Genomic DNA, 71,137 nt, shown 5'->3' with positions numbered 1-71,137 from the left:
AGCTGCAGCCCCCGTACCCCGCAAATTTCTTAATCTCACCGACCACATAACTTTCTGGAGCCCCCTGCTACGCTTGCCTTCGCCTGGAATCCACTCCGTTACCCTTATTAAGGACCAGCGGTTATCTTGCCTTCGCATTACATGCCCTGCCCAAGCACATTTCTTCCTCTTGATTCACCTTCAGAAAGCACTCTAAGACAAAATGCCAGAATCCTGTGGCAAGCTCTCACCGGCCGTCAGGCTGGTATGAGTAATCGCAGCCACTCCTGTAGCGCAAAGTTCATTCCGTCGTGAAATTCCACTCAGTTCCATACAGTTGACGGCGAGTAAGAACCAGAGCAGACACGAAGCATGACTTTCCATCCATCCCAGGCCCGACCGTCAGCTCCGAAGCCGCCCCCCCCCCCCCCCCCCCCCCCCTCCCCACGAAGACGTCCCGCGGGTCACAACTCCCTTGTGCGGCGTGCCAGTTCAACGCACGCACTACTCGAGGACGGGGAAAAAAAAACAAAAAGAATGCTCGCCTCCGTAAATCAGTTTTTCATTACAAAGGTGTACGCGACCGACATTAAGCGCAGCCCGTGCGCTCACTCCAACCTCGTAACTCGGTTGTCTTCGTGGAACAGCATATGCATGCGCCTGTTATATACGCATGCCTGTTGTATATAGCTTCACTCGAGTGGAGAGAGAAGCCGATGGACGGCACACGCTCTCGCCAGCACACACAGAGAGACAATTTTACGTCCGTTTTTGACTGCGATGGCTCGCCTCTGTCGCTGCACCGTTTGCATCTTTCGGCGTTTTTTTTTTAACTGTTTTTCCGTTCGCGTGTTTTCCACTCAGCCTCTTCCGCTCATAACCCCAGCCGCACCTCCCCCCCTCTCCCTCTCAACCACTTCCTCCGTCTTTTCTTTTGAAATACACGGCTCGCCCGCTCGCCGGCTCTCCTTTATACTTTTTTATTTCTTTATATTCTTTTCCTTGCCAGCCAGCTCGCATCACAAGACGCAAGTTACGATCCAGCCGACAGCTGTTTTGGGCGCTTTTCTATGCGTGGCGGTGTCGGCCGCGTCGTTATATCGAAGGAACGCCGCGCGCCGCGGTCCAGCTTCAGCATAGTTTAGTGGACTGACTTAGCCCTCGGCCGGCCGCCTTTTGTTTCCTTCGTATCAGCGGGCTTGCTTTGGGGCAGCGGCTGCGAGGCGAGTGAGATGAGCGAGTTTTGTGCGTTTTGTTTCAGAAGAGCGCGTTTCATCACAATAGGCCAGCCGGCAGCCTCGCAAAAAGCTCGCCAGTGGACGACGTGGATTTTTGCACGCGCGCGTTGTTGCACGAGAAGCCATTGGTGGTCGTCGTCAGGTGCGTACGAATGCTGCGTGAAAAGAGAGGGATCTCGTACACGCAGGTAATACTTTGAGCGCATTTTTAGCACGGATAATGGAACGCGCAGATATTGTTGAGCTCACTTGGAAAGGCGCACGCTCCTGCCGATGAGCGACGAAGATGGCTTGGACGGCGCCGTTTCAGCGCCGCTGGTGAGTTCTACAGACAGGCTCCCAATAATGCGGACAAGAATTTGTCTACGCGTGCAACATGTGGATATTCAAGGCTTCTGGCGAGACTCAAGCTATGATCTTGCTGCTAAGCTCACTATAGCTACTAGTAACACGAATTTAATGACCCCTGTGATGATTATGATGATGATGACGTCAAACATATTGAAGTGTGCCCGTCCAGGAGCCCTTACTGCAAAGTTCCTGCAGCAGCGACCGCTTGCGCTGGTCATCCCGGTCCGAGCTGGACAGCGCGGCTTCCCATAGGGCGGGGGCGGTGTTGGGGATAGCGGGGACTACCGGGTTAAGTTGGCGCGCCCATGTGGTATGTTATAGGGAAGGGTATTCATTACAATGTGGTCGTATATGTTAGGGTAGAGCAAGCTATGATTAAATCGACTTTATTGGAATGGTTGTCTTGAACCTGCTTCCGCAAAACTGAAGCAAAGCTCAAGTTTGCGGTTGGTGTGAATATTAGGACGAATACGTTCGTGCTTCTGGATGCATATACCGCATTCCAAAGAGGCACTTTCTTTTTTTCTTGCGTGAATACTGTTAGCTACTTCACTGTGGGCTTGTGCTTAGGACACTTCCGTCTGCCCTTTCTCGCTGGAGCCCCTCTGATGGCCGGACATATCATCATCATCAGCCCAACTACGCCTGCTGCATGGCAAAGGCCTCTCTCTCTAGTTCTCTCCAAGTATCCCTGTCCATGTTCACTCTACCCCAGCAAATTTTTTGACCACATCTCTCTACCTGCCGTTCTTCGCCTCCTGAAGCTGTACAAAGCCGGTTGAAAATTTCGCACTCAGCTGCTTTACGCGCGAGCTGGTTTACAGCGCTGCTGCATTAAGTGAAGAATTTTCGGCTTTACGTTCACCTCCCTCCTTTACCTCTCAAAGGCAGAGCTGTCAAAATTAGAGCCTTTCTTACGTACCGAACCTGTGCGCGAGAGTCACGTTTCAGAGGACTCCGGACCTTAAAGGGAAGCTGAAACGGTTTTTTGAGAATTCGAGGTTATTAAAGAATTCGAATCTATCAAGCTTCTAGATAAACCATGCAAAGTATTTTTGCACTAGCATTTAAAATGGTGACATAATCATCGATTAAAACCGCGACGATGTTCAGGCTTCTCCTCACTACGCTGGAGAAGTGCGAGGAAACTCGGCAGTGACGTCATTATCGCCGGAACTTCAGATGTCCGCTGCCTACGCCTGCATGCTGCTGTGCGTCGTCAGATGACGCCAAACAATGGATTGTGAGCTCCACCTTCGATGGTGTCGGTTTTCTTCCATGGAATAACCCTTTATTCGCTGGAAACGCAGTGCCGTCATACGTGACGTCATTATCGGGGCCTCTGTCCGTCGCTCTGAACTTCAGAAGCCTGAACACCGACGACGACTTTATTCGGCGATTATGCCACCATTTCAAATGGTAGAGCAAAACGATTTCGCAGGCTTTACCAGCACATTTCGCACATTCGGCAACCTTAAACCCATGGAATTCTAAAACCGCTTCAGTTGCCCATCGACCGTTAAGGGGTTCTTCAACTTGCGCCGAAGTCTTAGCACGCTAGCGTTCTTGTATTTCGCCTCCATCGAGGTATGGTCTCTCACTGTGTATGACTGTGTGGAGCCTGCTACATCATGCTCAGCGGCTGAACGCCGCATCAAGTAGCTGAATCGGCAAACTGAAGTATTGTTACTTTAGTTGGTGTCCTACATGCAGTGGTGTAGTCAGGATATAGTTTTCTCTGCCAATCTCGTTTGCCGTGAAATACCGAGTCTCAGAACAGTTTGAAATGCTTAATGTTTATAGTCCTAACCAAACTACCTATCATTTTCTGGTGCATGTCCGATGTCTGGAGCGTGTATTTTCTTTATTTAAGCCTCAACAGATGGAAGCCTAGAGAAAGATTTTAAAAAAGGGTGCAGGGTCACTTGGTGCGACATACTATTTTAGAAGTGGCTGCACTACAGAAAGACAATAAAATGGGACGCAAGAACAGGAGAAGAACATGAACATACAGACGCAATACGGGCAGAGGCTAACAAGCGGGCTGAATGAAGAAAAGCCAGCATGATTAAGCAAGAGAAAATGCGGTCACGTGGAAGGATCTATCGCCGCATACACACGTGCACAGGCACATCATGCGATATAATCCTGATTATACCTATTTCTTATGCGCTTGGGCTCCCCAGAGACACATTAACGTTCATGCCTTGGGATCCCAATGCCTCTTGGAAGGCTTCAATGGTTTCTCTGTTTTTAGAGTGCAGCTCTTTGGCGCCCGTTCCTACGTTCCGTTCCTGGTGCGCCGCCTCGTTACCCAGATCAGTGTGATCTGGCGGGTACTGGAGATTTTTTGTAAGATTTTGGTGGCTGCTTAGCGAGCCCTTCCTTTGACCAAATTTCGAATTGCGATCTTAGAGTCGCTGATGATTTATTTGGCAGTGGTGGAGGTAATGACTAAAGCTATGGCAGCTTCTTCGGCCTCCTCCGGAAATTTTGTTTTATCGGTCGTCGCCGATGCAAGGGGAGAACAGCGATGATAGGCAACTGCCAGGGAAAAGGCGTCTCTGTCCGCATGTTCTGCCACGTCCACGTGCGCCGTGTCTTTTATGCGAAGCATACTAGCCACACAACCGAGCTCTTCCTTGCTGCGCCGCGCGCGGCCGCGTAGCTACCACTTGACCTACATCGGCGCACCACGTGATATGACGTCACAACAGCTGTGAAAGCTGGGGCTCAACTCGTGCGCTCGCTTGCGGACGCGCAGCCTCCACCGGCGGCCTAACTCCCGCTCCTTCCGCTAGGGGCGCTGACGTCGCAACAGCTGTAAAAGCTGCGGCTCAACTCGTGCGCTCGCTTGCGGACGCGCAGCCTCCGCCGGCGGTATGCTTCGCATCCTAGGCTTAACCATAAGCTAAGCCATAAGCGAGCAGCGATGGCGTAGAGGTAGAGCATCCGCCTCGCGTGCAAGAGGACCGGGGTTCGAATCCCGGTGCCACGCAATTCTCCACCGGATATAAAAAAAAAACTCCGCGTGTCGATGGAATTGCATAACCAGGCTTGGAGTGCGGCCTGATTTCGGTGACCAGAACCGACAACGCACTTCCTCATCAGAACAGGATTTGGCCACCCTGGTGTAGTACTTGGCCACAACCTTCTAAGAACAAACCAATTAACCCTCGGCCCTCAGTCCCCAGCGGCTGCGGAGCAACTGACCAAGGCGGCGGTCAGATCTGTGACGCAGCGGAGGGTGCTAAGAATCTCTGGCTCCGGACAGGCCGCCATTGGAAACTGAACCTGGCAACGTTTAACGCAAGAACCTTATCAAGTGAGGCTAGCTTAGCAGTGCTGCTGGAGGAATTAGCCAGTATTAAATGGGATGTCATAGGGCTTAGTGAGGTTAGGAGGGCAGATGAGGCGTATACAGTACTTAAGGGTGGGCATGTACTGTGCTATCGTGGATTAGCAGATAGGCGAGAACTAGGTGTGGGATTTCTCATAAATCAGGATATAGCTGGCAACATCGAGGAGTTTTACAGTATTAACGAGAGAGTGGCAGCTATCGTAATTAGGCTTAATAAGAGGTACAAGCTGAAGGTGTGCAGGCCTACGCGCCTACATCAAGCCATGATGACCAGATAGTTGAAAGCTTCTATGAGGATGTGGAATCGGCAATGACCAAAGTAAAATCACAGTACACTGTACTGATGGGCGACTTTAATGCAAAGGTAGGTAAAAAGCAGGCTGGAGACAAGGCGGTAGGTGACTATATGGCATAGGTTCTAGGAACAGTAGGGGAGAGTTATTAGTAGAGTTCGCAGATAGAAATTATTTACGGATTATGAATACCTTCTTCCGCAAACGAGCAAACAGGAAGTGGACATGGAAGAGCCCCAATGGTGAGACTAAAAATGAAATAGACTTCATACTGTGTGCACACCCTGGCATCGTAGAGGATGTGGATGTCCTCGGTAAGGTCCGTTGCAGCGACCACAGAATGGTAAGGTCTCGTATTAGCTTAGATTTGAAGAGGGAACGGAGGAAACTGGTGAATCGAAAGGCTATTAACGAGTTAGCATTAAGAGGGAAGGTAGAGGAATTCAGAATGTCGCTGCAAAACAGATTTACCGCTTTAACTGAAGAAGATGACCGTAGTGTTGAAACAATGAATGATAATCTTACAGCTATCGTTACAGAGTGCGCCGCAGAAGTAGGTGGTAGGATGGTTCGACAGGATACCAACAAGCTATCTCAGGAGACTAAAGATCTGATTAAGAAACGTCAAAGCATGAGGACGTCTAACTCCACAGGCAGGATAGAACTAGCAGAGCTATCTAAGTTAATAAATAAGCGCAAGGTAGCCGACATAAGAAAGTTTAACATGGAGAAAATCGAGCATGCTCTAAGGAATGGAGGTAGCCTAAAATCAGTGAGGAGAAAACTGGGCATAGGTAAAAGCCAGATGTATGCGCTAAAAGACAAACAGGGCAATGTCATCAGCAATATGGATAAGATAGTTGAATTAGCCGAAGAGTTCTACACAAATCTATACAGTAGCGAAAGTAATCATCAAGTTACTGAGGGAGGCAGTCGAGCACAGCAATGGGACATCCCGCCAGTAACGAAGGAGGAAGTAAAGAAAGCCTTAGGAGCAATGCAAAGAGGGAAAGCAGCTGGTGGGGATCAGGTAACAGCAGATTTGCTGAAGGACGGAGGAGAGATTGTGCTACAAAAACTAGCCACCCTGTACACGCAATGCCTTGTGACCTCGAGAGTACCAGAAGCTTGGAAGAACGCTAACATTATCTTAATTCATAAGAAAGGAGACGTCAAGGACTTGAAGAATTACAGACCGATCAGCTTATTGTCCGTTGCCTACAAGGTATTTACTAAGGTAATCGCTAATAGAATCAGGACAACCTTGGACTTTAGTCAAACAAATGATCAGGCAGGCTTTCGTAAAGGATACTCGACAATAGACCACATTCACACTATCAATAAGGTGATAGAGAAATGCGCAGAATATAACCAACCCCTATATATAGCCTTCATTGATTACGAGAAAGCATTCGACTCAGTGGAAACCTCAGCTGTCATGCAGGCATTGCGGAATCAGGGTGTGGAAGAGTGCTATGTGAAAATATTGGAAGATATTTATAATGATTGCACAGCTACTATAGTTCTCCATAAAGTCAGCAATAAAATTCCAATACGGAAAGGCGTCAGGCTGGGAGACACGATCTCGCCAATGCTCTTCACTGCCTGCTTACAGGAAGTATTCCGGGGACTGGAATGGGAAGAGTTGGGGATAAGAGTTAATGGAGAATACCTGAGTAATTTGCGATTCGCTGATGACATTGCCTTGCTAAGCCACTCAGGACAAGAACTGCAAAGCATGATCAATCAGCTAGACAGGCAGAGTAGTACGGTGGGGCTAAGAATTAACATGCAGAAAACCAAAGTAATGTTCAATAGCCTTGCAAGGGAACAGCAGTTCGCAATTGGTAGCGAGGTGCTAGAAGTAGTAAGAGAATATGTCTACTTAGGGCAGGTAGTGACCGCAGATCCGGATCATGAGATGGAAATAACTAGAAGAATAAGAATGGGGTAGAGCGCGTATGGCAGGTTCTCTCAGGTCATGAATGGTAGCTTACCAATATCCATGAAGAGAAAAGTATATAACAGCTGTATCCTACCGGTACTCACCTATGGGGCAGAAACGTGGAGGCTAACAAAGAGGGTTCAGCTTAAGTTAAGAACAACGCTGCGAGCTATGGAAAGGAAAATGATAGGTGTAACGATAAGAGATCGGAAGAGGGCGGAGTGGGTGAGGGAACAAACGCGGGTTAATGACATCCTAGTTGAAATCAAGATGAAGAAGTGGGCTTGGGCAGGGCATGTAATGCGAAGGCAAGATAACCGCTGGTCCTTAAGGGTAACGGAGTGGATTCCAAGAGAAAGCAAACGTAGCAGGGGACGGCAGAAAGTTAGGTGGGCGGATGAGATTAAGAAGTTTGCGGGGATACAGTGGCGGCAACTAGCAAAGGACAGGGTTAATTGGAGAGACATGGGAGAGGCCTTTGCCCTGCAGTGGGTGTAGTCAGGCTGATGATGATGATGAAGCCAGGCCATTTTTCTGAACTGAAAATCTTTCGCGAAGTTTTTGTGTTCTAGCCTTTCTTCTGTGTGGTATCGTAGTGTGGATGCATGCTTTTGGGCAGAGGACGGACTGTTAAGTGTTCGTGCACGTGTTTTAGAATTAGCAAGGTGTGTGCACGGACTCTTTCATATTGTATTATTCCTGGTTTCCTTAGGGTGAAACGTCCCGTTTCAGTGCCTGATAGTCTTTCGTATTGTGCGGTGAGGTGTGCTTCCATCATTTCCCTGGAGAAGCCCCTTCTGGGTCAGACCCCTTCCCCGCAATATGTCCAGAGAAGACCATAGCGGTCGTAGCCAGGCGTGCATGGAAGCGTTGGCGCTATACTGTGGGAACCAACACGTGTATTACGTGGACGTTGCCAACCCACACCACGGGGGGGTGGTACACGGTCGCAGTCGTACACAACGCAAGCACAGTTGGCGGGCTCACTTTCAAAGTGAGCCCGTGCTCTGGCTCTCACGAATACCATAGTCCTTCAATGCTAATACCAAGTCGAAACACATCATCGCCGACTCGCGAGGGGCCAGTCGGAACTGTGAGCTGGGATGGGCTCCCCCGCTTGCGTGGCGCATACTGCAATATAGCTGCCAATACGAAGATCCAACTCCGCGTAACCTGATTTGGGCCCCCGATAACCAGGGACTCCAGGGAAACGAACAGACCGATCAGGCCGCCCGCACACTCTCTCCCCGGGCTATCTACATGTCCTTGGAAGCCTACTCCCAATCAATCTGGTCCTTACATCCAAACACTTCACCGATTACTGCAAGGAGGAGCATCGGCGCTACCCGGCCCCTTGTAAAAGACTGGGTCGCGCTGACGAGCGCCTCCTTATCAAAATTCTCACCAATACTGTACTGTGCCCGGCGGTGCTTAAGCATTTCAACACATCCTTTGATGGCGCCTGCCAGTTCTGTGGGGAGGTGGCTGACGCCTTCCACATGGTTTGGGCGTGTCAATCAAACCCATATATATCCCCCCCAACCCCACCAGAGAGGACTGGGAGGCTGCCCTACGCGGCTGTCAAGACCTAAAGACCCAAAAGGCTTTGGTTCAACGGACGCGGGCGGCGTTGCTTGCCAATGGGGCACCGGAATAGGGCACCTTCTAGTATTGTGAGAGAAAGGGCCAATAGGGTCCTACCCCAATCACCTCTCTGCAACAACTTAATAGACGATAGATGTTTTTTCACCACCACCATAATTTACGCTAAGGTGTCATGAATTCCTAACTGTAGTAGTTTTTCATTTGGCGCATGACGGGGGAGATTGAGTGCAATTTTGTAGGACTGTCTAATTAGAGAATCCAGTTCGTCTCTTTCTCTGACTTTTAGGGTGGCGTATGGTGTAGAGTAGATGACTCTGCTAAGAACGAAGGCCTGTATTAGTTTCCTGGTCTCAGCTTCTTTAAGTCCTCCCCACCTATTCGCGATGCGTCTGATGAGGGAGATGGGGTTTACGGTGTTCCTTAGTGTCTTAATTAGTGTGTCGTTTTTCTTTATTTGACTGTATGAGCATTCCCAGGATTCTTAGTGTTTCCAGTTCTGGGATGGCTGCCCCTTCCGCGTAGATTTTGATCGCAGGCGCTTTATTCTTTCTTTGACACTTTGGGTGTAGGATGAGGACTTCGGATTTTTTGGGGGAACACGCCAGTTCCGCGGCTTGTGCCTCCTCCACTACTACATCTGCCGCTTGTTGTAGGGTATCGTGTATCGTGCCTGTACACCCCTAGGATTCTAGGATTCCTTTGTGTTTGACGTTATCAAATGCTTTGGTTAAATCTAGAGCTAGGATTGCCCTGGTGCTCCTTTCTTGTTCTTGAAATAGGACTTTGTTTGCTAGTCCGAGCATCGTATCCTGTGTTGATAAATGTGGTCTAAAGCCGACCATAGTGTTTGGATATAAATTCTCTTTGTGCCTAAAGATTCGTTGTTAACCGGGAGGTGCGCTACCCCGAGCTCAGGTCGGCCAAGGAGCGAGTGACAACCTACAAAGATATTACAACCCAATTCAAGAAAGAAAGACATTCTTACGGCTTTTTTCGAATTACAGCGAGCTGTCCGGTGCCCTGCTTAACAGGGGCAAGAGCCAAGCCCTGCGCTTCGGGGCTTTTTCGTCAGACCTGCTTGCCGATGTAGAGTGGGTCTCGGCGGTTAAGTTCCTAGGAGTAGTGTTCTTCTCCTAAGGGAGTTAGCGCGCGAAACGTGGACAGAGTTGAGAGCGACCGCAGAGCAGCGTCTGGCAGTAGCAGCGCGTTTTCACCTGTCGCTGTCGGAGCGGGCATTTATCATGAGATCTTCCGTGTGCGCGAAGCTCTATTACATCGCTCACGTCGCATGCCCGCCGCACACTTTAACGCGTCGAGTGGGCACACTTTTTGGCAGTTTTTTCTGGGCGGGAAAGACGGAGACCGTCGCTCGCGCGCTCCTTCGCCTTCCCACGCGCATGGTCGGGTTTAGCCTGCCCAACCTGCGCACAATGTGCAGCGTGCTCGCTGTCCGAGGCGTCCACAACCTGGTCAACGCCACTGAGTACCCAGAGATAGGTTTTCTCGCCTACCTCCTAGGGACGTCGCGGCGCCTCTTTTTTGGTCACCTTGTAGGTCCTTCAACCGAACAGCAGCCGGGGTTCTTCCGGTATGTCTGCCGGACGGCCGAGTCTCTCACCGCTACCCTGCCCGAGGTCGACGTCTATCAGACGCAGGCCTCCCGCATTTGCGAGCTCCTTGCCATCCAGGAGGCTACACCTGAAAAGCTAGAGCGGAGCAGGCGAGTGCGGTGGCGAGACTTGACGTCTCACACGCTTCCACCAGACGTCCGCGACTTCGGCTGGCTGCGAGGCTGGAGGGTCTTGCCTACGGGAGTCCGCATCGCAGCGTGGGGCATCGCACCCTCTTCGCGGTTGCCGCAGTGCGGCGAGACCGAGACTCTCGAGCACGCCATGTTTGAGTGTGTAGTGGCAAGAACGTTTTGGCGACTTATGTCGCGCATGTTTTTTGTTTCTCTCGACGCCCGTACCAGGCCGCGCGATACGCTTGTGCGGCTATTACTGTGTGTAGGCGCCTTTGTTTTTTGGCGCCAAAGAGGCGCCGCTTCCTTACAGGGCCGACCTCAGCGGGCCATGTTCCCGATGTTGCAGCGAGTGCGAGCACGCCCGCCTGTTCCAGCAGGCGTCCTTAGACAGGGTGACGCTGCCGGAAGAAGAGTTCCTGCGACGGTGGAGCACCCGCTTCATCGTAGCAAGCAGGGGCCGTGTGACAGTGCGGCTCCTGCCGTACTAGTTGTTGCGTGCCAGTGTATTGCGCGATGTTTGTGCGCGGAAATGGTGCGCGGTCTTCCTCCCGCGTGCTTCCCCCGCGCGTTTAGACCATCCTGAACTTTTTACTTTGGACACTCTGTGTTTCGGACACTTGCGTTGCTTGTGAGTGTATGTATGTGTGTTGCATCGGGCGACATCGGTCGCCGTAGTGTTTCTTCTGTTTTGTAGAGGGACGGCTGTCCCTTGTATGCTTCAATGTCCAAATAAACTTCTCTTCATGACAAATCTTCCCAGAACCACTTAGACCTTTAAGACGACAAGTCATTTGGCAGCAGCTCCGAACAAGCACTTTCTTTAATCCGTACATGCACTCAAAATGGTTCCCAGAGCAGTTCAGCCCCGTCTGTTCTCTCTGTGCCCACCAAAAGGCAGACATACCGCACATCCTATACTCATGTAACTAAGACAAGCCATCGCAGAGTCTGCAGCTCTCTACCCAATCGCTGTGGGAGGCCGCGCTGCTCAGCTCTGACCCGGAGGTTTAACTCCGAGTCACGGAGTGGGCAGAAGAGGTCGTCGAACGACATCGTCGGTCGGCCACCAGGTGTCCGGCCTAGAAGTGGAGCCCACCGCGGGGAGGGGAACATCACCCCAACCCGCGCCTAAGACCCCATCTTTAATAAAGTTTGCCTCCTCCTCCTATCCACTTGGAAAAGTGGACACGGCGGTGGTGACAGATGTACGCTGCATGCATTGGCATTGACAAAGTTGGCAGAAACGCGGCACTGAAGCCATAGGCCGTTGGCGTTCATTGTGTTCATTGGCGTTGACGTTGACGACGTTTTAGACACCGATGATTTTAATGAAAGGAAGTGCGCACAACTATCTCCCTGGAACAATGAACGCCTGGACCGCGCTTTGAGGTACGTGTGGTGGTGAGAGAGAGAGAGAGATGTGAGCTGCATAACGCAACGTTGACAACGTTGTGGCAGATACGCGGCACTGCAGCAATAGGCCGCAGAGTTCATTGGGTGAGCAAACTCTCGCGATCAACCATTAACTGCCACCTGCCAGTGTGGCAGGGTGGGACCTTACCAACCTGGGCGCTGCCATATTGTTCCCTGGACTGCAGTTGGCACCTCGCGCTAGCACGGTGGAAGCGGCTGCGGAACCGGTTTCCAGCAGTCCAGAGAGGAGGAGTTTCGCCGCTTCCACCGTGCTAGCGCGAGGTGCCTACTGCAGTCCAGGGAACAATATGGCAGCGCCCAGGGAGCCCTTTTTGGAAAGGTAGGAACGCACTCAACGTTACAGACGCCAAGCCTCCCGTTACGCCATAGCTTTCGCTCTCCAATCAGGTTCAGCAGTGGTTGAACCGCTGCTAATTCTTTTTAAGGCGTAAGCCTCCAATGAGCGAGAACCCTCCTCTGTGTGTGCGTGCGTGCGTGCGTGCGTGTGCCTGCGCTCGCGCGGGCGTGTGTGCGTTAATACTCAATGGAACCATAAAACATCGCGTCCTCATGGAATCTGGTAGGTGGCGATTAAATTAATAATTGGTCGCGCGAGGTTGCTCGGGGAGAGTAACCTGGATCGCGCAAACCCTCCAGCGGCAGCACCTGCCGTCAAAGGGCAGTGGCGCATAGCTTAACAGCTGCACCATTGCACCACGACTGGTATGAGGACCCCCGGCGATCTAGAATGTGAATTTGAGAATGACCTCAAGCACACGGTCGGCGCATACGAATGCAACCTTATGCAGCAGCTGGAAGGAAAGGGGGCGCGGTACGGCGGCAACTGCCTTCACTAATTTAGCACGCAGATCAGAAGGGGTTCCGGCGGCGGCTAAGTGGAGCAATGCAGAGGTAGAATTGCCAGCTGCGTGGCATCGGGTTACATCCCGTCACAGGCCCCAACGCCTTCTCACACGTATTTTTCCCCCCTTTCTGTCCGTTCCCTCCACATTCGGTTCCTGACATAAGTGCACCCGCTGCGGTGGTGGTGGCGGCTCAGTGGTCAGCGCTCTGGGCTGCTTAGCCGAAGGACCCAGATTGAAACCTTGCCATGGCAGCCATGTTCCGAAGGAGACGACACGCAAAAGGCGTCTGTGTGTTGTGTGATGTGAGTGCACGTTAAAGATTTCCAGGTAGTCTAGATTATTTCGGGGCCTCCCCACTACGTAACCCGTTTATCTTTCTTTTTAATTTTCCTGCTCCATCCTTACCCTGATGCGCGGTATATAGATGTCTACGTAGAAGTGAAAAAATGAGAAATTTACTGCGTCATTTCTTTATCTCGAGACTAGTTTCCATTTGTTCATAAGCGCTGAGGGACTCCGGCTTTTCGCTGTGAGTGAGTGGATGAGTCGGTCGCTATGTGCGCCAGTGTTCTTGGGTAGAACTTCAAGTTTTTCTTCCACCACTTTAACTTCGCATTTTATGGCAGTAGCCTTTCCCTTAGCGCCAAAGGAACGGTTTCAGCACCGTTCGAAACCTGATTGTATCTCCATAAGCATGCGTGTACAAAATCCTTCTCGTCCAACCTCGGTTGCCTGCCTGCTGCGTAGAGCTCTGGCTAAATGCTTTCCTCATAGGGATGATAAAGGGGTCGAACGTCCTAGGCAGGATTTGAGAGAGAGAGAGAGACTCTTTAATGAAATACAGAGAATTTAGTCGGCGTTAAAAAATCGCTGGCATGCTACTCTGCGTAGGGAGGGGAATTTGGGAGATAAAGACAGAAGGAGAGCAGTGTGGAAGAGGTAAAAAAAAAAACGAAGATAAAATGCGGCCATGAAATGGGTACTAAGGATGCAATGGCGAGTATTGATGTAACCTATGGAATGATGGAGTGCATAATCCGACAAATGGGCTGACGAAGTTCACTGCATGAAGAATGCATGAAGGTAACGTGCAAGTGAATTTAAAGCTTATCGAGATGTCCAATGTCTTGCAGGATTTGAGTTATATAAGGGACGCCGTAGCGGACAGCCTCGAATCAATTTCTTTCAGGCGAGGCTCTGTAGCGTGCAATTACGAGTGAAATCACGGAGGCGTCGACTGGTGTTCCCGTGTTCCTTTGGGCACTGGTTAATCGGGATGACATGTTTTATCTCGGGGTTATACCACCATCATAACAGCCAAGCACAGAAGTCAATGTAGATAAAATCCTATCTGGAAACAATATTTGTCAAAGAGTGGGTAGCATTTCGAGAAGAGTTCCGCTTTCCGTGAAAAGCAAAGCCACAAGGCGCGAAAAAAAAGAAGAAAACATGACGGCTGTGGAGTCCCTCGCGCAGGCACGTGCCAGTACGGTGCTCGCGCAGCTGGAAACGAAAAAAAGAAACTGCGCATGCAAGGGAAATTTTTGCGCCGTATAGAACACGTCGACGCTACTGCATCGTAGAACCACAGACGCTATAGCACGTCTGCCGTGCGTCCGACGACCGAGAGGAGGATTCCGTAAGTCTGTGCTTTATCTTGAGTCTCTGATGATAGTTGCGTAACAAAGGACATATGTGCACAACGCTCTGCAGCTCCAACGAGTGGAGAAGCGTTTGAGTCATGCAAAGTGCTGCCGAAAGCGTAATTTAGCCTGAGCTCTACGCAGCAGGCTGGCAAAGGAGGGTGGACGGGGATTTTATACACGCATGCTTGAGACGAAACGAGGTTTCGAACCAGCGGGAGCTCTTTATTGCAGCCTCAGTTAGTCCTGATTTGTTCAAAACTACAGAGATGCTGTTACTTTCAGGGGATAATACCGTTCAAGCATGCTCCCTTGCCGAAAGTACGGTGGCTATGCATATACCCAGTTCAAGCGAATTTGCAGGACGTGCTTCTTTGGTGATGTGCCAAGCGACTGCCTGCGTTGCGTGCCGGCAGCATCTTTGTCTTCATCAGAGAACCTCAAAGTTCATGCGCCCCATCATGAGCTGTACACAGTACACTAGTGCTCACCAGTGGAGCATTGTTCTAGTACGCACTCGACGCATGCTCCTTGCGTGCAGCCCGCGGACGCCCCGTACTGCCGCTGCATGGCCCCGTTGCTGCTCCGCCGCTGCCCGTCGTTCTTACGCCACGCGGGTCCACTCCGCCGATGCGTCCTGGTCGTGGTGCTGGTCAGCGGGGCCGCGCTGCTCGTCTTCCAGATGATGCTCGAGGCCCACAGACAGACGGCCGAGCCGCCCTGGAAGCGAACGCCACTGCCCTCCGAGCTCCGCGGCGACCAGGATCGCGGAGACCAGCAGGACGGGCGCGAGAGCAGGACGGAACGGGCCCAAAGGATCATGGAGCGCCAGATATTCAGGTCAGTTGCCTAAACACCGCGCCCAATATTGGACGGTGGTCGTTGAGTTCGAGCTCCGGGTTTTGGGAGTTTGGAAGGAATCGCATGAGCACTTAAAGGGGAGGAGATATGGTGAAGCACTAGTCGAAAGTGAACCCGCCCTTGTTTTGAATATTGTTCGCAGCTTCCTCGGATCTGCGTTAATAATTGGTTAGGATAAGAGGAAAGTCGCTGAAGCTGTCCCGCGCTCGGCGGACACCTCAACCGCGCCATAAGGGAAGAGACGAAGGAGGAAGCGAAAGAATAGATAAAGAGGAATGGTAGTGGAGGGCTGTGGAATAATTTGGACCATCTACCCACGCGCTTGCAACTGTCGACCACCCAGATAAGGGAGACGCCTCGCGCTTCTAGCTTCTTTCACTACGCTGCGAACATGTGTGCGATCGTGATGATGAAAGCGTTTATTGAAAACCAAAAAGGGCTTGGGTTACGGGAAGCCTGTTCGGGTCCCTTGACCTGGACACCATTGGCAAAAGACGCTGCCCGGGCTCTTTCCACGACAGCTCGTGGCTCCTCGAGGTCCAAGCTGGACAAGGCAGCCTCCCAGCCCTCCCACTCTGGCTGATTTATCATGATAATGAATGAATGAATGAATGAATGAATGAATGAATGAATGAATGAATGAATGAATGAATGAATGAATGAATGAATGAATGAATGAATGAATGAATGAATGAATGAGCTGTTTATTAAGGCGAACGCCTTTAATGCTTCATCGTTGTCGACAGAAGGTTGTCAGCAGAGGTCTCACGTTTTTCTAGTCAGACCAGAGAAAAAAATCTTTGTGCACGATGAAATTCGAACCACCACCCTTCCGTTCCGCAGCCGAGCGTGCTAATGGCTACGCTACTTCCTGCCAACGCATATGTAGTTCTCCTTGTCTACGACGCTGGAGAGTGTTTGCAGAAAGGCGTCGAATCAGGCGGATGCCTCCCAAACGCCCTCCTGTGTATCCGGCATGTAAGGTTCACAAACAATTTTGTACTTAATTAACATCTTAATCCCACATCGGTGACACAAGCAGCAACGCCGCGCTAAACGCTTTCTCCTCACCGCGCTTCTGGTCAACAAAGTGCCCCCCTGAATTTTTTTCAGAAAGGTAGGCTCAGGGCCGTTTGTTGGGGAATTGGGTTGTTAAGGAAGTGAAAATTAGGGGCGCACCGATACACAAGGGGACGGCTTGGTTGGTCGAGCCACGCTCTACACTGCTTTGTAGATGTCACTTAGCATATTTGCACAATATCTTCCCAGGTGCCGTTAGTTCCGGCTATCATGTCAATACAGCCATTTTCCTGGCATGCCCACACCACGTGTGAGAAAAACTTTTTACCGCGCCTGTGGCACGTGGTTTTCGGGCTGGGGCAACCGCTTGCGGGAATCTCTACTTTAATCTCTGCCCAATTCTACAAGTGCGTGCCTAGGTGCCATAGCTCAGTGCGAAACATGGCCCCGGCCATCAGGCTTTTATAAATGAAGCTTATCGGGTGCATAGTAAAATAAAAAGCACTCTCAAAGGCGTAACACTAATTACGGCACCATTTCCACACCCTTATTTTTTCCTGTGTGTTTTTTTTTTTTACGTTAGCACCGTTAAAGGTCCCATTCACTCTTCAAAGGTGCTCGGGTGCATGGGTGTCAGCTCCTTCGGGTGCAAAGGTGCGTAAGGGTGTACGGGTGCTCTTAGACGTTTGAATAACTGTGCAGTTGTTAAATCAAGCATGCTTTTAAAACTATGTGAGCTAGTCGAGCTTTTCATTAAATGGCAGCTGCAGCTGTGAACTGTACAGTTATGGCTGCGATCTGCGCCACCGTCGTGTGATAACTGAATTACTTTAGCTGAACTGCTAAGCTTCACTTACCCCGAATGGGGCCTCGCTCAAACGGCGTATATAAATTTGGAGAAAGCATGCGCCTTACGGGCAAGTAAGTATTCCGTGCAGCCGTGGTGTCTTCTGTGTTGACCTCTGTCACCACAGTAGCTCATTTCAGTGACGCTTTAACCTGTTTGTATTCCTCTAGCTTAAATACGTGGCACATGCTATTGTCGGATACAACTTAAGGACGAAACGGCAGATGCCCCTCAAAGAAAGCCCTCCAGCCAATAGCGTCGAGCGATTTTCATGATGACACTTTTCATGGTTATCAGAGATGACACTGAGATGTGGGTGCGAGGCATGCTGTTATAGAAAATGCTCCACAAATTGTGAATCAATTGTCTTCTGTTATGAGACAATGACAAGAGCAGGCTTGTGACCCATGTAATATGTCGAAGGTCTGGGTCGTCACGGCGCTCTCGCCCACTTCACGCGTTCTGTTACCGGACCTCAGGCTCATCGTGAAAACTGACTTCGAGGAAATGAAAGGAGCAGTAATAGTCTCATTTCTCAGTGGGCACCTCAACTGCGCCTTAAGGAAGGAAGGAAGGAAGGAAGGAAGGAAGGAAGGAAGGAAGGAAGGAAGGAAGGAAGGAAGGAAGGAAGGAAGGAAGGTGAGGATGAAGAGAGGGAGAGGTACCATAATTGCTGGTTGCCATGCATGATACCGGTACTCACCTACGAGGCAGAAACCTGGTGGCTAACGAAAACAGCTCGCCTGATACTGAGGACAAAGCTGCGAGCTATGGAAAGGAAAATGATAGGCGTAACGTTAAGCGTCAGGAAGAGGAAGAGGGCAGAGTAGGTCAGGGGTTAAACGCGGATTAATGACATCCTAGTCGAAGTCAAGAGGAAGAAATGGGCTTGGGCAGGTCATGTAATGCGAAGAAAAGATAACCGCTGGTCATTAAGGGTAACAGATTGGATTCCAAAAGGAGGCAAGCGTAGCAGGGGGCAGCAGAAAGCTAGCGCTTCAATGGCAGCCATTCGGCCATTCTCTTTCTTACGTCGCGGTCGATGTTAGCGCGCTGTTTTTAAATGTTCAAAGTCATGCGCCACATGGTAGGCATCCAAGGGAACTTGAAGCGCTTGTCCCGAATCGCTGGTAATGTTAACGAGCGACGCTTGCAGGGACAACGACGCGGCGGACCACCGACACGACGAAAGCGCGGACCAATCTCGGCCAAACAAGTTGCTATGGTTCTTCAAAAATGGCACCGAGTGGCCGCGCCCGTCGAGCAAGCTGTCGCGGGTGGCCGGCCTGTGGCCCGAACCGGAGGCACCGCACGACGACCGCATCGTGGCGCAGCTCATGTACCTGCCGCCCGGATACAAGGCGGAGCCCAAGAATATCAGTGAGTTATGCTGTTATTTCTCATTTCATAAGGTAACTCCTTTGGGCAGTAACATTCCTTTTTGCTCAAAGGCAACCAAAAGCGAAAGGAGAGCTCACGAATTTCATTGATGGAGAATTTCCGGAGGAAATAAAAGTCGGTGCAATGCAAAGGAAGGCACTCACAGCTACAAACATAAACATTGGACCTCGTTATGACGAAGCTGAAGGGGCCCGGCGATTACTTCGTAATAGCCGTAGCTTCGTTATAACCCGTGTTGACCGAGCTTCCAAGGGGAATCGCCATCCTTTCGTTGTATCCATTATTTATAAACCGTTTCGTTATAACAAGGTTCGACGGTATATGCACGAGACTTAACATGCCTGCAGACAAACTGTCCTTTGAAGAGCGAGAGAAAATATTTAATGGCACACCAAATTAAGGTTGCGATGTGCAGGTGGCGTGAGCGGCCACGGCTCGCTGTAACTTCAACGCTGCTGAAAAAAGCCAGATGCTCCAGGAATGAGTAGGCGAAGATCTGTGTTGCAATAGGAGAGATATTCGGTATCTGTAGCGGAGTGATATTCGGTATCTGTATAATTCCTGCGTGTTCCTGTGTGCTCAGTACATGGAGCAATGTAGTTTCTGTTAGGCTGTGCATTCTCATTTTTCTCTTTCCTCTGATCTTTTAACTCTCCTCTATCTGCACGGGGCATCGGTAGTGGCTCGGCTTGAGCCAGTAGGCAGGCCCATGCAATTTCCTTTTCATCCTTCTCTCAGTCACAACGATCAACAAAAACAGGCTGTGCATTGTGCACGTGAGTTGCTGGAAGTAGTCGCTTGTGAGTTTATGTGCAGCAGTCACCCACTAGCAACTCTGCTCATGTTATTTAGTACCTGGAAAGAGCGTCTTTGCGCTGTCATAATGGGGAAAATGGTTAGCGCGTCTTGCCTGCTATCTTATGCTTGTTTTTCACTTGCCTCTCTGGTTGCTTACTTATAGAGCTCATTCTCCCTTTTCTTCTTCTTTCTTCTCTTTCTTTCCTTTGTCTTTTCTCTGCGCCTATTTTTCTATGTACTCCATCGTTACTTCTTGAGGTAGCTAGGCGGGTGTTAGCACCTTTTGCGGGAAGTTGCGAACCTCTCTTTCAGAACGCAGCTCTTAGGCGCACGTCCCTGCGTTCCGCGTAGCCACCTGCAATCACGCCACCTGACAGGTGGCGTGTCAGGTGGCGTGATTACAGGTGGCGTGTTGGCAGGTAGTAGCAGAGCGAAACGCCATGTCTGCCATGTTGCCGGTGGCCAGTGCAAGCAGTCAAACCGGAAGAGGCGTTTTGCTCTGCTATTGGCTTACGTAAGCCTCCACTTCCGGTCTCCTCAGAGTCGATGCCGGGTGCCGGGGGGGGGGGGGGTAATTTAATGATTAATGCCGGGTGCAGCTCGCTATACTTGCCACCATGAAATCTGTAACCCGGCCTTAAATCATTTCAGCCGTATTTTTCTCTGGAAAACTGCGCCATAATTCTTAGTTTCAACCATATATTTGTTTATGCTAATCGATATGATTCGCTGATGACTGATTCCCTGATTCATTTCAATCATTGACCTATATGGTCTAATTTTTCGCAGACACGACCTTTAAACCGGGCAGTGGCACAACACAACCGAATGGTAAGCGCACTCAGTTCTTAATATGCAAATACGCGACTTCGCATGTAACTTTATTTGTTCGCCAATTTTGCTCACCGCATTTACTAGCGTATAGTGGACCTTTTTTTCCCAATATCCCGCACTCCAAACGAGGATGGTCGACCAATACACGAATCACAGCCAAGGCGAGACGCAAACACTGCTACAAACTAATGGCTTATTCCGATCGGTGATCCACAGCTGTGGTCGTATTCCATAGGCTGACCAATTTAAAAGGGCCTTTTCGCGTCCGTCTGGTCCTTTATCGTTGGTCATTCACATATACCCGTGGCTTTCAAGTGTCTGTGGAAAACGACCCTGCCATTGGGTTGAAGGCGACCGGACCTCACCGTTGTCTGTATATCACAGCCAATGGTGACGTCCGGTCAGCAATCACCAAACGGTCGGGTCGCTTCCAACAGACACTTGAAAGCCACGGGTATATGTGAATGACCAACGAGAGAGGACCAGACGGATGTGAAACGGACAACGCGAGATGGACATATGGAATCCGGCCCCTGGTGCCAGGCTGCTTCAGGAGGTGCGTGTCGTGATTTGGGAGTAACGGCAATACCTTGTCGACTCTACGCAAGGGATGTCAATGAGTAATTCCTCCCTTATTACAAATCTACTCCACCTTGGGGGATTCCCCTAAAAAAAAAATTTGGTCAATACTGTTCCCACTTCGAGTTATTGATCAATTTGCACTCGCCCTACCATAAGCTTGCCGTCCCAGTTAGCTCAGTTGGTAGAGCGACTGCTCCGGTAAAGCGGTGGTCCCAGGTTCGAACCCCGGACCAGTACGAATTTTCCTTTAACTGCGAAGTTTCTGAGAAAGCTGTACAGCTTTCCTTTGTAGCCGTATGGCTGCGCTTGGGTGGATGTCAAGGAGTAATTACACCCTTATTACAAATATACTCCACCTTGGGGGATTCCCCGAAAAACATTTTACCAAGGAGGTAAGTCCTGGGCACGAAGAACACCTTCCTTCATAGTTGTGGATCCAGCCAAGAAAAAAAAAGTTCAAAACGCAGCGCCCCATACTTTGTTTACACAAGGTCCATATCCCTCATCTGTACGTGCGCAAAACAAACAAAAAACGAGCGAATAAAACTACGCAACCTCTCGACAGAGCGCTGCATTACACTTCACCAGTGGCTGCATATCGCAGTCAATGCTAGCCAATAGTGTGGTTCGGTCGCAAACCACCCAATGACCGGGTCGCTTTCCACAGACGCATGAAAGCTGCGGGTAAATCTGAGCGACCAATGGCAAAGGACGAAATAGCCGCGAAATGGCCACTTTTAAACGGACAACTTATAGAAAAAATTCAGGGGGGCACTTTGTTGAAGTGTGGTAAGGCGAAAGCCTTAAGCGCAGTGTTGCTGCTTGTGTCATTGATGTGTGGTTGAGATAAGCTTCGCCTGGGACCTCCACCTAGTGTTTGTAAGGATCGGTCCCTTACGGGCTGATCCAAACATACCTCCTGTTAATTCGTAATAAATGTTTTCACCACCACCACCTCGAAGAGTGGAACGCGACAGCGTCTTGCAACGCTGCCAGGGAGTCCACAGAACGCTTCGCCCATTCGGCTCTACGCCTTGCTCGACGGTAAATTGGTTTTTGAGGAAAGGAAATGTATCTCGCATATCTCGGTGGACACCTGAACCTCGCCGTGAGGGAAGGGAGGAAGATGGGAGTGAACGAAGACGCCCTATTAGCTAGACGCGCCTTATTTGTTCATTCCAAACCATCGAGCTGGCATGGCGGAGTGATTAGCGTGCTCGTCTGGCACTCCGGAGACCCTGATTCGATTTTCCAACTCGACCAATTTCCTATTCGGTTTCATTTATGTGATCTGACTATAAAGGTTAATTAGGCTAATTGGTATTTACTGTTGTTGTAATGCCATCCATCATGTCCTGTCACTCACCTGTCGATGAAAGAATGTCTATGAAACATCTAGAAACGTCTAACTATTAATGATGGTTAATGACAGTGGACTTGCACATTTCGTATGACTTGCACATTTCGTGATACTAGTTAATGTATGGTTAGTGATAGTTAAGGTGACCTTAACTAGTACACTGATTAGTGTTAGTTAAGGTACAGGCACAGTGCACAGTCCCACATGCCACTTCTTTACTACTAGTTACCAATTAGTCAGACATTATGTACAAAAATATAATCTTGAAATTCCTTTATATCACGTTCCGATGTCTTTCGATTGCACCCGATTAAGTATCGATTGGCTGTTGATTGACATATGCCCATATAAGGCATGCAACCAAAACACGGACACATTTGCTAACACGTCTTGGTCACGACAGTATGAGGCATTAAAGGCTTTCGCCTTAATACGGCCCCTGTTCTCCGTGTCCGCGAAGGACCAAGATTTGCGCAGCGGTCCAGTCAGCACTCAGGACCTGGTTAAAAAATTACGGTTAAAAAGTGTCGTGTCCGGTCGCTGTGTTGAATGCAGCGAAAGACGCACACGGTACTTTAAGACTTCGTTTATTTAAAGCCGATGAGGGTGCGACCAGCGTCGACCGAGGCAGGAGCCGAACTGGCCGCCCGAAGAAAGGAGGGAGCGGAGAAGCGTCCACGGGAGGGAGTGGCTTCCCAAAACAGGAGGAGGATGCGGGGGCGCACCATGGGGGGGCATCTGGCGACAGCGTGCGACGAGGGGCAAGTGGTCGTTAGGAGGAGGATGCGAGTGGTCGTTAGGAGGAGGATGCGAGTGGTCGTTAGGAGGAGGATGCGGGGGCGCACACACACAAAAGCAATAAGGGGACACAACACTTCCTTCCCCCTTAGAAAGTTGCCTGGTATCGTGCAGGGGGTCGGCGCTCACGCGTGGAGGCGCGCTGGCTTTGTGCGCTCGGGGGAGAAACACTTGTAGGCTGGCTGTTGTTCGCTGTGTCTCCTAGGTCTGTCCTGGGCGAAGTCTCTTCTTCCGGGAAGAGGTGCCAGGCTATGTGGGAAGATGGTGCACGTGTTCTCTCCGCTGGCGGACAGCTCTCAGACGGCGTCGTAAATCTACGCAGCTGGTTGAGATGTCGGCGTGCTACTGTGCCATGTATGTTGACGAGCCAAGAGCGCAGGCCTATGCGTCTGACAATTGTAGCTTCCTCCCAGCGTGGCTTTTTCAGAAACTGTCGGGCGAGGACGCGCTGCCCCTCATTAAGCGTGCCGCAGCGCGGAATTGCTTTTTCTTCCCGGAACGTCTCTGCCTTTGGCTCGGGGAGGATGGCTGTGAGCTGGGTTCGCATTTCACGCTCGAACATCATTTTCGAGGGGGTCTCGCCTGTTGTGCTCTGAACCGTCGTGTGCTGCTTGAAGAGAAAGCGCGCAAGGCGGCGCTGCAGCGAGCCTGTCTGATCTCTTTCAAGGCGCGTTTTAGCTCGGCTACGTAGCGCTCGGCTTGTCCGTTTGTCGCTGGGTGGTAGGGGGCCGATGTAACTGATGAGATCCCGTTGTCGCGATAAAACTTGAGGATCTCCGCAGACACAAACGGTGTTCCGTTGTCCGACACTACCTTGCGCGGCAGGCCGAACGTTGCAAATAGTGATCGGAGGTTGTCAATGACTGCTGCCGAAGTCGTCTGTCCCATTTGCCTTATCTCAAGCCACTTTGTGTAGGCATCTACGACCACAAGGAAAGTGCAGCCCTCAATTGGTCCTGCAAAATCAATGTGCAGTGTGTGCCATGGTGTGTCTGGCTTTTCCCATTCTGGGACAGGAGCTTTCGGCGGGGCGCTCCGGCTGCTCTGGCAAGGCTTGCATTCTCGCACCACTGTTTCGATGTCGTTGTCAATGCCAGGCCACCACATGTAGCTTCTGGCACACTTTTTCATTGCAACGATGCCCCGATGTCCGGCGTGGATGAGAGACATAGCTTGTGCGCGTAGTTCTCTCGGCATCACAACTCGGGACCCAAATATGATGCAGCCGCGATTGGTGCTCAACTCTGTAGCTCGCCTGCGGTAAGCGTCGAAGTTGTCCCCTTTGAGTTTATGCACGTTGCCTTGTTGAACAGCTGTGTAAACTAGCCGGAGAGCTGCGCACTTCTGCGTAGATGCTGCAACTGTGCCTGCTGTAAGCGGAGGTTCTGGCAGTGCTTCGAACATCAGAACGTCTCCTGGTGGAAATGGTTCGTCAACAGTTGCGTCTAGTGGCAGACGGCTTAGCGCATCGGCGTTTTGATGTTTACTCCCATTGCGGTAGACCAGAGCGTAGTCGTACGCTGAGAGTTTGATGCACCAACGTGTCATTCGCGGAGACAAAGTTGGTGGCATAGGCCTTTGTGGTCCCAGAATGCCCAATAGCGGTCGGTGATCGGTTATAAAGGTCACCTTCCGGCCGGCAATGTACTGGTGAAAATGTGTCGCCGCGTAGACGATGGCTAGCCCTTCTTTGTCAAGTTGCGCGTAGTTGCGTTCTGCTTGCGACAACGTACGTGAGGCGAAGGCGATGGGAGCTTCCCTTCCTTGCTCGTCAGTTTGCGATAGAACCGCGCCGACTCCGTACGGTGATGCGTCGCAAGCCAAAAGCAGAGGCTTCCTTTCGTCGTAGTGGCGGAGGACTGTACATCTTCGAATCAGGTCTTTCAGGGCATCGAATGACTGCTGATGGCGTGGCGACCATGTCCATGTCACATCTTTCCGAAGGAGTTGGTATAAGTCGTTGGCCACGGTAGCTCTTTGTTCCAAGAACCGGTCGTAGAACGTCAAGAGTCCGAGAAAAGCCTGTAGCTCCTGCTTGTTTGTTGGAGCTCGTGCTTCTGTGATCGCTCGCACTTTGTCCTCGGTAGGGTGAATGCCTTCCGCATCAATTCGGTGTCCCAGAAATTGCACCTCTGGCACCGCAAAACAGCACTTCGATTTGCTTATGCACAAATTAGCGTTTGCTAGCCTTTCGAGAACGAGCTCTAGGCGCACTGCATGCTCTTCAGTGGAAGTGCCACTGATGATGACATCGTCAAGGCAGACACAAACTCCTGGGATGCCCTGAAGCACTGTCTCCATGAATTTTTGAAATATGGCCGGGGCTGCAGCTACGCCAAAAGGCAGTCGCTTGACTTTGTACAAGCCTTTCAGTGTGTTAATTGCCAATAATTCAGCAGTTGACTCGCTCACCTTCAGCTGCTGATACGCCTGGGTGAGGTCCAATGTGCTGAAGACTCTTGCGCCACGTAGTACACTGAATACTTCTTCAGGTGTCGGTAGCGGGTAAGAGGACGCTTTAGTCGCAAGATTGACGGTGCTCCGGTAGTCTCCGCAGAGGCGTATGGTTCCGTTCTTCTTGCGAACTACGACAAGTGGTGTGGCCCATTCTGAATGCTGCGTCGGCTCGATGACACCTTGCTGCTCCAGTTTGTCCAACTCTTTTTCAACTGAATCTCGGAGAGCAAACGGCACCGGCCTGGCCTTCAGAAATTTGGGTTGCGCGTTGTCCAACAACTCCAGTGTGACCGGGGGCCCTTCGTTTCCTGGAATCTCTTCCGAGAATACGCTTTCGTATTTCTCTTGCAGTTGCTCAACCATGTTCTGGCTCGGCGTCTGGTGTATGCCGCATATCATCACGCCTAGTGGAGAAAACCAGTTTCTCCCTAGAAGGCTTGATCCTGTGCCCTTCACAACAAGCAGAGGTAGCGTATGGGTCTGGCCGTTGTAGTTAACCTGCACGTTGGCAGAGCCCAATAGTGGCAGATTCTGTCCTGACCACGTTCGCAGGTGCGTGTCGTCTTGTTGCAGGGCGGGTGCGTCAGATGGCCATGAAGTTCGGAACGTGTCCTCACTGATCAGAGTACAGGCTGCGCCGGAGTCCACCTCGAACTTAATCAGCTGGTGATGTACGCTTACTTCTGTAAAAATCTTCGGTCGCGTGCCGAGATTCATGGTGTTCAGGTCGTACAACACAGATGGTGTTGCTGATGTTGCTCCATGGAGATCAGATAGCGGCGTATTCTCTGAGGCGTTGACGCTGTGATTAGGCTGGGAAGGTGACTTTATCTTGGCAAGTCTCCGTTTCGTAATGCATGCTCTTTCGATATGCCCTCGCTTGTGGCAAAAATTACACGTGGCTGACTGGAATCGACATCCCTGGGGGTTGTGTTGGTCGTCACACTGCCAGCAGCGTTGTGCCTTTTTGACCGATTTTACAACAACAGAAGGCTTGCGCACCTGGTTGCTTGTCTGGTGTACCGGCTCGGTGTTCCGGCGAATCCCTCTCTGCTGGTGACCGGCGCTCTCCGCTCGAACGGCGATGTCGTAAGCTTGCTGAATGTGAGGTCCTTCTCAGCGAACAGGCGCTGCTGCAGTGACTCGTCACTCAGTCCGCACACAAATCTGTCGCGTAACATCACGTCCAAGGGAAGCATGGTGGTGTTAGCAGAAGAAGCTGCGTCTCCCTCCTGCCCGGTAGCTGTTGTCGACAGCGTTCCAAAATTGCAGTCGGCAGCGAGCTTCTTGAGCGCGGCTACGTAGGCGCTCACAGTTTCTCCTCCCAGTTGATCTCGTCGTTGGAAGCGAGCCCGGCTGTAGACCTCGGATGGCCTTGGGTCGTAGTGCTTTTGCAGCGCTTTTACGATGTCGTCGTAAGACACTGCCGCTGGTGTGCTTGGCTGAATAAGGGCGCAGACAGTATCGTAGGTCTGCTCCCCGCACAGCGTCAGCAGGTTGGCCCTCTTCAAGGCTGGGTCTGTGATGTTGTTAGCTTCAAAGTAGAACTGAAGGCGTCCAACCCACGATGACCACGATGAGCCGTTGAACTCTGGTATCTGATTGGGAAACCCTCGCGTAGCCATGGCTTGTCAATAGCGTTGCGTAGCGCGGGTCGAATCCCATCCTCGTCGCCACTGTCGTGTCCCGTCGCTGTGTTGAATGCAGCGAAAGACGCACACGGTACTTTAAGACTTCGTTTATTTAAAGCCGATGAGGGTGCGACCAGCGTCGACCGAGGCAGGAGCCGAACTGGCCGCCCGAAGAAAGGAGGGAGCGGAGAAGCGTCCACGGGAGGGAGTGGCTTCCCAAAACAGGAGGAGGATGCGGGGGCGCACCATGGGGGGGCATCTGGCGACAGCGTGCGACGAGGGGCAAGTGGTCGTTAGGAGGAGGATGCGAGTGGTCGTTAGGAGGAGGATGCGAGTGGTCGTTAGGAGGAGGATGCGGGGGCGCACACACACAAAAGCAATAAGGGGACACAACAAAAAGATAATTCAGAAATTAGTTAATATGCTCACTACTCAACACAATTCACCGGCTTTTTCCGGTGTCCGCCACCACTGGTAATAGCCGCAAAAGGCATATTTTTACCCCCCAAAAAAGCTTATTTTTGAGAATTACTTAAAGTCTTCCCTGAAACACCCGGTATAAAATTCTATTAAAATGTTAATTTCCAGCCTGATTTCTTTTCCTCGTTTTGAATTTTTGACATTATCTGTTATGAGCGCTACATAGCCTTTGCTGCTGCTCTCTAGAGTACTTTCCCGCTCGCATCATGACAAGAACTTGCGACACAGATGCTTCTACTGTGGCGCCTGTTTATTTTCTTGTTTTTTTTTAAATTCATGTCGGCTTATTGCGTTCATGAATCACGAATAAACTTAAACTGAAGAGTGTTATCCCAGGCACTCTTACCAGCGGGTCCTGACCCGTCATGCTGGCAGAAGCATCGACCACAGGTCAACGGATGCGTACGAGCGTTATTAATTCGCGAAACTATTAAGGCGAAAGCCTTTAATGCCCCATCGTTGTCGACAGAAGGTTGTCGACAGAAGGTTATCAGCAGAAGGTTGTCAGCAGAGGTGTCACGCTTTTCGGTTGGTCGAAATAGTTATGACGTCAGAGAGCGCGGATTCGCAGTAGTGAGGTCACCCATGGATGCCTGACGCCCCCTTTTGAAGCAGACGACAACTAATAAAACAGTTGTCGTCCGCTCCGACAGGGGGCGTAAGGCGTCCGTGAGTGACCACGTTACATATCTCATTACTGCGAACACAGCCATGGATACAACCGAACTTCATCGAAGCAGAGGGAGAGTCGTGCTAAAGAAGCAGTCGAAGTCGGCAGCCAAAGTGTGTAGTTATAATGTGTAGTCACATAAAGCACTAGTACAGCACAAACAGTCTCGCAGTCAATGCCAAACAGTGCTCAAGGAAAGGCTTTCGCCTTGCAGCACATTAGAGAGCCAGAGTGCCCCCTGATTTTTTTTGTGTTCTCCGTTTACCACCGCGGGCAGACACGTCGCTGAAGACGATCGTCTTGGACGGCAGCTGGTACGACTTCTTGGAAGACCAAGCTCTGTTCCTGCGGGACCGCTGTCCCGTGGACAGGTGCCGAGTGTACCAAGGGAGCGCACCTCAAGGCGTCACTGTGGACGCCTTCATATTCAAGGACGGCTACAGTAACTACTACCACCGCGTTGACCAAGAAGGAGGAAATCAGACGGTGCGGATCCTCTACCTACTCGAGAACCCGCAGCACACGCCCGTCATGAAGGGTTCCACGGGAATCGACTGGACGGCCACCTACAGGTAATGAGGCTGCGGACGCGGCTGCCCGAGCGCTTACCTACCGGGCACCTCATCCAGGCTCTTCCGGCTCAGAGATTGTGCAACCGCTTCTGCGGTTCAGAGAAATTCTTGACGACTATTGCGAACGCCATCGGCTTTTCCCGGTCCCTGCTAAGGGCCTGAGTAAAGCTGATGAGCGAACTCTGAGGCGCTTGCAGACCAACACTCTGTTGTGTCCTGCAATAGTGAAACATTTCGACCCCAAAATTGATGGGCGCTGCCCTCACTGTGGGGAAGTATCCGATACCTTCCACATGGTTTGGGCCTGTCAAAAGAATCCTTCCCTTCCCCCCAATCCTTCCCCTTCCCGAGAGGCATGGGAGGCAGCCCTGCTCAACTGCTCGGGGCTGGAGTCTCAAAGGGCTCTAGTCCAACGGGCGCGAGTGGCGGCATCGTCCAGCGGGGTCCCGGACTAAGGACTCCACCTATGTAAAGGGCCTTTTTGGTCTGCAAACTCTCCTTTTGTTTATTAAAAAGTTTTCACCACCACCACCTAAAGGTGCGCGACCCTTACAAAAATTTCTTTGGAGAGTCATTGACTGTCCGTAGATTTTGTCAATACAGTCTATAAACTTTCTATATACAAATACTACGGACTAGTCTGTAGACTGTAAAAATCGTACGGACAGTCATAAACAATGTATAGTTTATGGACACACACTTTTAGTAGACTTCCCCTCTATAAACAAGCTATAGACTGACTAGACAAAAGGGAATATCTATAGGAAAGTAATACAGTCGATAAGAAGTCTATAGAAAGCCTATAGACTATTTGGCTCCTAGATTCGTCTCGTATGTTTTCAATAGCCGTATCGGGGAGCTTTTACAGGGTATGCGGATACGGTGACGGCCCACCAAGATAAGTGTCCTCAAAAAACCAATTTTCGATTCGTCTAACGGGCAGGGCGTCGCACCGAACGGGCGATGGCGTTTCGTGGACACCCTGGAAGCGCTGCAACACGCTGTCACGTTCCACTGTAAAGCGAAACTGAAGCGTCCTCCAATTTCTTTTGCATCTATTTGCATTTGGAGTAAACGTGCAACGTGCGTACTGCACACGCGAAAACTCAGTTTTGCTAAACAAACTACATTATCACAAAACTATAAACTCTAAAAATTCTTACCCTATGCTTTGACGCATTTCGTGATATACCTCATCCATTTTCGCAGGCCTGAGAAGAAGGCTGTGGTCTTTATATGGTTTCTTGGGCTCTTCGGAGTTCTTGTCCGGAGAAGGACTGGCACCGACAACATCCAGTTTTTGAAAGAAGTTATTCCATATGTTTGGCGCATGATGGTCTGATTTTCTTAAGCGCCATAAAACACAATACAATACAATACAATACAATACAATACAATACAATACAATACAATACAATACAATACAATACAATACAATACAATACAATACAATACAATACAATACAATACAATACAATACAATACAATACAATACAATACAATACAATACAATACAATACAATACAATACAATTCAGTTTTAGCTAAGACCCGAAAGTCTGTCGAAGCGCCGAGTGCGAGTTATGCTGCACACAACACTGGCGAATTTTTATTGGTGTGCTTTGTTCTGTTCCTAGCGGAAGCTGCACTCGGTGAAAGCTCACGCGAAAACAGCATCCAGCGCACACAGTCACAGTACAGGTTGGGCTGCAGCATAGGATAGGAGCTGTCCTGTGTTTGTGGCCTATTTTCCATTTTTTGAACTATTCCAACTTTACAACTTGTTCACTTAATTCTGCTAAAGTTCTGGGCAGTGCCCGGTGTCACTACTAGCAAAAACTTTGGATCCATTAGTTATTTTCTTTCTTCCTTTTCCCATTTTCTTCTTTCCATCTTCTCTTATTTATTTTGTTTACTTTTTGTTCTTCCTTTTTTGTATTCCTTCTTGGTTACTGGCGAGCAGAAAGGACTCGGACATTGTAACGCCGTACGAGAAGTTCGTGCTCTTCGACCCCCTCGTGAGGACAATCAAGCGCGACTACGACTACGCCCAGAACAAATCCAAGATGGCGGCCTGGTTTGTGTCCAACTGCTACACCTCGAATCGCCGCCTCGAGTATGCGCACAAGCTGCAGGAGTACATACAGGTAACCGAATCGTACATGTCCTTCTCAAAACTGCGTGGACACTTCGGCAACTAAAGTGTTGAGAGGCGAAAGCCGAGGATACTATGCCATGACGACTTCCGGTGGATGTGACGTCACACCGTTCCCGTGGCTATATCGATACCCAAATTGTACATCTTTCGGAGATTTTAAGTGTTAATTACGCTTAATTACCCCCTTCTCAATCTAACTTGACACAAATCCGACGTTTTTCCGACCATTCTGTGACAATTTTCACCATGACGACTTCCGGTTGATGTGACGTCACACCATTTCCGTGGCTATATCGACGTCCGCGCTATTTCGATGCAATTTAGTCATTTTTGCCTATAATTAATTAACTAATTAACCTACAGTCATCAAACTTGGCCTCTAGGTTCATGTTTTAATCCTCTAAGCAACCATTGGTTTCCTTCTTTTTTAGTTCCCGAGTTAAACGCGTGTGACACGCTTTGTTAACGGACGACAGTATGAGCCATTAAAGGCTTTCGCCTTAAAGCCATGCTGCGTGGGAAGCTGTTGAGTGGGCGTCAGCCAACAGGGGTGGGGAAGCAAGCCGCGAATCGTCCTCCCGTGCGAATAATCTTCTCGCCTCGGCTCCTGAACGGCTTACAGGCCACTCTTAGCTTCCCCTATAGGCTGCATGATTTGAATGACCAAACGCAGTTAAAGGGCTCACATCATCATCATCATCAGCATCGTCAAAGTCATCAGATGGGTTCCATGGAGGATCATCGCGCTGATCCGGAGTTTGTCCGTAACGCGGTAACCGCGGTCACCCTATGCAAGCGAAAGTCCTAATCTTCCATCGTTCCTTGGCCCCTTACCTTCTCATGTTTTGTCAGCCTCTCCTTGGTGAAACCAGCCGCTGTAGCTGAGCGGCTTCGGTGTTCGAGTGCTCACGTACCTCGCAACTGCAGGATTTAACCCCGGCCTCGGCGTCCACATTTCGACGGAGGCGAAATGCAGGAAAAAACTGCTAATGTGCGTTGTGCGCGCTAAAGAACATGAAACGGCACCATGGCGGCTTATGTTTCTCCGTCGTTCACCCCCCTCCTACGTCCCTTTCCTTCCGGCGCGTTTTAAGCGCACGTCTTGAGCAGGGCTCTTATTGCGTCTTTCTTTAATTCACATCCCCCCCCCCCCCTTCCAAATTTGGTGTTCGCCCTGTTACATTGAGAGCATTTTTTTAACGCGTAAGCGTTAAAAAACCCGGCGGAAAACCCGGCGGAAAACCCGGCGGAAAACCCGGCGGAAAACCCGGCGGAAAACCCGGCGGAAAACCCGGCGTCGACGTGACTGGAGAATCCTGACTGGTCGAGTGGGTAGTGACTTAGAAAAACAATTTATCTGAAAAGAAAAGAGGGGTTCAAGCGGAATCGAGCCGCGCTCCTTTGGGTCGGTAGCCGGGAACGCTAGTTCTATGCCACTGAGGAACGTTCGATCAATGGAATAAATAGAGCCTTGTTCGAGCGCCTCATACCGAACAATAGGGGAATTCAAAAACAGTTTGTTAATCAGGGACACTAATAAGCGTCACCAGTCATATGGATGATGATATGTAATAAAGCAGTGTACCCTTAATTGTGCGCTAAGTTTTAATTTGGTCTCTGCATTACGTGCTGCAGCGCATGTCCATTCCATGTCCACCTAAAAGCGAAGGTACCATTAACACGCGTTTTTTTTTTTATCCCTGCTGCACTCCTGTGCTTTTTAGAGTTACCGAGTTATACTCCTTGTTGGAGTGCACATATTCGTCCAATGAACAGTTTATTTCCAGAGTCCTCATTATTCTTCCTGTATGATGAGAGGCAAAAAATGTTGCCGGCACCATCCCCATATGATGCAGACATACCGTGGTTGCCACCCTAGGACTACTTGTGCTGCTGGCAGAGCAGACGCTTCTTCTCCGTGTGCAACCTGGGAGCGGCGGGTCTGCTTTCCTAGCTGCACTTGCAGTCTGTGGCTTCAGTCACTTCAGTCTTGAATTCGGCAGTTTCTTCAGTGTAGAGTTCTGAGACTCGGCGTGAGCTTATGCGGCGGCTTAAAGGAGGAATCCTCAACATACCCCGCATCTGACTCTGCCGGCCGAAAGGCCGATGGATGGTCCGGCAGCAAACTGTCCTGTTGGAACCTTGTGTCCACCAACGAAAAGACGGAACCCATAATTGACTGTTACCGGGAGCAGAATGACCGTCACTGTCAGCCACGCTCGGAACTTTCCAGGTATCACCCTTGCATTGCGAACAGTCTTGAAGATGTCAAAATAGGTCGCAATCGAGTGATCACGATTTATCGGGAACAGTCTGCAGGGTGTCGTCTAGCGAGGCTTAAGAAACAAACAGCAACACGACCACAGTCTCCTGATGCCCTCGCAGAATACATGCACTGAGCGAGGGAAGGCGGTTTGTGTTCTTGACAGCTATGTCGCTCTTGGCTGAACATATATAATCGCATCGCAGGTGGACATCTACGGATCTTGTGGTACGCTAGAGTGCTCGCGACATACTAGCGAGAAGTGCTACCAGATGGTCGAAAGGGACTACTACTTCTACCTGGCCTTCGAAAACGCCAACTGCAAGGACTACATCACTGAGAAGTTCTTCAACGCTCTGAGGTAAATGAGCTCGGTTGCGAAACGCGTTTCCAAACGACACGTCTGAAGCTAAGATTGGCACCGGGCCAAAAAGGATGAGATGCTGACAGTTTTAACGATATATCTGACCTGAGGAGAGACGAGGGTTATGACTCTGAAAAGGGGGTTCGGTGAGAGACCCGGGTAAGTGGAAGGGACCCTAGCTGCACCCGAAGGGTATGTGGGTTGCAGGTGACGAGGTTGGGGGTGCCATGGCTGCATTTTTTAGCGCTTGTGGTTCTCAGTGGTAAACGAGCTGTCACTCTAACGTCATTATTCGGCGTATGCCATGGCTTCGGGAAGTGGAATGAGCTTGAAGACATCAGGCCAGTGGGGAAGGATACTGTCCATGCTGCAGATACTCTTGCGTCCGCAGAGAGGAAATGTAGAACTGGTCACAACTGAAGGCTGACTGCTTGTGATGAGATCAGAGTCAATAACATAGAGAACATGTCACTGAGTGTGCTCTTGGCCATTGGTCTGAGGACTGTTCGTAAAAGTGGTACGATGAATAGTACGGAATTCCTTAAAGAGGTCCTCAGTAGCATACAGAAGGAAGTTACGTCCTCAGTCAATGAGCTATACTTCCGCTAAGCTATGTCCGAAACAGAGATGATGAAGAATTAAAAGCGAAGCGTCACGAAGAGGGTCATATCAGTGGAAGTGTCTCAGATTAAAGTGCAAATTGGTCGCGAGGAAGAAAGGGAGGATTAAGGTACGATAAAGAGGGTCGTGGATGTCAACTCCAAAGCTGTCAGGTGCTCGGGCACGGCATGGCGATGGCTGCATTGCAGTAGCGGAATGGGTAGGAAAGTCTTTTCGACGTTGGCAGACAGGGCTGGCTCGAACAAAACTACGAACAAAGCGGTACATACCGCGCGTAGGTTACCCCAGACAAAGGCTGCAGACAAGTTTTGTACAAGCTGGCGTAGGCGTTGGGGGCGCCACGAAGAGAGGCACATGCATCAGCCTGTAGACGTCGGGGAAGGTCCAGCAGAAATTTTGCGCTCCTAGGAGAGCAATTAATGCGGCATTGTAATTGATTACTCATGAAAAAGGGGCGTCCATGGCGATAGAGTGCCCGGAACAGGCGGAGCGATGATGGGTGCGTAGACAGGGAGGTTGGCGGTGAGGCGACCCAGAGGTATGCCCTGTTCACAGGCCATGTCTGCGATCTCAAGCAAAGATGGATAGTAAGCAGAGCAGGCTGCGCTATGTGAATCGTATTGTTGGATGAACAGCAAAGGGCGTCAGTGTCTAAATGCTTAAGCCCATACCGATAGAGGAAACTAGCGAGACGGCTAGAGATCTTTGAGGCAGGGTAGCCAGCGCGGCCTGTGACAGTGCGGGACAGTGCAGAATAGGCTACCCTACATGCGTCGCCGGGGTTTCAAAAACGACAGTTTTATGGTTAAACATTTTCTTTCTGTAAACTGATTAGGTGGAACCACGAAACTACGAAAGTCCTTAATTGCTTCGAAGTATAAGAATCAGCTATAGGGAGTCTACACTTCCCTGGTCGACATGCGTACCATAACACTCAATGTTTGCCAGGCCGCTTTTGAGGGATAGGCAGTAATTGGGGCACTGGGATATCTGTTGCAGCCGGCGTCGTCGCTTCGGCGGATGCGGTTGTTGCGACGCGCGTCTGTTCTTTCAACCTTTCCTCTCGCATCTTTCAACACTCCTCTATCTGCACGTGGCAGCGGTTGTGGCTCAGCTCGAGACAGTCGGCAGGCCCGTGCAATTTCCTTTTCATTATTCTTTGAATCGCAACAACAACAAGAACAACAACAGAGTGGTGAGGAAATTCAGAATTTTTCGTGGCTTCCGTGTTCCGATAACTTCTGTGGGCTCGTGTGCATTCTTAGCCAGGTCTTCAAGCCGCATAGTTTTCTTTTGAGTGAGCCGTAGAGTGGGGTGCCTGCGACAACACTAAAAAGAGCAATGGGACAAAGGTATCTCCCCTCTCTGCGAATATTTAAAGCTTCAAAGGAGTCATAAGTGCCCTATTGCGCGGCTGAAAACCTAACATTGTGGTATGAAGGGCTTTGAAAAATGCTGTACATACGATAGTACAGCGTTCATACTCGACCCTCCCCCTGGTCTCGTGACAGGCACAACGTGGTCCCGGTGGTGATGGGCGCCACTCGCGAGGAGTACCACGCCGCGGCCCCTTACCACTCGTACATCCACGTGGAGGACTTCCGGTCGCCCAAGGAGCTGGCCGAGTACCTGCTGCTGCTCAGCCGGAACCGGACGCTGTACAACGAGTACTTCCAATGGAAGGGCACCGGGGAGTTCATCAACACCTACTTCTGGTGCCGCCTGTGCGCCATGTTGCATGCACCGCCGCGTCCGCAGAATCGCCGCTCCCAGGACGTGCACCAATGGTGGTACATTGATGCTTGCAGGGGTGTGAACGAGAACGGGTCCTTTGACGCTGTTGACGGCCGTCTACCATTGCGTTGACTCAGGACCACTGTGCGTGAATGACACTCATCTGCCTGCGCAGACTCACGCGAACTGAGACCACGTTTATCACAAGTTCATCTCTAAGTCATTCTGTGCGTGTCCCTGTTGTGGTCGAAAAGCAGCAAACACGCGAACATCTACGGGAACTTGTACAGCATTTTCTTGCATTTTTCGTCGTCACAATGTGTCATTTCGTGTCATTTTGCGCCTACCCTTCTCTCTCTCCCAATCCATTTTATCATTTTTGTGCTCGCATCGCGTGTCGTCAACCCTCTCCTCTCCCCTTGCCTGATCCCCATTTGCACTTGTGCGAGCACGCCGTATACTTCGTTTTCTACACCCGTGTTTAATTTGTTGAACTTAGTCAATAATATATGCAAATATAGATCACATTTTAGTTCAATATTTCGTGGGTGCCAATGGATTTGCACGAAATATGTACAAAACATTGACGTCGGGGTCGCTTCTGTACGCGGAACCTTCTCCGCGCCACAGCAAACGCGGCTGGAACTGACAATTCCATTGGTTTATGAATAAATTACATGAAATTCATTGCGATATCAGATGTTGAAATAATTCGCATAGGTCGTTCATTCTATGAGTTTAGGAAGGAAAAAATAGTACGGGTTTAACCGATCAGATGTGCGAAAGCAGGTGGTCATTCTTCAATTGGAGGGAGCATTTAAGCCCCGCCTTATGGATATAACGCTCAATCTTTAGTGATTTAATGCCAACATATGCAGAATTGGTCATTTTCTACTTAACATTCATAGATGGCGGCGAGTCCTCATACCAAGTGGCACAGCGGTTAGGAGATGCGCCACTGCACTGGCACGTAGCTGCTCCTAACACAGCCACTGGTAGAGATTGTTCGACCCATGCTGCTCTTCCCGAGCAACCTCTCGCTCAGTTGGCGCGACGCTCCTCCGAACTTACAGAGTCTCTCAGGTAGAAACACGGGTTCCTATAGGCAACGCCACAAGATCGCACGTACAACGTACGTACGTATGACAACATTCTTGGTCGATGTTGGTGAGCGTATGAGTGCTTTCGCAATAAAAAAGAAAGGAGCAATTTGGCGAGCTTAATGCAAAGCAGGAGATGAGTGACCCTATACTGCCTGTGCAACTTCTCTGTACAAACGCATTTGCCATGGAAGCGCACATAATGCTCGTAAGAGCAAGTATGTTTACAGATAAGCATGCTGCGCCTGTCCTGGTCTCTGCCTTGTCCATGTCTTTATAGCGCAATTTTTTTTTTGATGACACGTACAAATGGCAGGCAGGCAACGAGAGGGGAATTGATCGTCAATAAAAAAAAATGGCTGAGGCTTAACTTGGTTAAGCCTTGAGAATGCGAAGCATCATCGTGTCGCGTAATTTGGAGGCGCACAACCACAGCGACGGCGCGAGGTGGGCCCCCGTTTCTCCACTGTCGTGACGTCATCGTGTCACGTGGTGTGACGTCATGTATCACGTGATTTGGAGGCGCACAACCACAGCGACGGCGCGAGGTGGGCCCCCGTTTCTCTACTGTCGTGACGTCATCGTGTCACGTGGTGTGCCGTCATGTATCACGTGATTTGGAGGCGCATAACCACGGTGAAGGGCTGAAGTGGTAGCTAAAGTAGTATGCTTCGCATAAAATTCAGTTATCCACATAAAAAATACCTTCGGTTCCAGAGCCCCTGGTGCTGGCTTCCGACGAGCTGTCGTCTGTGCACCTGGAAGCAAGAGTGTCGGCAAGGGTGTTGGATGACGCATAATTTTCCTGTACTCTCCACGGCTGTTGTCCCAAAGTGCGGGTGCAACTGTTTCTCCAGTGCGATTAAATAGACAGCGTCGTCGGGCATCCTCATCTGAATAATCGCAGCTCAGAACACAAGCGCAGAGTCGTTTAAAACTCATTCCCACCATCTCAACCATGCTCGTACAAGATCCTTCCTGCCCCTCATCATTTCCGTTCGTGTCTCGTAGATAAATGGTTATAAGAAAGGAATTAAATGTGGAGGCTTTTTGTATGACTTCACTACTATATCTCTCCTCAATTGCCAATCAGAATGACCTCTATTTTCTCAGGATTTCCGCATCCAATCAAATTTCTATAAAAAGGGTATCAGAGGACTCGACCAAGCAGTGACACAAACTTCGCGCTATTTGGCGCCTTCTACGACAAAAAAGAAGGCCTTGACATTATCGATATCGAATCCAAAAAGAGGGTTGAAGAAAGTGGAAGAAGTGACGCCCATAGCGAGCGCCAATCCCCCCACGTGGGTATGTGCCATTATAAAGAGGTGAAGAAGAAGAAGAAGCGAGCGCCAAAGTATTTGCATCGGGTGCAGTTTGTGAGTTTCTCTATGATTACACAATTGCAACTGGTAGGTTGATGATGATGATGATGATGTCCTCGGGCTGAATGGCACATACCCACGGCGGGGGATTGGCCAGGGATGCATAGCGGATACAAACGCACTCATATACAGGGAATGGAGTATATTTAAATCTAAAATTTTGGGACGCAGAGCTAGAAGTTGTACAAAACAAAAAATACGGAGAAAGAAAAGTTGTGAATTCACATTCTAGCCGAGGAATCTACCAGATGAAATTATATAATCGTGAATAGAATCGAACACTGATTTCAGGGCATATCGATTTGCTAACTGTTTTAAAATTATTCAGCTCTTCTTTTTTCACCAAAATGCGGTTTGTTAGCTTGTTTTAAATATTCTTCTGTCGTTTTGATACATTTTTCAAAATTCACGCTTGGCGCTAATATTTTGTCGTAGTCGCCTATGGAAATTTTTCTGTTTAAGCCACTACACATTGGCCAATCCCCCCATGCGGATATGTGCAATGTTTTAAGAGGAAGAAGAAGAAGAAGCTCACGCACGTGAGAGGTTGCAGGTTGTGCTGGTCGTGCAGCAGACCTTCGAGAGCACGACGTAGCTGCTGTATCTTAAAGGCTTCGACGCTAGAGCACCCTGCATCCTGTACCCGACAGCAGCATTAGGTGAGCCTCTCCCTTTTTTTTCCCGCAGTCGCCAATGGTAATGCCGCAGCCTAGCACGTAAGTGTAAAATGCCGTGCAGATCTCAGGAATGGAGAATACAGGTTTATGCACTGCAGGCCGAAAGCCAAAACGCACTGCGCCTTGATTGCAGACTTACTCAGTCCGGTAAAACTCCCGGCATCTAAATTCACTTTATTTCTGGTAGAAAGCAAGTATACATCATGAGCAAGAGAGTTTAAAAGAGGATTATTCTACCAAGGAAGACGAGGCAAAAGGCGTTTCATCTACGCCTGACAAGGCCTCGCCTCCTGGCGAGATACATTGCACTCTCTATGCTACAAAAGCCGTTGAAAAAAATATATTGCACCATTCATTACGTGCAGAAAACAGAAGCATTGTGAACAAGCATTATATGAAATTAAAACCGTAAGTACTACAGAAAACAAGAGAATTTTTCTTCAAAAAAAAAAAGCTTACATCATAACCTGTTAGTTATTATTGTGTCAAAAGGTAAGAACCACAGTTGCATAAATATTTATCTCAACAAAAGATTAGCTCCTAACCAGAAAATTATTACAGTGTCAAAAGCATGAAAAAGCAACATTTGTATCGACATATTTCAATAATCTAACAAGGAACACAGCAATACAAACGAAACACAAACCTAAATGAGATAACAAGGAGACAGGTCATTTTTTTTCTACCAGGAGTACTTTTTTTATCCGTGCTTTATAAGTATATGGTGACTGTACATTCACTGCGATGTCAATAAGCTCTGGAAACAAATTTAAAAGGACAGGAATCTGGTAGTCTAACAATTGTGTATATTCTAAATTGATCAACAGCACAAAATAAATAAATTAGTTTAAAAAAAATAAAATCCCGTGCCCCTTGGTTTCTGTGGCTGTTGGCTTCTGTCATATTTACAACGAGCCCCTCATTCCCCTTCCTTGTTTGCTTAATTGCTTAGCGAGGGCCTCGATTCTGGCAGCCTTGATGCCATAGGAAGCGTAAGAGGGTTCTCACACAGCTTCCACCCTCTCCGTTCGATGACGTTCTACGTCACATCTGCGGTAACTCAGGACGTTCTACGTCCGCCGCTTATGAACGTGGGTGGCGCTGATGAACACTCTCAAGGTTAGGTTACTTGTAAACATAAATACCCCCGAAAGCAGAAGGTTTGACAGCCGTCGCCGTAGCTCAGAGGTAGAGCACCGGACGCGTAATTCGGAGGTCGTGGGTTCGGATCCCACCGGCGGCATGTGGTTGTTTTTTCTTCTGCTTTTCTAATTAATTAGCTTTAAGCGATGACATATTCAGTAATATTCTAAATTGATCAACAGCACAAAATAAATAAATTAATTTAAAAAAAATAAAATCCCGTGCCCCTTGGTTTCTGTGGCTGTTGGCTTCTGTCAAATTGTGTACCATAGGAAGTTCTGACTTTTTTCTTAGCAAATGAATTTGCCCTAAAGTTATAGCCGCATTCTTGACGACGGTACTTCCCAAGAAATGAATTTAGGTTACTTTTTATGTGAGTGAATATGTTCAGTGCCAAGCGCTGTCGAAATATACTTGTAATTGCAAGTATTTCATTTTTTAAGATCAATGGAGCTGTGTGTTCTCGCAACGCTGCATTTTCTATGAATCGGATGCATTTCTTTTGAAGAATATGAAGACGTTCCAAATTACCAGTGGTAGTGGTGCCCCAAACTAGTATGCAGTATTGCAATCTTGAATTAATCATGGTATAATAAAGCTGGCGTTTGAACCACGCTGGAAGTATAAACTTAAATCTATTTAGCATTCCAATAGTTTTCGCGAGGTCCATAGTCAAATAGTTTATGTGGTGTGTCCAGTTCAAGTTTTCGTGGAAATGTACACCCAGAAATTTCTGAGCGCTAACACGGTTTAATGTTTGCCCCTCGAAGACTAGTTTAAGTTTAGTGTCAATCGCCTTATTTTTAGCCCGAAAGATAATGTAGTTCGTTTTGTCTGTATTGAGTCTTAACTGGATATGCTGCAACCACGTCGATAATTCTTCGAGCCATGTATTGGCATTCTTCATTAGGGTGATTAGACAATTGGCATGGAAAAACACATTAGTATTATCAGCATGCAACACTATTTCGGGGGTTTAGGGTATTGATACAATGTCATTAATATATAAGAGAAATAGGAGAGGACCTAAGATGGAGCCTTGGGGTACGCCATATTTAATTACCTGTGCTGTTGATCTGCTGTTATGAATACTAACGAACTGGAGGCGGTTGTATAAATAACTTTTTATCAAATCAAGAGCTTTGCCGCGGATTCCATAGTCGTAAAGTTTACTAAACAATATATCGTGTTTAATGGAGTCAAATGCCTTCCTGAAATCTAGGAATATACCAAGAGTATATAGCTGTCTCTCTATGTTTGTTATTATTTTTTCCTTAATATTCAGTTGTGCTGATTCAACGGATTTCCCTTTTTGGAAACCATACTGTTGGTTTGAAATTATACCCTTAGAAGACAAAAAACTGCTGATTCTAGTGTTGATTATTTTTTCCGCCACCTTCGCGAAAACTGGAAGCACGGATATCGGGCGATAGTTACCAAGATTGTTCTTTGCCCCGCTCTTATGTATTGCGCACACTCGGGCGATCTTCATTTCATCAGGGAATGACGCATGACGCATTATGCAGTTGCAGATATGACAAAGTGGTACGCTCAAAATGTCGCATGATCTTTCACCGGACGGACTGCAATATCGTCATGACCACATGCGCAAGTATCTTTGAGGCTTTTGATGACTGTCTTGATTTCACTTGGCGTGGTTGGAGACGAATATGGAACTAGTTTCTATCTTAGTTATGTAACTCCTAGATGAACAGCTCTGCGTGCTCTGTGACGCACCAGATGCTAGAAAATGACCATTAAATTTATCTGCCAGTGAAGGACCTGAATAGGTTTTGCCATCAATGACTATTCGCTGGGGAACAAAATATTGATTTTTACAGACAAGAGAGCGCATAAGTGCCCATGTTTCTTTCGGACAGGTATAAGCTGCTGTAAACTTGTTCATGTAGTACGATGTACGGGCTTTCTTTAAGTCAGCGTTTAACTTATTCCTAACCTTTTTGAACTCTAGGAATTTAGAGCTATCTTTAGTCGCAATAAATGAGTGGAACAAGTTATTTCTATAGTTCAGTCTATTGATGTATTCATCTGTAATCCATGGTTTTCTCCCTTTCTTATTTCTTTTTATTTGCTTGAGAGGGAAAGCAATATTATATAATACTTTTACTGTACGAATAAATGAGTTATACGCATCGTTCGGGTCGTCGGTGCTCAAGACGTCATACCATGTTGTTTCTGATAGAAGGTTACGGAATTGCGCAATGTCATTATCGCTGATAAATCTGCGCGATGTTTCAGTTTGGGGTCCGCTATGTCTTTGGATGATAGGTAAAAACAAAAAAAAATGGCATGTGGTCACTAATGTTCACTGAAAACACTCCACAGCACACGGTGTCCTCTAAACAGTTTGTAGGGCATAGATCAATTAACGTCTCGCTGTCTGGTGTTACGCGTGTTGGGATACCAATCACATTAACAAGTCCTATCGAATGCATCGTCGCGAGGAAAGCATTGCAAGAATTGTCGAAAGAAAGCATGTTTATGTTGAAATCGCCTGGCATGACGAATGGAATATGTAATGAGAGCAGGTATTCGCCGAGTTCTTCAAAGAAGCTTAAGAATGCGGAAACAGACCCTGAAGGTGGACGGTAAATAACAGCTACTGCAAAAGCATGACTTACAACTGTTAGACATTCGTAGTCTTCTGTGATAAGTGTATATTCTGGAATAACAGTGTACATAATATCTCTGCTGATATAAAGTGCCACACCGCCACCCCTTTGCCGCTGACGACACAGTGTTTCGCAGTTATAGTTGTCGAAGTGCACAGCATCTTGTGCGTTTTCGAACCAAGTTTCCGTGAAGGCTAGTATGGAAAAATTGTGATTCAGTGCGTCCAAATATGTACCAACATCGATATGCTTATTTTGCAAACTTCGGGTGTTAAGATGGAATAGAGATATAGATTTCCTCCGTGGTTGCTCTTTTATAAATTTGTTGAAAGAGTTTGTGTCATGATAACAGCAGTTACAAGACTGTTCAGCCATGATGATAGGCGCTCCTCTAGACACGTGACTTATTCAAGCGATCAAGCGATTTGCGTGATGTCATCTTCTGACTTTATGTGGATGGCCGCTTCACCTTGCTTTTTCCTGACAAGGATCCTGCCGTTTTTTTTGCCAAGCAAACTGGTACGAACGTTCCTTTGCCCTCATCTTAGCCAGCCACAGCAGTTTCCGGTTTTGTGAAGTCATGTTGTCAAAAAAACTGAGGTCGGGAAGTTTCGTTCGGAGAAGTGCTTTTTGTTCGGACCACTGTTCTTTTACGGCGCGTGAAGCAAACCGCACAATGACAATGGGTGTCTTCGGGGGTTTGGAGGGCAGCCTGTGTACGGCTTCTATGTCCCTGGGTGTGACTTCTTCAATGTTCAACTCTCGTGCAATGTCGTTCAACTTGCTCAACAAATTCTCATCATCAGTCTGCTTGAGGCCGTAAATTTCAAGGTTCAGTCGGCGGTTATATTGGTCCAGGTCGTTTAGTTGCTGTTTAAGTTATTTGATTTGTTCTGTCGTTGTTTGTGCTTCGATTTTTTTCCACTCTCTCTTTGAGGTCGTCAATGTCCTTTTTTTGTGAGTCAACCATTTCGATAACCTTATCGTACTTATCAGACAAAAAGTTGATGCTTGTCTCAATGCTTTCGACAGTTTCTTTCACTGACATAAGATCATCAATTTTCTCAAGAAGTGGGAGTAGGGCAGTGATGTTCCGATTCATCACGATTAGTCTAGCCGCAATATCAGCATCTTGTTCAGGTTTACCCTTTGCAGAGCTTAGGCCCGGTTTGAAAGGATTATGTATAGTCGGTCACAGGCCGTTGCTGCCGCTGCCACTACGTGCAATGATGCGAAGCTCGGTGCGTCAACCGCTTTTTATAGTTGTCCATGTGCTGTCACTGATGACGTTGCTCCGGACGGGCCAATCGGGATACAGGCAAAGATGCAGGTCATGCAGTGTTGTCGGGCCACACCGCCAAGCAGCTGTAAAACACGGTTTGAAAGGATTATGTATAGTCGGTCACAGGCCGTTGCTGCCGCTGCCACTACGTGCAATGATCATGATCAATGATCTAAGCATGCACTTCCCCGAGGTGAACACAGAGCAGCCAATGCAGTGTTAAAAAAAAACAACTCCATTCTGTTTAGACTTTTTCGAGTGACTGATCATGTGGCCTACCGGCAGGGGTCCTACGATGTTCGTAGAAGATAAAGATTGTGTGCCTTGTCATTAGATGCGCAGTACATTGGTGCTCACGCTGGGGCATTGTTTTTGGTTTGAGCTAAGTCTTCCCCGTATGCTTTGCACGCAGCCTGAATTCCCTCGTGCTGCTGTTTGCTGCCGCCGTCGCATGGCGCCATTGCTGTTTGCCCGTTTCCCTTCGTTCCTTCCCCACGCGGGCACCCTCTACCACTGCATCCTGGTCCTGGTGCTGGTCAGCTGCGCCGTGCTGCTCGCCTTCCAGGTGCAGCTGGCGGCCCACAGAGAGGCAGCCGTGCCGCCCTGGATGCGACAGTCGGTGGCCTCCGAGCTTCGCAACGTCCAGGATCCAGGAGGTCAGCAAGACGGTCGCGAGAGCGGGACGGAGCGGGCCCAGAGGATCATGGAGCGCCAGATATTCAGGTCTGTTGGCAAAGAGGCGCGCTCAAGGCTTGGTGGCGGTGTTAGTGTTTTAGAAATTCCGTTATGGCGTCTTAGGTCTAGCAGGATACAAGAAATGAAAGCAGAACTCGTGCTCGGTTGCGGCAGTTCTGGTAGCCAAGTACTTTTCGGTCTTTTGAAGCTGGGGTTGAGAAGAACTCTAAAAAGCATCAGTATGGGGACAAAGTGAAAGCATGGCCGATGCCTCGACACTTCTGCGGGAATCCAGAGTTCATTTCGATAACTTGCAAATCGTACTGTTTGACCTACCTGTTAATCTTTTCAGCATAAAATGACAGCTGAAAAAAAACCTTCTTCGTTATTGATAAATGCAGAATGCAAAGCGCAGTGTCACGTTGTCTCTGTGCTTTATGTGGTTTTCCCGGAACCATGACTGCACTGAGTGAAACAATAGGAATTATGGGTATCCTTTAGATATCTAGCGCTGGGTAAGTCCAGCACTTGAGTACCCAAGGTATGATGTACTTGGTTGATTGGCTAGTCAGTGCTTCTGAAGGCCCAAATGAACGACGCACTAGCCAATGAACGTCACGACACACTACTGTTCTGGTTGTTCTCAGTGAGATTTTCGGGCGAGATTATTTGATGTTCGTTGTACCTAAGCTGACACAATCAGCTAACCGCCCCAACAAGAACTTACGTGCAAACGACTTCTTGCGTATCTTACATGTCCAATTTTGATGCTATCATCCAATAGGACTTTGCCAACGAGAACGAGTGCCTGAAACCTGGCTGCATGCACCGTGAGAGGCCTTCTACGCGCTCCTTTAGGCGTTCAGGTTTATTGCCTAAGCCTGCACCTTTTTTCTTGAAATATTTTTATCAGAGTTATTATCCGGTTTTTCTGAGGCAATTCGCTTCTTGTGCACTAACCGTAGCTTCTATTACGTCACCAATTTGCTTGAAGTCGAGTAAGATTGGGCCAGAGACAAGAGTTGTGTGTTTTGATAAGAGCGCACTTGAGGAAGCCGTCGCCTCGCTTATATACACTGTATTAACATGGATTACATATCCCATCATTTTGCACTCTTTGCATCGTGCTGAACCCGGCTGACGCAAGAATAGTGCTTTGCCTATGCGTATATGCTATCCTCAAACATAGACCTTTAGCTCCGTTCCCGTTCTCAGGTGTGGAATCGGAGTGTTAAAAGCAATGCGTAGGTACCCAACTCTTTCAAAACCCACGAAATCGCACGTGAATGTGCGTGACAGTTTGCACTGAGACGCCGCGAGATCGGCGCCATAGCCCCGGGAGCCGCTGGACAAGCTCTGTGACGGTTTCTCTGGCAACGGCGCAAATCTTTCCTCCTCTGTGCAGTTTCTGTGCGCGTCTGGGTTCGCGCGCAGTGGGAGAAGGGAGGGAGGCGTACTGATAAAATTATATCAAGAAATAGTGCTGCACTTGATGAACAACGTTTGTAGGGACGACGATGCGGCCGACCACCGGCACGATGGAAGCGCGGATCTGTCTCTGCCAACAAGCCGCAAGTTGCCGTGGTTCTTCACCAACGGCACCGAGTGGCCGCGCCCTTCGAGCAAGCTGTCGCGGGTGGCCAACGTGTGGCCCGACCCGGAGGCGCCGCACGACGACCGCATCGTGGCGCAGCTCATGTACCTGCCGCCCGGGTACAAGGCGGGGCCCAAGAGCGCCAGTGAGTGGTGAAGCTCTTTCTTAGGAAAAGAAATACCCTCTAGCGATCCAAGACCCCTTTAAAGAAATGATCGAAGGAGAACCAAAAACGAAGTGCGAGCTATTCCAAGATAGCGTGGCAGAAAAACAAAAGAAGCGAAAACTGGAATTCATGACATTTCATGACATGTATCCGAATGACAAAGCCAACGTCTCAATATCCGAACGCCAAAGCCTCCGAGCGACAGAGGTGAGTAGAGCATAAATGGCAACGTAAAAGCCATTTTCGTTACGTAACGACCACGGGAATTAGGGTAAAGGTCACTGGTCACAAGAGCCAAAGTCGATTTTACTTATGCATCGACCAATAGTAACTGAGTGTGCATCTTAAGACAGAACTACTGAAAAAACAAGTATGCGTCTCACCCGTACTTTGCGAGTAAGTGTTTACTAATTGCTGATGATGCTCCCATTCGTAGTACTCCGACCTGTGCAGACAATTTGGTTGTCAGAAGCGGACTCAAAGCAGGCACGGCAGAGAGAAGTGTGGCGAATTCCCTTGATTGCAACGTTTGTAAATCTGATGTTAATGAGTTTTTCAGAAAAAAAAAATGCGGCTGTGCGTTCCAGGATCGACACCTGACAGTCGCCAAAGTATAGCAAATTTTCGAAGATAAGTTGTTCAGAGGCTGTTTAAAAGACTGCTTGCATTGGGAAATATTCCCCTTCACTCGTGGCTGCGTTGTAGCCATAGCTCATGTACCAAATATAACAGCGCATGCATACTCACGTACTCACGGATGCACAGTTATACTTCACTAGTGTCCTCGCCTGCTATCCTGAAGGTTGTGGTTGTATCTTAACTTTTTACCAGTATTAGTTACGACTGCAAAACCGCCTTCGTTGGTTTCCTTAGCTGTAGATACCCGTTCTTATCTTGATAATCGTCCTGATGCAGTTGTGTCCACTTCCGTGCTAGGTGTATTAAGATATATGACGGTGCATGATTATGGCGCATTTATCAGTTACGAATGCACTACAACCTTGGAGGGTTGCCAATTGCCATTTGCTGCGACAACGCGATAGCATAAGTATCTCGTTGTGAGCTGCCATGCACGAACACGCATACGATGGACGTGGAGAAAAGTACTTTACGCTGTCCTATTTACCACGCTAGGTCCCGCCGCGGTGGCTCAGTGGTTACGGCACTCGGCTGCTGACCCGAAAGATGCGGGTTCGAATCCCGGCCGCGACGGCCGAATTTCGATGGAGGCGAAATTCTAGAGGCCCGTGTGCTGTGCGATGTCAGTGCACGTTGAAGAACCCCAGGTGGTCGAAATTTCCGCAGCCCTTCACTACGGCCTCCCTCATAGCCTGAGTTGCTTTGGGACGTAAAACCCCAATAAACCAATAAACCAAACCTATCTGCCACGCTTGGCAGGGAACAAGTTGCTCTTCCGTGTCCTTGGTAGGTGGCAGGAGCCTCCGACCAAGGTGTCACTTTCCGCCTTGCAGATGACAAACTGTGTCACCGGTGCTGAGTGCGGGGACGTGGGACTCTCATTCAATCACATAGAACTAAAACTGGCAGCCCATGTGCTTTCTCCAGTGGGTTTTGGCACTCGACATACCCTGACACACGTCGACCGTAGCGTTGCGGCTCTGTGAGCGCTTTATATAGAAGTTACTTGCGTTCACCGTTTAACATGCTTGCAGACACATCGTTGAAGACCATCGTCTTGGACGGCAGCTGGTACGACTTCGCGGACGGCCAGACTCTGTTCCTCCGGGACCGCTGTCCCGTTGACAGGTGCCGAGTGTATCACAGGGCAGCACCCGAAGGCGTGACGGTGGACGCCATCATAGTCAAGGACGGCTACAGTAGCTACTACCTGCCCACGGGTGACAAAGAAAGAAACCAGGTGTTGCGGATCCTCTACCTGCTCGAAAGTCCGATGAACGCGCCCTTTGATGAAGGGGGAGCCCTTGGCATTGACTGGACGGCTACGTACAGGTGCGTGCGGCTCCTATAGTTGGGTACAACTGAAGAAGGAACCAGCAAATGTTCCTCAAAAAAGGCATTCCAGTCAATAGCGTCGACCGATTAACGCGACGTCGTGCTTAATCCCCTTTGACCTGCTGGAGTAAAATCGCAGGGGATGGCAGATAAAAGGGCATTAATTATTGCTATATAATCGCATTAACCACGGCGTCATGAAAATCGGTCGACGCCATTGGCTGGAGGGCCTCATTGAAGGGGATCTGCCGCTTCGTTCTTGAGTTGTATCCTACTATAGCTTTCTCTATCATTTTCGGCAATTGGGGTGAGGCTTTTTAAGTGTTTCTGGCTACCTTTGCACCAGTATTCTACTGCTCTGTGACGTCATAACATCACGCAATCAGATCCTGACGAACTGAGTTTGGTTACTTTGCAGCCAAACAACGCTCGCTCTGTAGCGTGGTAAATTTGCGTCCCAACCTTCTCACAGATGACAAAGTGTCTGTCGAGTACATAAAGCCAGGAGCGGGGCATTTTGGCCCTGTCGGAGATGAAATGCGTGCACAGCATTCGATTTGCACATGATACCGAGAGGTTGCGCAGTTTTACTTGCTTGTTTGTTTTTGTGCACGTACACACGAGAGATATGAACCTTGTGTGAGCAGAGCATGGGGCGCTACGATTTGAACCCCTTTTTTTTCTTGGCTGGATCCACAGCTATATATGAACGTGTTCTTCGCGCCCAGGACAGACGACCTTACGTAGAGTCAAGGTATTAACGTTGCTCCAAGATCCCCATACACACCTCCTGAAGCATCCTGACACTAGGGGCCGTATTCCATAAGATGTCCATTTGGCATTGTCCATTTTGCGTCTATTTGGTCCTCTGTCATTGGTCACCCAGATTGGTCATCTGGCCAATGTGTGCTTGGCGACCGGACTTGAGCACTGGCTGCCATTGGCTGATATATGAAGACAATGGCGAGGTCCAGACGGTAACCTCCCAATGGCCAGTTCGCTTTCCACAGGCGCTTGCAAGCCGCGAGTATATCTGGGTGACCAATGACAGAGGACCAAATAGACGCGAAATGGGCAATGGAAAATGAACAGCTTATGGAATACGGCCCCAGATTTCTTACGCGCAGCGACAATTCTCTGGACTACGGACTCGAACTTCCGCCGCTGCAACTGAGCCGCTGACTAGCCTGGTACTTCCTACATCCCTGCAATCTTCTGTGACTCACACAAGCCACATATGTGTTTGGAGTAAACATGCAGGAGTTGTGGAGTTGCGGATGTTACAGCACGAGAAGACACGGGTGAAATGAACGAAGTGGACGGGGCACAACTCTAACTCTTCATTTTTATTTAAAAATTAACGGTGATTGCCCTTAAAAATAAGAAAGGATAAACCACCATGCAATATTGCTTCCGCCCCTAACTATTACTTAGTCTGTTTTCTTCTTGATATCTACGTGAATCATGTCATGGGGATAGGTACTTTTTTGAAAAAGACACTGCGCTACATGTACACGCACAAAAAGACGAGGAGACGAAGGACAGGTGCCATCCTTCGTCTCCTCTTCTTTATTTTTTTGCGTGTATACTTGTAGCACCATCTTTCTTTCAAAAATGCAAAACCAACTAGCCCCATAACATACGTTACTGACATAAGTACACGGTCGCCAATTTTTTTTTTTTTTTTGGTTTGTCAGCATGCCTCAATATCACTAACGAAAGAGTGAAAAACCCTTCCTTCCTCTCCTTACATTCCTTCTTTCCTTTTTACTTTGCTTCGTTGCTTCCTTCATTTTTTTATTTCTTCCTTTTTCTTTTTCGGAGTGCAGAAAGGACTCGGACATCGTGACGCCCTACGAGAAGTTCGTGCTCTTCGACCCGCTGGTGAAGACAATCAAGCGCAACCAAGACTACGCCCAGAACAAGTCCAAGTTGGTCGCCTGGTTCGTCTCCAACTGCGCAACCCAGAACAACCGCCTCGAGTACGCGCACAAGCTGCAGGAGCACATACAGGTACCGAGAATGGGGAACCACGTTTATGACCTGCTTCTCTGAAGTCATGCACCAGGGGAAACTATAGTGTTGGCGTCACCCAGTGGAGACGAGCGAGGTCAAGCAGTCTGCGTGCAAGGATGGTTCGCCACTGGCTGGTGCCCATGCCTGGTGATGATAGCCAATGATCCACTAGCCGAGGCCAGGCACGAGTCGTTTCGCGATGGAAGAACTTCCTCGGTTTTGTTCCCTATTCTTTGATTGGCCTGCTCTCTAGGTTCTCGTAGGCTGCGAGATTTTTATGGGGCTCTCATAATCAGCATCAGCCGAATTGCGTTCAGTGGTCGACACAAACATCCCGCATCGATCTCCAGTTCGTAGCCTTGCACGCCGCCGACTGCCAAACCTTAGAAATTTTTGTTTTGTTTTGTTTTATTGGGGTTTAACGTCCCAAAGCAACTCATGCTATGAGAGACGCCGTAGTGAAGGGCTCCGGAAATTTCGACCACCTGGGGTTCTTTAACGTGCACTGACATCGAACAGTATACACGGGCCTCTAGAATTTCGCCTTCATCGAAATTCAGCCGCCGCGGCCGGGATCGAACCCGCTTCTTTCGGGTCAGCAGCCGAGCGCCGTAACCACTGAGCCACCCTTAAAAATTAAAAAAAAATCTATATCCCTGTACTTTGCTATCTACCTTCCCTCCCATATTGTTACTGCGTTACCACGGCAGACGATCGGCAGCTGTCACTAACACGCGTTTGTTTTCTAATCCGTGTTGTTATCTCGAGCTTATCCAGTTATCCTTCTGGAGGGAAAAAGTTTGTCCATTAACAGTTTGCTAAAAACCTTCGTTTCCCTTTTTGCCTGGCGAGCGGAGTTGTTTATGGTGTTCCCGGAGTTGTTTATTGTGTTCGCATATCTTGTCTTCTGTGCGCGATGCAGGAGCGGCTCCTGCTCTGCTGGCACTTCGTGTAGTCGGTAGATTTTACAGCTAAAGCTGTTATACGGAACCCTGCTTGGCGGATTGCGTGTCGTAGACCGTCAACACCCGGTCACGTGACCATAGCCACCCACGTGATCAGTACCAGGGACTTGACAGTGCGCCCTCTGCGATTGTTGTGGTAGCCCAGGTTGCCACGAAGTATGTGGATCTTTAGATTTTACTGCAGGGCTTAGGCAGAAGTAAACGACAGGCAGATCACTCAGTTTTGAGCGCTAGGCAGCAGAACGTAAATATCATCATCACCAGTGTAAACACGTGGAAATATTTTTACCGGTCACTTCTTCTCCTGGGTTGTTAGGTAGTGGGCTCTTCGGTGTCGGCTTCTGAGCTCTCCCAGCCGCTCCGCCAAATAATACTTCGGTGGTGCCTTTTTTAACATGCGAAATAATTTAGGCTCACCAAATAAGACAGAAATAAAACCGCATCAGGCATTCATCAGTTGCCTTTCTATCTTGGATATCTCAAACCAGTTATGACGACACCACCGAAGTTTTTGCTGGGAGTTTTTCACTGCCCATTCCGCAATATTTTCGAACCTGAATAGAACTCCTACCGGTTAAGAGTCAGTGTGCGCCTGGTCAGATTATTTCCTTGTGGTCTACGTCCTCCTAACGGCGTATTTTAAAAATATTTTATACACCACCTGGGTCGTCATTCCATTCTTCTCCGGCTTACCACTGATATAAGAGGACTTCATTCTACTGTCATCTTCGTGATTCTCAGTGAAACGGAGCGCGTGACTCTACTGTCGAGCACTACAAGAACAGTTTATTTCTTAATCGACCAGACCCGCAGCTTTTGTTTAGCATCACACACGCTGTTTTGAAAATTACGGGCGTTTCATGAAGGTGTCATCGGAATGGGGTTCGGCAATGCAGGACAACGGTGGAAAGACAGAGCGGATGCCACGAGCGCTGAACTGCCAGAAGCCCGTCACTAGTCAGAAGACTGCTATCAGAAGCGTGCACGTCGTCTTACGGTGTGGCAGGCCTGTCTTCTATTGTAGGACCCGCCGCGGTGGCTCAGTGGTTACGGCGCTTTTCTGCTGACTCGAAAGACGCGGGTTCGATCCCGACCGCGGCGGCTGTATTTCGATGGAGGCGAAATTCTAGAGGTCCGTGTAATGTGCGATATCAGGGCACGTTAAAGGTGCACTGAAGAGGAATCTGAACTCGTCTTTTTGCCGCGGGAACTCGATCTACACGTTCTGAGCATTCTTAGAAACTTCGATTTATTGCCCTGTGTGGCCGATTTTCCTAATTAAATCGAATTAACGTCCGGCTCCCGCCTTTCTTTTTCAATTCTCCCTCGTACGGTGGGCGGAGTCGACCAACGCGTGGAGTGCCTTGCAGCCAGCTCAGTGGAGGCTTTGCTTTCGCTTTATTTTGTTTTTTAGGTTTCCGTGAATAAATAGTTTCATTCGCAGATAATATAGCCGCAAAATAAGCCCGCAGAAATAAAAATACGCGCGGACTATTTGCTTCTACGGACTACTACGTATTACTCCACCGATGGCAGAGCGGCAAGCCGCCGCGGGACTGGCTGAAAGGCACTCCACGCGTTGGTCGGCTCCGCCCACCGTACGAGGGAGAATTAAAAAAAAAAGGCGGCAGCCGGACGTTAATTCGATTTCATTAGGAAAATCAGCCACACAGGGCAATAAATCGAAGTTTCTAAGAATGCTCGGAACGTGCAGATTGAATTCCCGCGGCAAAAAGACGAGTTCAGATTCCTCTTCAGCGCACCTTTAAAGAACCCCAGGTGGTCGAAATTTCCGGAGCCCTTCACTACGGCGTCTTTCATAGCATGAGTCGCTTTGGGACGTTAAACCCTAATAAACCAATCTTCTATTGTAGTAAATATAATTATAAGGCACTGCGAGACCTAGAGATTCGTGAAAGCTTTTACGCCACTAAGCGTGGCGGCAAATGCAAGCTGCGCGAATTGAAGACGAGGTGACTCGTTACTGATCAGGTGGACGAAAGTAAAAAAGAAATAAGTAACCCGAAGTAGAAAAACGTCTAGAATGTAGAGAAGAGTTGTAGAGAACAGCAATTTGTAGAGCAGAGATTTTGACGCTTTCAGTGAGGAGAAAGTCTGTTTCAGCTTTTTTACGTGACCGCTTTTTTTTTTTTGTCATTTTGGACCCCTACAGGATTCAAGGGCGAGATCGGTGGGGATCTTCACTTTCAAGAAAAAAAAATGAAAGCGTGAAGACGGTAACACGTTAAAGCCTCCTGATACTCACACGAAAAAAAAAAAACCTTGCATTCAGACTGAGAGTTTAGTGTTACTGATTGCTTTTGTGGCACTCATGCTGACCGTCTAATCGCCCCGCAGGTAGACATCTACGGAGCTTGTGGTACACTGCACTGCTCGCGATATACGACCGAGGTGTGCTACCAGATGGTCGAAAGGGACTACTACTTCTACCTGGCCTTCGAAAACGCCAACTGCAAGGACTACATCACTGAGAAGTTCTTCAACGCTCTGAGGTAACTGAGCTCGGTTGCGAAACTGATTTCCAAGCGACTTTTAAATACAAGATAGGCGTTGGCCTGCTGCATTACACCTGCGCCGTAGACAACTAGTAGGGGCGGACGTAGCGAGGCTTAAGGATGTAGTTGAGTAATAGGTATGCTGAATGATGCTGCGAAATCCATGGTATGATCCCCAAATGGAGGTGTTGGAAATTTCGGTAAGGTGCTCGTGCAAGGCATGGCAACAGCCGTGCCATCGGTACGAACGAAGTGACGAACACAGCGCTACACGTCGCGCTATGGCATAGCAAACAAAAGCCACATACACGCTTAGAGCGTGCTGGCGTAGGCGCACTGGGGGGTCACCGTGAAAAGAGGCACGTGTTCCAGTGCCGGGGAATGACCAGCAGCTATTTGTGTTTGTCGGTTACGCTGTTACTGTGGTGTAGGAGTTTATCCAGGAAGGTAATTAAAATGGCTTGAAGGGCAGTAGAATGCCCACACTCTAAGAAAAAAAGGTGTGATTTTAGTCCTTTAAGGGGGTAAATCCACTGACGCTGTGGCGAGCCCCTTTTGGTGCAAATTTGCACCCTCGTCGGGGGACTAAGTGTGTGTGGTGTAAAGTTTAGGCTTCAATAGGAGTAATGTTATTCCGTTTGATCAGGTGTAAGTATAAGCCCTTTATGACTAACGTTACCCTTCCTCAGAGAGACTGACGCTTAGGCCGTGAAAGTGCAAACATATGCTTTACTTTCTGGTGCATGTTTGCACCCACTCGGAATAAGCTTATGCTCGATCTCAAAGCGTAAACTTATCCTCCCAAGGGCTACAATTAAGCCTTTCAAATGAGCTTACTACAACGCTCCTGAAGTGCAACTTTACACCTTATCAATGGGCGTAACGTTGTTCTGCAAGAGGATATGGTTTTGATCTTTTCAGGTGCACCCTTACACCGTGTTAGAAAGGGTAATGTTAAGCGTAAACTTACCCTCGCAAGGGCTATAGGTAAACCTACCTAATCAGTTTATAACAGCGCTCCCGAAGTGCAACTTTGCACCGTATCAGTGGGCGTAACATTGCTCTGCAAGTGTGTATGTTTTGCTCGTTGAGGTGCATCCTTTCGCCTCTTTTGGTAGGGTAAGGTTACCGTCCAGAGGACTGTAGGCTATCCCGTATTGCAGTGTATTGATACACGTTCTCGAAAGTAAGGCACAGGCGCGTTCGCTGTGATACTTTTTGGGCCTGGAAACTATTCCCTATGTAAGTGTGTGGTAACGGTGCATCAGCTGTAATGTATAACTCACATTGCAACTAAACGCAGCATTACCATACACCTACAGAACAAAGCTACTCGCTGAAAAGGCATGATAAGTACCTCATTTTGCGTGCAGTTCAAAGACATTTTTTTCTTCCGCAATCCTGGTTATGTTTGTGTTAGTGCGATAAGTTTGTGGCGTGCCGTGCAGCACATCAGAAGGCAGTTTTGCACTCCAGTGACAGTACACCAGTACGCACAACAGGGTTTATTTCGTATTGAGTTTAAAATGGCAGCATAACTCTCAGTAGTCTTCTGTCAACGTCGTGATGGCATCCATTGTCCAAGTGAACCTGTGTGAGAAAAAAAAGATCGTTGAAGCATGCGGGGAGGTACACACATTTAATGCATAAATTTTAATCGAACATTTTCGGAAACCCGTAAGTCGTCTTCTCCGCAAATTTGTTTTAAAAAAAAAAGGTCTCGAACCCATTGGGTACACTCAGTCTTCGAGCGTATGAAAACTGCGGATGATCGCACTCTGCCTGCAGCAGCCTAGCCAGGAGAAGGAGGGAGATCGTCCTTTGTCACAGTGCTATGGTGAGTGGGTTCCGTGTTCTGGCTAAGAGTGGGGGGGAAGGAGAGTTTCGGAAGGGAGGAAGTTGAAGGCACGGTGCTGTTCAGCAGAAAAATTTTTAGAATGCTATATATGAGTTAGCTCACTACTGGCATAGGAACAAAGGCCCATTTCCTTCCACTTCCTGCCTATAGCCTCTACTGCAGTGCTACAGAAGGTTGACTGCAATACCCTTTTCTATACTGTACCACTGTACTCTTTTGACTGCCCTCTCGGGGCCATCTTTACAAGCCAGTTTCCTCAGAAGGGGGAACTTGACTCTTCGTTTCCACAATGTATGCGAGAGTGTCGTCTGGGAACGAGACCTTTTGGTTGGAAAAGAAACCTTGCGGAGCAGCTGATTTACAGATTACAGGCCAAGAAAATAAATAGAATAATGAACAACACAAGCTCTGGACACTAAATCATTGTAGAATCGTTCATGCTACGTGACAGAAGAACATGCATGCCCCGACAAGTAGACCAAACTGTAGGCTCCTCATTTGATGCACATATCAAACATGCAGTGGAAGTAGCGCGCAGCTCCAACTTCGAAAATGGCCTAGTTTTTTTATTCTTTTTTTATTTGCAGCGTTCTTCCGGCGTTGATTCAAAGGGGCACGATGATGCTGCTGAAATCAGCAAGACATACGAAACCGAAACGCAGTGTAATTGACGGTTCTAAAAGAAGAGGCAGGGTATCTTTATTCACCTGTCATGCATGCAGTGGTGCTACGAAGTATTCACTAATATTATGAGCCTGGAACACTTTTCGCAAGCAAAAATAAACTGAAGAGAAAGTTGTTGTCCAGTTATGCTTTTGGCGCTAGAAAAATTCCGGCTGAATTTAGAAAGTTTAACTCCTTATCGCAGCGCCTGCGTGCAACAAAGGCGCATGCGCACTGAGATCATGCGTTTCTTTCTGCAACAACTTGCAAAATTATATACGTCAGATTCTCAAGAAGGATGGTTTCCGATTTACAGGCAACAGTCTCGCATTCTTTCTAGAAAAGGAAGGTGGGAGAAGCCCCTAATCTATTTCGGCATCGACTGACGCATCTCCCCTTTTGTGGGCCGAGCAGGAATTCATAACGCAGACTGGGGAAAAAATCTTTTGTTGGAAAATATCTTCTAAGACAGCGGCAATTTTGCAAGTTGTTAACTGTTGTGAGGGTTTACTGACGTGAAATAGCGAAAGAAAAATTTTTGCGGGTGAAGCTTGAGAACGGCTATAGCGGCTTGGAGAAAGAACTGAAAATTGGTTTTGAGGAAAGGAAATGATGCAGTAACTGTCTCACATATCTCGGTGCACACCCGAACCACGTGCGTCTGGAACAAAGATTGCCAAATGGCATTGGGCCGCATCATAGAAAGTTTTGGTCTCCAGTTCAATTATTTTTTAGATTTCAACCATTCAGAGCAATCATCAAGGTTCGTAAATGAAAGTAGGACTCAACCTCTGAAGCTTAAATTCCCTATTAGCTGCACTCATGCTGGAGGTTGCATGCAATTTGCAACGTACAGGGTCAATCACACTTAGAGGGAACACGGCTCCGCGTTGCCGCGTGCCTGCGGAGTGCCATTGCATCGAACCCGTTCATGAATCAATGCACAGTGGCGCACGAGAAGAGAGACCTCAACGTTGTGCTTCGTGTCATCTACCCCTTTGCACGGGTTTGCCACCGGCTTGGTCGCAATGGTGGTTGGTCGCAAGCCACGCGGAGCCTTGTTCCCTCTAATTGCGATTGACCCTGTACACCCGCCGTCAAGAGCTGATGAAAGGCGACTGCGTCGAAAACATGTAGAAGCTTCGCGCCCAAAACTTATTGCTGGAGATATAAGGGTGCGACGCAATTTGCACCATGACAATTAGTCTGCATATATTTATTCTAAGATGCACGGAAAGACGACGACGAAATTGAATTATTTTAGTGAAAGTGTACATGAGCATAAGTAATTCCTCACCCTTCTACAAAATACAAGCAGATAAACGTTCGACAGTACTTACCAGGATTGATGACGTCGTCGCGAAGTAAGCCTGTTGGCAGGCTATCGAAACGCGTTATTCCCTCGGCGACTGCACACCACAGAGTCGCATAGCAGACAGCGTGAGATACACCGTCCAGAGGCGCGAAGTGCAAACTACACCCGACAGCAGCTGCCAGTTACACGCAGCGCAATGACGGGTCGCGCTCTATTCGCGGAAGGACGAATGAGCGAACCCACGCGTCCTTTGCAGCCTTTCTTCATGTCTTTCACCCTTTTCTCCTTCTGCAGGCAGATTCTTGCTTCTTCTCTTCTTTTCCTTCTCCGAACCGGTTTCCGCTTGTCCCTCGTGTCTGCTTTCTTGGTATTTCACCTCTACCGTCTCCGCTTCCCCCAGAACAGCCGAGGAAAGAGAAGTGAATACAAAAAAAAAATATTTTTTCCCCTTTTCCCCCCACCTCATTACAATGAGCAGTGGTACAAACCGCATTCCTTGCTCAGGTAGAAAATGGGGACGCAGCTGGCACAGCTCGGTTTGGCATCAGTCTTGTACACCTTACAGAAAATAGCAAACCGATTACAATTAATATGGCTCGATCTGAAATGTAATTGATTACCGTGGAGAATTATACCTGTGCTACACGGATACGTTAGAATGGGATCTGAGTCGAATTACATTCGAGACTTGGAATGAAGACGACGGCGGCAGTCATTGCGGTCACATTAGTCCGACAATAACACTGTCACGGTCAACAGCAGCATGTGATTATAGTGAACTATCTAATGGACTATAATGTGACTGTAGTGGGAAAAGTTTTTTAGGTCAACGACACCGACGAATTCGATCGGCGGACAGTCAGCCTTCGTGTTCTCGGCAGGTCGGCGGCTGAGCGTGAATATATTCGCGCTTCTACATTATCCGTGTTAGAAATAAGCGAAATGAACGGCTTTATTTCAAATGTGCACAGGTGAACACTCACCAACGACAAGGGCTTGCGAAATCAATTTTAGTCGTCGACTCCCTTCCCTTTCGCGACGACTAGGCCTAGCGAGTCCACAGGGTGAGGTCTGTGATTGCGGCGGTTGTGAATAGCGAATTCACAACCAAATGCCAATGGTCAGCGAGTGTAGTTACGACAACTGTGAGCTGAAGTCAACTATTGTTTACATCGCTGGGCGCACATATGATGAACGGGAAGCGCCGGTGTGACCTAGACCGCCGAGCAGTGCTTTACTTACAGCCAAGAGCAGTCGTCGCCGACGCTAGTTTGTGGATAACAAGTTAGGCCATTTCAGTTAACGCGAACGGTCACCAAACAAACTTCTGGATAAAGTAGTTTAAAATAGAGTACTGCTCACGTCGGAAGAAGCAGGGACAATTAGTGAGAAGTGCCGTTCCTATGCGATGGCAACAACCCGGCTGTCATGTGTTTCTCAGGTGAGCGATCACATCGGCGCTTCCCACAGATTGTCGCACTGCGTAAACAAGCACGGGTACAACCGGTACAAAAGAGGAGAGATTGTTTAATATAATTAAAGCGCAGATTGCGTTTTATTTCATGAAAACGAGCACTATATGTTCGTACGCAGCGATATGTAAACAACAGTATCAGTGCAGTCGTCCTCATCGGCGCACTCCTGGGGAAATTTAATGGTTTGAAATTTCACACATCTGAAATTCAAATTTCATGAATTTCAAATGTTCATTGGTGTACTTCTTTCAAGAGGATGTCCCAGGTATCAAAACAACGCAAATGTCAGCTTGTAATTATAGCAGGAGAGCAGATGAAGCCAATGTGTTTTAAACATGTAGGTGCTAGTTTATGAAGCCTTAGGTAAACATACATACATACTCGAAAAAAAAGGTGCATGAAGAGATGGTACACAGGATGGTCCACAAAATGTGGGACAAACATGGATATGTGCGCTTATTTGAACGAATTTTTTTTAAGAACACAGTTAATAAAAAATAAGTTTTACAACATTTATTTATTCCAGCATTTACACATGTATCTAGCATTCACACTATCTTGCGCTTGCAGTACCAAGTCAGTCGGAAAGCTCGTAATGCGGGATAACTTCAAACCACTGACTGTACTCGTGCGAACAGGGAGTCAGCATTGTGCACAGACAGCAAGGTAATCGCGCAAAGACTGGACAGCACGGGGTTATTATCTTTCAAGCGGTTATCAGGGCTGCGAATCTAAAAGGCTCTGGTAAGCTGCGCGTCCGCGTCTCTTTCGCTCCTGTATTATTCTCTAGCGACAGCGTGCTTTGCAATATTCGTTCGTTCCTCATTGGGGTCACAGAAAAATTCCAATAAAACTGTACACAGAGAATTTGAAGGTCGGTCTTCAGTTTGGGTGCTCGGCAAGGCATTGGCCTCTGCAGTGGCGCCGCTAAGCCTTCGTTTCCATGTTTTTGGGAAGAGCTCATCCTATGTTTGATAGTTGAGGTCATTAAGATGTCGCCGTTTTCGGCCGGGGCAGCAGAAAGCTACGCGTAGTGGTTGCAGCCAACGCTGCTGCGCGCAGAGACCTGGGGGAGACCGGTTCTGACCTTTGACCGAGTCGGACGTGTTTTTTGACGCTCCTTCGACTTCGGCCGGGCCTAGCTACGCCGTGCAGCAACCGGGTTGGGTCCGCATCGCCTGCACGTACGACCCGCAGGCAACGGACCTGGACCTAGGATAGTCACCTCCCGTGGCCCCCCGGCCATGGAGCCCCACCAGGAGGCCCGCGGCCGCGGAATGCGCAAGCCTAGGACTGTGCCGGACGGACCTCGTTCGCAGAGCGCACGCCGCGACCGGTCTATCGATTCATCTCCGCTGCTAGAGAGATGGATAGAGTGCGTGCAACGCGCAACACAGCGCGCTGCCCTGACTCCGGAGACGGCGAAGGCAACGCTACGCACCTTGGCCCTTCCGCCACGTGCTGCTGCGATGGCGGCGCGCGCGGACCAACACGTGGGAGCCGCCATTGCCAGCCCGGTCCTGCAGCCACCACTCGGCGGCGGCTACATTCCAGCAGCGGTGGAAGCAGCTGTGGAAGAGCCAGAGGGGGACGACGCCATGGATCAATGCATCCATCGCAAGCGGCGCCGTTCCACCCACTCTGAAGAGGGGGAAGGGAACAAAGACAGCGGGGGCGAGGAATCTGCTGCTAAGCGCGAAGCGCTGCAGCTAACTGCACCTGTCTCACCTCCCCCTCCGCGTCCTGAGGGAGCGACCACAGGACAAAGAGCCAGGGAGGTGACAGCCGACAATGGCGTGTTTGCCAGTGCTGGCTGCTTTCCCCCTGCTCTCGCCGGAACGCAAGCCCCCACCCTGAGGGACCAGCTGCCGGTGACGACATCGGCTGACGCGGCGCAGAAGCCAGCAAACCCAGCACGTGACCCAGAGGCCGCAGCTGCGGCTCTCAGACGGAGCGCGGCGCACGCTTCCAGCGTGCCTGACAGCAACGAACGCCACGCCCCCCTGGCATCCTCATGCTCACTGGAGACCGCCAGCCTGATCCCCTGGCGCCAGGCTTCAACCCGAGCACAGCGAAGGCGTAAGGCTGCCCTGCAGAGAGCTGCTGCTGCTGTGGCGGTCCATGAGGAGCTCCACTGGACAGTCCTGTTCCGGCCAGCGGAACGCGGCGTGGCCATAAGCAGGGAACAGGGCTGGGAGATTGCTGAGGAGCTGGGCCCGCGCCCTGACGTGCTGGCGGTTCGCGTTAACACGCGGCGGAACGTCGTGGCGGTGGACACCGGCTGCGCAGCTACCTTCGGCTCGCTTCTGGCCACGACTGTCATCCGTGGCCTGGCTGTGTGCGCCAGGGAGCCAGCTCCTCGCAACCAGTCCAGTGGGCTCGTGTTCGGCGTGGACGCGCGCCGCTCAGCGGATCAGCTGCTTGCCGCAGTGGAGTCGGCGGTGGCAGTGACGTCGGCGTCGCTGTCGGGAAGCACGCTGCATCTCCGATTTGCGGCGCCGATCCCGCCGCCGCATGTGTTCATTTACAGGCGGCGCCTCGCTGTCCGGCCCTGCCGCCCGCGCCCACTGCAGTGTTCCCGCTGTTCCAGCCTGGGCCATGCCACCGAGGCCTGCAGAGCTGCTGCCCGCTGTGCCCGCTGCGGTGCGCCACACGACACTGGAGCGTGCACCAGCGGAAAATCGCGCTGCTCGAATTGCGGCGGTCGACACCCAGCCACGGACCCTTCATGCCCCCACTGGCAACGAGAGAGGCATGTCGCCACGATTTTGGCTTCGTCAGAGGTGCCTCTCTCACGACGGGCCGTGCGCGCGGTTGTACGCGAAGAAACGGCTCCGCAGGCTGCACAGCAGCAACCAAGCAAGCGCAGCTATGCGCAGGTTGCGGGCCACAGCCAGCAGCAGCAGCAGCCTTCTCAGCAGCTCCGGCCTCAGAAGCAGCGGGGGCAGCATCCCAAGCAGCAGGCCGGTTCCCGCACTGCACCAGTGAGGCCCGCACCGACTACCTCCGGTGGCTCCCCTCTGGACGCACGCGACGCCTTAATCGAGCGCCTGCAGGCCGCGCTGCGAGCACTAAGCGTGCTCCTGCCAGAGGGCTCCGAGGGTCGCCGCATCTGTGAGGAAGCGACAGGCCCTCCTGCACTAAACAGCCAACAACATGGCTAGTCGCCGGGCAATACCCCGCATTCCCACAGTCCTGCAATGGAACGTCCGCTCCCTTGCAGCGCGATACGCTGAGCTCCGCTCACGCATAACATCCGAACAACCAGAGGTGATCGCGCTGCAGGAAACTTACGTCCGGCTGCGGGATGGGGAGCCCCAAAGGCGGCTGCCCGGCTACATCGGTTACCATTCACCAACGAAGTGTGAGGAGGAGTCATGTGCATCGATCCCCTGCGGCGACCCAGGCCATCGACCCGGGAAATCGCGGGCCTCCATTTATGTGCGACGCGACGTCCAGCACGCGCTCGTCGGCACGGCGGCGGCGACGAGTGACGTTCAGGAGTGCGTGGCAGTGACAGTGCGCGTCGGGGGTGTTGACACATCAGTGGCCAGTGTTTATGTGCGCCCAGCTGTGGCGTGGAACGCGCTGTGTTTTCGTGCAGTGTCGTCGTGTTGTGCCCCGCGCCAGCTCATAGTTGGTGACTTCAACGCCCATCATTGTGCGTGGGGCAGTGCGCGCAACGACCGGCGCGGCGACGACCTGCATGACACAGCAACGCAGCTGGGACTCACTCCTCTCAACACTGGCCAGCCCACCTTCCGACGGCGTGGATCGTCAGGCTCCTGCATCGACGTTGCGTTCGCGTCCAGCGGCATCGAGGCGACCTGGCGTCGTGCACCATCTCTCTGGGGCTCGGATCACTTCTCCATCACCATAGAGCCCACTGCTAAAGAGGCGCGCCCCATGCGTACGTACGCAATCGTGAATTGGGGCCGCTTCCGCCAAGAGGTGGACGCCGCCGCTGCGTCCGGCGCCGATTACTTCACCAGTCTTGTCCGGAGCGCCCTCGCAGCCACGCGTCGCGCAGAGGTGCGGGCAGGTCAGCCAACACCCGACAATAAGCTGCTCGATCTGCGCGACAAAAGGGACAAGGCGGAGCGCAGGGCGCGACGGACGGACAAGCCAGAAGACTGGACGGTCTACAATCGGCTGGACGCAGCGGCAAGGCGTCACTCCAACAAGCTTTATCGACGGCAGTGGGCTTCTCTCTGCAACACGATGGAGAAGGATCGCAGCTCGCGGCGGCTCTTCACCACCCTGCGGCGCATCACTACACCTCAGGCGAACCCTCAGCCCCTGGCCGCTCTCGCCATCTCGAGCGGCCAAACAAACCAACAGCTGGCTGAGCAGTTCGCTGACCGATTTGCGCCACAGCGTCCCGCGAGCAGTGCAGTGACGACATCGGGCCCCACTTTTGACGCCAGGTACTCTTCCCCCGCCCCGGATGACGGCCCGTGCAACGCGCTCTTCACAGCGGCGGAACTGAACGACGCGCTGCACCACTGCACCCGCCGCTCATCGCCCGGGCCAGACGGGGTTACGTACCAGATGCTGCGCAACCTGGACGCGGAACAACGTCAAGTCCTCCTGCGGCAGCTCAACCTGGTGTGGGAACGCGGGGTGCTACCTGAGGAGTGGCGCACAGCGGTCGTCTGCCCGATACCGAAGCCAGGCCGCCCACCCACGGAGCTCAGCGGATACCGGCCAGTGGCGCTAACGTCGGCGGCATGCAAGCTGATGGAGCATATGGCGCTCCAACGCCTGCATGCGCGGGCCGCGGAGGCAGACTTGTTCGACGAGCGTCAGACAGGGTTTCGCGGGATGCGCTGCGCGGCAGATTCAATCGCGGACGTTGTCTCCGCACTCGAGCACGCCGTGGCGGCGCGGCAGGTAGCACTGCTCTTGCTGCTCGACGTGTCGAGTGCGTTTGACAACGTCCACCGTGCGGTAATTCTCGCGAGGCTGGAAGAGGCGGGCGTGGCCGGTCGTCTGTTGCGTTATGTGCAGGCGTTCCTCAACGCGCGCACTATTCGCGTGCGCGTGGGAGCGGCTCTCTCTCAGCCCCGCCCGGTGGATCTAGGCGTGCCGCAGGGGTCGGTGTTGTCCCCGTTCCTCTTCAATGTGGCGATGTCGGCGGTGCCGGGCTGTCTGCCCACAGGCAACCGGCACCGCGTGTACATCTCCATATACGCGGACGACATCGCTCTGTGGTGCTTGGGACCTCCGGGCGAGGCTTCCCGCGTGAGAGACTGTCTCCAGGGGTCCCTTGACGCTATCGGCGACCGGTTGCGGGGCCTCGGCCTGGCGCTTTGTGCGGAGAAGACTGCAGCCATGGCCTGCGCAGCTCGCAGATGCGCCCGCCTGGCGCCGCTGACGTTGGCTGGGACGCCGCTGCCGTGGAAGAGCTCCGTGCGGTACCTCGGCCTGGAAATCGACCAGCGCCTCTCCTTCCGCCCCGCGGCGACCAGGGCCTGCCAGCAGATGAAGAGGACTACAGCCGCTGTGCACAAGCTCACCGCCCGGGGCCAGGGGATTTCTCAGCAGGCTGCGCTGCGCCTCTACAACGCCGCAGCCTTAGGGGCGATACTCTACGCGCTGCCCCTCGTCACGGTGCGCAAACCATCATGGAAGGCACTGGAGGTGCAGCATCGCAAAGCGCTGCGGACCTGCCTCGGTCTACCCGGAAACTCGCAATGCGAGGCGACACTGGCCGAGGCGGGCGCGTGGCCGCTGCAGCTACAGGCCACGCAGCGCTCGCTGCACCACATTGACCGCCTTCACCGCGCACCAGACGGCGCGGAACTCCTGCAGCGCCTTCGTCACTACCCGCGCTCAAGAATGGGCGCGGCACTGCAGGAATATGACCAGCTGACGCGCGCCACGCCCCCCTACGGCCTCTGCTCCCCCTGGCCCCTCACGACGGAGGTACAGCGAGAGATCGTCGGCATCGCGGGAAAACGCAGCACACCACTATGTGCGGTGCAGCAGCTAGCCGGAGCCGTCATCTACGAGCAACTGCGCGACCATCTGCTTGTGTTCACTGACGGCTCCGTGGTGAGCGAAAACTGCTCGCTCGCCGCAGCGGCCACCATCCCCGCCCTGCAGCTGCACCGCCAGCAAAGAGTGGCTTACCTGGGCTCTTCGACCACGGCGGAGCTACTGGGTCTTCGCCTGGGCTTGGACCTGGTGCTCACCCTTACTCCGCCGCCACCCAGGTGTGCTCTGCTGTGTGATTCCCGTGCCGCCCTCAGCCGCCTGCAGACTCCCGCTCGTGGCACCCCGTTGCTGTGCGCGTTACGCGAGCGCATTGAGCGCCTCGCGGAGCGCAGATGCAGTATTCGCGTGCAGTGGGTGCCCGGTCACTGCGGCATCCGCGGCAACGAGCAAGCCGACGAGCTCGCCACCGCCGCACATCAGCTTCCTCCCAGCGACGAACCGCTCGCCCTGGAAGACGTGCGTGCGGTGATCTACGACCACCTCCGTCAGCAACACCCGGACCCTCGCATCGCGCGAGGAGAGCGCATTTCTCTCGTCGGCGCGCGCTCACTGTCGCGCCTCCAGCGGGCGATGATCATCCGAGTGCGCGTCGGCTGCGTGTGGCCCGGGGAAAGACGGGTGCGCCACGGACTTTCGTCAAGCGACGCGTGCGCTGAATGCGGCGCAGTGGAGACATTGGAGCACATGCTCCTTCGCTGTACCGCTTCTGCAGTGCCGCGTCGCGAGATGCTCGCGGCATACAGGGCGCTGGGAATCATCCCGGACAGTCTCGAAGCGCTCCTGTGGCCGCGCGGCAGTGCGCGCACCCGTGACAGAACAATGGTGAGCCTCTGTGCGTTCATCGAGCAGGCGGACTTGACTCCCCGCTTGCTCTACGCCAGGTAGTGCACGCGTGACACGAACGCTCCGTGGGTGCTACCTCGGACGGTATACGCGGCCGGGCGCCCCACCCCGGCCGCTAGTGCAGTGTGCCGCGCGCGCGATTAATCCGAGACAGGACGCTACGTGCGCGCGGCTATGTACATACAGTTTACTTCTGGTGTAAGTGATTGTGCGCAGTGGCCGCTCGCGCGCACTTACTTTCGGACAATGCTTGGACATTAGCGCGCGAGCGGCGCGAACTTGATTACTTTTGTATTTTGTAAATAGTGTACAAAGCTCTACCCTGTCCTTTCTCGCTGTCGCTCCCCTCTATACTTCTCCTCACTATCCTCTCCCTTTCCCTTTCGTTTCCGCCGGCTGCAGCTCGGGTGCTTAAGATATTAGATAGCAATTGCCGCGGCCGGCAACGCTCTTTTGCTTCACTTTTTTTTTTTTTTTTAAATAAACCACTACCACCACCAGAAAGCTACGCCGTCGGCTCAGGGTAGATATTCTTCGTTGCTGGGGTCTTTTTTTCTTTTCGCTTCCCGCTTCATTTCATGCTTTTTTTTTTCTATTCCCGACACATTTCTTTGGAAGCGTGGCGGACGCCATGGTGCCGGCAGCGCTGGTCGACACCTGGCCGTGCCTGACTGATCTTTTGTGCAAGTGCTTCCGCGTCGGGGAACGCAAGAGAACCCTCACGGGAATATCCAGGGGGCTTGGAGAGGGGAGGAAGAGTAGGGGGCGGGGGTGGACAGGATGCAGCATTTCAAACCTCCAGGACACTCCATGAGTAAAAAAAAAAGAGACCAAAGAAGCAAGCAGCCTCTTCGATAGTGGTTTAGGCTATGGGAGATGGACGAAGTGATCTTAAAAGAGCTTGTGGTCGAGGCTCTTGGTTCGTATTTAAGTTGGAGAGAACGCCAACCAAAAAATTACTAAAAAAACACGTTTTGTAACCTACTGGTTCTTTCATCACGTGCGACTACGGGCGAGTTACAGCTTGCATTTTAAGCCTTCTGCTAGTCATCCGCCGGGTCACTGAACGTAAACCATGGACGTAAGAGGGGGGAAAAGTTTCTAGGGAGCGGTTTACATTGCGCCGCGTCTGACTGATGACTCAAGTAAGCTCGAGCCTTGGACGCGGTCGGCATCGTACATCGGCGAGATCACAGTCATGGCGATACCAAAAACTTCGCTGAACAAAATGGATGTGAAACAAATGAACAGGGAATGAAGCGCGGTGGCGGACACAAGGAGGCTTGTGACCACAAGACAGACTTCGAGGAAACTATGTACTGGACAGCGAGCCGCGCCCACGCAGAAGGCTCTTATCATGACATATTCAGCAGACGCGGAAACCAGGTTTAAGTGACGAATGCGAGCCCTTCTGCGAGCTTCAACGGTTTCCAAGCGAAGCACTCTTGTCCCCTTTGGTCGTTTATAAATGCGGAGTAGTGGACTCGCGACAAAAAAAAAAAAAAACTACTTGGACTAATTGGTGCAGTCACCGTGGCCGAAGGCGCGTTCCTTTCCCTCTTCCCTGCACAGCCCTTTCTACAGAAATTGTTTTGCGAGTGTGCCATGAGAAATATGAGATGTGAGAAAGTTTGAGCATTCATTTATTGATCACACAATAATCATTTACGACAAGCAGTATTCTGCTCTCTGTTTTTCTCTTGGCGCATAGTATTCAAAAGTATTTTTCAAATTTAGTGGAGAAATAAGAAATTGCAGTGCCAGGGAGGAGGGTAAAGTGGCCGAGGACCCAATTTGCTTCACAGAAATCAGTAGTTTTTCTTCTCTTCCTTTGTAAAAGATTACCCTAGGCTCATCCCCGCCCCCGTCCTGCTAACGGCAAGGTTGTCAAGTGCAAATTGCATTTAGGTTATTTAAGCACTCGTAACATCGACTGACGCAATACGTAAACCACGAATGTCCTATAGAACAACGTGAGCTTATGGTTTAAGTGCAATTATCACATTAAATCGAGGCCCGCCGATCTTGCTGTTATATGCAGCTGAGCGCGAGGAGGAAATATAACATTTCCTTCAAAATGGACACAGATTAAAATGCGCATAGAACGTGAGCGTTGGAGCTTATCGTCGCATCATGTCAAATTAAAGCATCGAATATTTTTTGTCGTACTAGAAATAGTCTATAAGAAAAAAAGCTCTAAGGATTTGCATTCCGTTTTCAGCACACACTGCTCAGCGTAATTACTTGATGTATTTGCCACACAATAGAAATCGACCATTATATACGTTCTTCACCGTCCCTCTATGAAGACGGTGCGCATCAAGGCACTCCTCACAAAATGCTGCACGAGCGCCCCGTCGTGGCACACGAGCAAACTATAGTCTTCCCGCTGTTTTAGGGGTAGGAACGGACGCGCAGTTATCAACACTGGTAGAGAGTGTAAGTAGGGTGCAAGTTTTCTTAAAGGGGGTAAGTGATGGAAGCGTGTTTTTAACGGGCGTAAAGTTATTCCTAGGGTCCTCCAAAGGGTGTAAAAGTCCATGCTATGCCCTTTTTACCCCTTTCTCACACCCTTTTTTCTAAGAGTGCAGGAAGTACGAATGTATGAGGAGGAGTGGACAGGAGGGCTAGAAGCGAGGCAATCCAGACGTCCTTGCGCATATTTACATAAGGCAGTACAGCGCCCATACTCGACCCTTCCCCTGGTCTCGTGACAGGCACAACGTGGTCCCGGTGGTGATGGGCGCCACCCGCGAGGAGTACCGCGCCGCGGCCCCTTACCACTCGTACATCCACGTGGAAGACTTCCGGTCGCCCAAGGAGCTGGCCGAGTACCTGCTGCTGCTCAGCCGGAACCGGACGCTGTACAACGAGTACTTCCAGTGGAAGGGAACCGGGGAGTTTGTCAACACCTACTTCTGGTGCCGCCTGTGCGCCATGTTGCACGCACCGCCGCCTCCCCAGAATCGTCGCTCCCAGGGCGTGTACCGGTGGTGGTACACCGGTGCTTGCAGGGCGGGGTCCGAGCCACCCCTACCGCCTGCATTTGCGCTCAATTGGCGCCACCGCGCGTGAATGACTAATCTCTCCGCGCAACTTGCTAAGTCATCCTTTCAGAGTGTTTGTGGTCGAAGAACAGCAACAGCGCAGGCGCTTGCGTGAACTTGTAAATAATTTTGCGACATGTTTCATTGACTTGCTCTCTTCCTGCCTTCCACCTATTCTTCTCCACCTCCATTCCCCTTCATCGCATGCTGTCATCCCGCGCCTCTCCTATTCTTGATGCCCACAGTTGGACTAGACGAGCCCGCAGTTTAATTCGTTTTCTGAACCTGTGCTTTAATACTTTGAACTTACAGAAACGTACCTGTAGTCAATTTTAATTCATTGTCTTGTCGCTGTAAGTGGATTTGTGTGACGTCAGTGTGGCATCTGTAAAGCGGAGATGCGGAGATCGGAGATCTGTATGCATTCTCCGCGCCGCAGGGAATGCATAGAGAGAACTGTCATGTGTAGTTATGAATAAATTTGACGACGATGATAGTGATTTTTTATGGAACAAGGGAATCTGCGGCCACAGAGCGCCATGGCACAAGGTATTTTCGTTTGCTCAAAGTGAGGTTGAATAAATTTGATCAAAGGCTGAACTATGACACACACACACACGCGCGCGCGCGCACGCACCTACATTGCACATTGTAGCAGATGCGTGGACAAAAAAGGGGGGAGAGGCAATAAGCAATCTAACGCAAAATATAATCTACAAAACAAAGCGCATAACTGTCACTGCGAAGTGCGTAATATCTGCAACAACAAATGGTCTGGCTGACACCAGGCAGAGAGCAATGAAATAGGGAATAGGGTACAGTTGGTATGAATCTCGTAAATTATGAGCTATAAGTATAGGACCTGAATATCCAACTTTTCTCTCGACACCAGCGGCAGGAGCATTATATGCATTCACTGCTATCTTTTACACTTCTTTTATATCTTCTTTTATACTTGTGTAGAAATTGTGGATGGTTCTGCCAGTGGGCTATCCAATGTTATGCATCTCCTCCTCATAGGAGTGATTTGGTTTTAGTTTTATGGAGTTTAACGTCCCAAAGCGGCTCAGCTATATGAGGGACGCCGTAGTGAAGGGCTCAGGAAATTTCGACCACCTTGGGTTCTGTGGTCGGAATTTCCGGAGCCCTTCACCAAATCACTGCTATACGAAGGAGAAGCAGAACGCTGGATAGCCCGCTGGCAGAACCATCCATAATTTCTACACACAAGTATAAAAGAAGCTATATTTTGAGTTGGAAACCGTGCTCATTGCTGGTGGTTCTGTGTGTGTGTGGGGTGTGGGGGGAGGGGGGTAAATATCATGGAACCCGTATGCGAGACATTGACCCTGCGCTAAGGAACACCGGCATTGCACAGAATCTCCTTCGAATTTGTATATTGAATGACTAGTGGCGATGATGATGATTACGTTATGGCCAAAGCTCTAAGTGGGCGGTAAGGAAGCGATCTGGATTACCTTTTTGCGCCCTGGTGTCCATTTAAGTGCGGGGACTTCTCCGTTCATGGGCGCTTTCGCATTTAACCTCTGTTGGAATGGTGCCGATGGTGTTGAGCCGCTGCTTCTAGTCTACGAGCAGAACGCCATTTTCTTTCGGCTACTGTGCAACCGCAGCTGGTGAATATATGCTCAGGAATTATTGAATCGACAAATGTATTCAAGAAAGGAGAGACGGACTTGCGTCAGGTTTTGAGAAGGGAGGTTGCCAAGAGCAGAAAAGTAAATTATCCTTGGAAAAAAGAACAGGGGCCGAGGAGAAAAGCATAGATGTGCTTGAGAAAGAGCAACTCTTCGCCTTCCTTCTCGAAGAGGAAGAAACAGCAATAGTTGTTCCGCACCTGGTCCTGTCAATTGAATAAATCAATTGAATTCAATTGAATAAAGTGATTGGGCTTTGAGAAA

At 50.1% G+C, this 71,137-nt stretch overlaps 2 protein-coding genes across 2 annotated transcripts; both read left to right on the top strand.

Annotated features, from left to right (window-relative positions):
* The first annotated feature begins 14,742 nt into the window (after positions 1-14,742).
* On the top strand, positions 14,743-36,063 carry LOC149370967 (core alpha-(1,3)-fucosyltransferase-like). The gene is made up of 8 exons (XM_089578910.1): positions 14,743-14,913; positions 14,980-15,278; positions 18,323-18,546; positions 20,155-20,196; positions 28,455-28,749; positions 30,712-30,895; positions 33,376-33,530; positions 35,666-36,063. The coding sequence occupies exons 1-8, from the start codon at positions 14,743-14,745 to the stop codon at positions 36,018-36,020; spliced, it is 1,725 nt and encodes a 574-aa protein (XP_089435036.1). The 3' UTR covers positions 36,021-36,063.
* An 8,442-nt stretch (positions 36,064-44,505) lies between these two features.
* On the top strand, positions 44,506-69,243 carry LOC149370966 (core alpha-(1,3)-fucosyltransferase-like). Its single transcript, XM_089584368.1, has 6 exons — positions 44,506-44,831; positions 46,293-46,522; positions 48,217-48,514; positions 50,347-50,530; positions 53,857-54,011; positions 68,886-69,243. Exons 1-6 carry the CDS (start codon positions 44,506-44,508, stop codon positions 69,241-69,243), a joined length of 1,551 nt encoding a protein of 516 aa, XP_089440494.1.
* Positions 69,244-71,137: the final 1,894 nt, after the last annotated feature.

The sequence above is a fragment of the Amblyomma mixtum genome, chromosome 1 (genome assembly GCF_055824585.1).
Source record: "Amblyomma mixtum isolate Tamu chromosome 1, ASM5582458v1, whole genome shotgun sequence".
Classification (NCBI taxonomy): Eukaryota; Metazoa; Arthropoda; class Arachnida; order Ixodida; family Ixodidae; genus Amblyomma; species Amblyomma mixtum.
Note: the sequence above shows the minus strand (reverse complement) of the source record. Positions and strands in the feature narration are given on the sequence as shown.

What these genes read in the sequence shown, in the direction of transcription:
- LOC149370966 (XM_089584368.1), top strand. Translation starts at nt 44,506, where the DNA reads ATGCTTTGCACGCAGCCTGAATTCCCTCGTGCTGCTGTTTGCTGCCGC. An exon ending in GGCGGGGCCCAAGAGCGCCA is followed by an intron (nt 46,523 to 48,216) that starts GTGAGTGGTGAA and finishes ACATGCTTGCAG; the next exon opens with ACACATCGTTGAAGACCATC. An exon ending in GACTGGACGGCTACGTACAG is followed by an intron (nt 48,515 to 50,346) that starts GTGCGTGCGGCT and finishes TTCGGAGTGCAG; the next exon opens with AAAGGACTCGGACATCGTGA.
- LOC149370967 (XM_089578910.1), top strand. Translation starts at nt 14,743, where the DNA reads ATGCTCCCTTGCCGAAAGTACGGTGGCTATGCATATACCCAGTTCAAG. An exon ending in GACTGGACGGCCACCTACAG is followed by an intron (nt 28,750 to 30,711) that starts GTAATGAGGCTG and finishes ACTGGCGAGCAG; the next exon opens with AAAGGACTCGGACATTGTAA. An exon ending in AGCTGCAGGAGTACATACAG is followed by an intron (nt 30,896 to 33,375) that starts GTAACCGAATCG and finishes ATCGCATCGCAG; the next exon opens with GTGGACATCTACGGATCTTG.